At 41.7% G+C, this 72089-nt stretch overlaps 1 protein-coding gene across 2 annotated transcripts; it reads right to left on the bottom strand.

Annotated features, from left to right (window-relative positions):
• Nucleotides 1-17149: 17149 nt before the first annotated feature.
• LOC148017778 (autophagy-related protein 18a-like) lies at nt 17150-71084 on the bottom strand. Of its 2 annotated transcripts, none has more exons than XM_087661318.1 (4): nt 69971-71084; nt 25157-25421; nt 24940-25066; nt 17150-17532 (listed from the first exon to the last, which is right to left on the bottom strand). In XM_087661318.1, exons 1-4 carry the CDS (start codon nt 70721-70723, stop codon nt 17445-17447), a joined length of 1233 nt encoding a protein of 410 aa, XP_087517444.1. In that variant the 5' UTR covers nt 70724-71084; the 3' UTR covers nt 17150-17444. The 2 variants fall into 2 exon arrangements, with proteins under 2 accessions (XP_087517444.1, XP_087517443.1); XM_087661317.1 differs by having other exon boundaries at nt 17152-17541.
• Nucleotides 71085-72089: the final 1005 nt, after the last annotated feature.

Below are 72089 nucleotides of genomic sequence, written 5' to 3'. Positions count from 1 at the left end.
CAAGGTTCTACATTGGCTGTGATTATGTATTTTGGATGCTATGGTAATGCAGATTATCAATTGCAACTCTCCAAAGGATGCATGGAATACATTGATCAAGTACTATGGAACTACCACAAGTGCAAGGAAGATATAATTAAAGCAAAAATTCAATAATATGGAGAGAAAAGGTAGGTCTATTCAAGACTATGTCACTAAAATCAGGACCATTGCATGCCAGTTAGCATCCATTGGCACAAGTGGAGGATGAAGACATGGTTGCAGTTGCATTAAAATTCTTGGGGCCTAAATATAAATATTTTGATACTTTCATATCTGTGCGGGCTGAAATGCTAGACTTTAATGAGCTTGTGGTATTGCTCATTCATGAGGAAGTAAAACTGGGATTGGCTACTGGTTCTAGCAGCTCTAAGAGCAAGGATGTTGTCTCTTGTGGAAAATGAGCACCATAGAATATGTCTCATGGCAATAATACCCAGCATGGTTCAAATGCACAAGGCGGTGGCAATTTTAGAGCCAGGGGGAGATCTAGCCCTAGGGGTAGAGGCTCTTGGTAGCCACAGCATGTCTGTGACAACCCTAACAAGGATAAGGATTGTCATTATTGTGGAAAGTATAGACACATTGCCAGGGACTTCCGAGAGAAACAAGGCAAGTAGCATGGACATTATGCATCGTCCAACCATACAGAGGATGATTCGGCAGATCGGTTGTTTGACATGACTTACGTACAAAACAGGGCTACTAAGAAGTCAAATGTAGATTATATTTGGTATATTGATTCAGGAGCATCAAATCATATGACACCTCATGGTGACTGGTTCACAGATATGGTGCCTAACAAGAATGGTTATGTATGCACAGGCGATGATACGCAACATAGCATTGCGAACAAAGGCATAGTACCTATGGTGATTCATGATGGCAAGAAGAAGAATCTACATAATGTGTTGCACATCCCATCCATTACGAAGAATTTGTTGTCTATGGGTCCATGACTGAGCAGAATTTGCAGATCTATTTTAATAAGCATGGTTTCTTCATATAAGAGTTTAGTAATAGCTGCAAATTGATTGCTCATGGTCATAGACATGGCAGGATGTTCACATTAGATGCCACTTTACCAAAGTTTGAAACTAGCAATGGTTTCTCATGGTTCATGTATAGTCAAAGACCCAAAAATATGGCATAAGAGGGTGGGGCATGTAAATATTCAGTAGGGCTACAATTGATGCAGAAGAGACAGCTTGTTACTAGCTTACCAAAGTTTACCTACACTGATCTTGGTCATGTATGTGATGCGTGTCAATTTGGTAAATAGTCACAATTGCCTTTTGTTAGGCATGTATGAAACAGCACAGGACCTTTGCAATTGGTCCATTTTGATGTGTGTGGGTGAGCCCATAATGCATCTATGGGAGGCCCTAAATACTATGTGACCTTCATACATGACTTTAACTGCTATACTTGGGTTTATATACTGAAAGCAAAGGATGAGGTGTTTGTTGTTTTCAAGCAATTCTCAAGAAGCAGGTTGAGAAAGAAGTTGATTTGCTACATCTCTTGTTTGAGATCCGACAACAGTGGGGAGTATGTATCACATGAGTTTGACAATTTGTTGGCTGAAAATGGTATTCATAGGCAGCTTACATGCAGCTACACTCCAAAGCAGAATGGAGTAGCTAAACATAAGAATAGGGTATTAATGGAAGTTGCCCGTGATATGATGAATGAGAATAATATGCCACTTTACTATTGGGTTGAGGCTGTTATGATAGCCATGTACATTTTGAATAGGACTTCCACTACAAGCATTCATGATGTGACACCCTTTCAGAAGTTGTATGGCTACAAACTTGATGTCAATCACATGAAAGTATTTGGTTGTATTGCTTATGTGCATATTCTTGAAGAAATGAGAATGACATTGGATCCAAAAGCACATAATTGTGTCTTTATTGGTTATGTGCAAGAAAAGAAAGCATATAAATATTTTGATCCCTCTACTCGGGAGACACTTGTGAGTAGCGATGTTATATTTGATGATATGGCTACTTGGTATGCATCACCTACAATACTACTCTCTGACATGCCTTCTGCACATGCTTCTACACTTAGTTCACAGCAGAGTACTACATTGACTGGTGCTAGTGTTACAAATGTATCATCCCCTATATCTCCATGGACATGGAGATTGTGAAGTTCTAGCTCATCATCCACCACTGACACCCCTATGTCAGTGAGGGGGAGATATGGCATGATGGACAGCAAAGGGAAATTAAAAAAATTTGATGATACACCTGGCATGATGACTTCAAGCTATGACTTGATTGATAGTCTTGACAATGAACTTGGTATTCCTACCGTGTATATGCCTGGCACTTGGCAGAGTACGTACATTCTACCTCATGAGAGAGAGGAACCTAGTAGTGCACCATAGCTCAGATGCTCGCAGAGGGCTAGGTATCCTTTGGATAGACTAACTTACAATGGTTACTCTACGGAGCATTATTCTTATATGACAAAGGTTATGGAGGTTAAAGAACCTCTCACTTATGCTATGCAGTGATGGATAAGAATTGGTGCACATCCATGGATGAGGAAATGGTTGCCTTGGTTAAAAATAGCACTTGGGATCTTGTTCCACTGCCAGATGGGAAAAGGACCATTGACTGCGAATTTGTTTATAAGATTAAATGCAAGTCGAATGGCAATGTAGAGAGGTACAAAGCCAGGTTGGTCGCCAAGGGATATGCTTAGCAATATGGTCTAGACTACAAAGAAACTTCCAGCCATGTTGCCAAGATGGCAACCATACAAACAATTATTGCATTGGTTACTGCAAAAGGCTGGAAATTGCAGCAAAGGGATAATAAGAATGCTTTCCTTAATGGTGACTTGGAAGAGGATGTTTACATGGATCAGCCTCAAGGTATGCACACCCTAAGTTTCTGCACACTGTCTATAAGCTAGAGAAAGCTTTGTATGGGCTGAAATAGGCTCCTAAAGCATGGCATGCAAGGATTAGCAATTACCTGCAAAGTTTGGGTTTCATGGTTGGCAGGGTTGATCATAGTCTGTTCACGAAAAATGCAGACAGAGGATTGGTAGTGCTAGTTATTTATGTGGATGATCTAATAATCACAAGTGATGATGACTTTCGAATACAGAATGCATGTGAGTATGATGAAATCTAAATTTGATATGAAGGATCTAGGTGAGGTGAAATTCTTCTTGGCTATTGAAGTGATAAAGGCAGATAATGATTTATGGCGGATGCAAAAACACAATGCCATGGAAATGCTGAAAAAATATGGCATGGCTAAATGTAAACCACTTGATATACCTTTGGATCAAAATGTTAGGTTAGACATAAATATTGGAGCTAAAATTGATGATGTCACTACGTGCAGACAGATGATTGGAAGCTTGATCTAGTTGACCATCATAAGACCTGATTTGAGTTATGCTATTAGGCTCATAAGTTAGTTCATGCAGAAGCCCAAAAAGCCACACTTGGGTGTTGTTAGATAGATTATGCAGTATGAAAAGTCCACTACTATAGATCATGGGATGTTCTATGAGAAGGGTAAGGCCTTGAAACTCATTGATTATGTAAAAACTGGGTCTAGAACATGGCTTGAGGCGGAAGCTATGGAGGTTGGAAGAGAAAAAGTGAGTTCATGAAGACACTAGCATGACTGACTATTACACAAGTGAATTAGGTTCCAAGATGGAAGCTTGGACTCATAAACACAATCTTGTGTATAGGCTGACAATGATACAAAGACTTTATTGAAGGACAAAAGTAATATGACATTGCATTAGAAAAGAGAGCAAGTACAATGCTTTATAGGAAACTGGATGGTAGCACTTCTCCTATTGTGCTTATGGGATTCTAGTCATGTGCCCTCATCGCTCCTTCCAAAGAGACTAAAGTAGGTGTGATTGCAAACATCTCAACACTCCTCCTCAATCACAACCAGAAGTACAAAGTGTGTAGAGGCTTTAGTGAGAGCAACACCTGCAAAATGTGGGCACACCATAGACATGGCAAAACACTAGAGGCTGTCGCAAAAAAGGCTAAGTGTGGATACCACAAACATGATGGACATCCAAAGGCTATAACAAAATCCTCACAAAGTGTAAAGAGGCTGTAGTACAAAGCTACATGAGGAGTTTACAAGCTTATGTCCGAAGCATTAGGGCTCGGCAATATAAGGCTAAAATAGTCTATCCGAATAGAAGGATTGATGAGGTTTGTCCTTCTCCTAGTGCTCTTCTTCTTCTTCTTCTTTTGTGCCATATTATTCTTCTTCTTTAACAACAACTAGATAGGCCTTTTGGGACCTCTTTTTGGTGTGGTAGAACTTCCCGGTGTCTGGTCCTTTTGCAAAAGTCACAAAAAAGTTGGTCCTTCTTGCCTTTGTACCTATTGCCAACATATAATGCTTGTTCATCTCTAGAGGTGCTTGGTTCTTCCTTAGTTTTAAGCTTATTTTCCTCCTCTAACAGTGATGCTTAGATATCAACAACCTTAGGATTTGGCATATTGATTAGATTTGTTGACACATTATTACATTCAAGAGGCAAACTTTTGAGCAAAACACCAATGCAAACATCTTCTTCCATTTTAATGTTGATTCCTACAAGCTGGGTTAGAAATCCTTCCATGTAATTTAGATGTGTGGCAAGTGATGTGCTGGACTTCATTTCAAGCCTGAAAAATTCAATCAAGAGACCATACTTTGATGACTTCAACTGTGCACTGAACAAAAAGTCAAGTCTCTTCCACGTAAAATAATCAATTTCTATGAAGAAACATTATATCTACATGTGAGAGATTGAGAGAAAGACTATGAAATATGAATAGTATCAAGAGATATTGATGCTTGTGGCTCAAAGTTTGAGACATTCAGAATCTCCCCTCCTTGATTTGATGCTAAAAAAAGTGTTGGATAACTTCAGATTCAGTGAATCAAAGTGGAAAAGGCTTGGTTTGAGTGTTAGGAGAGAGAAAATAATGGAAAGATGAAGCTTTGAGTTCTTGGCTATGGCAGTCACAGTTAGGGTTTCCAGGGTAGCCTGGTTTTTCATAGATTGTAGAAGCTGTAGTGCATCATTTCCAAAAAAAACAAAATAGAAATGAAGATTACTTCATGGGCTATAAATGCCCTATGATGGCGGTCAACATTGCACTTCGTGGAGAGAGATGAGGGCGTACGATCAACACGGGCACAATTTTGGACAGTGTGACAAAATTTCAGCAATGTTGAAGCATATGATGGCCAATTTGACTCTAAGGTGCCAAGAACTAGCACCTTGAGCAGAGAAACAAGTCCCCATAAGGAATTGTGAACTGATATGTGTTGGATGTGGAGATATAGGAGCTCCAAGCAAGGTTGGTACTGCTTGGCTATGGCTGCCATGGAAGGTTGGTGAAGATAGAGTAGGAAAATGAACTCATTGGTTGGACTTGAGCTGAGCAAAATTGGAGAGAGGCTATGGAAGGTTTGTGAAGATAAAGTAAGAAAATGAACTCGTTGGTTGAACTTGAGCTTAGCTAAGTTGGAGAGAGGCGGGAAGGGAGGTTTACTAATCTGAACTTATGTATGCCATGCTCGCCATGGCTCTAATACCATGTAAAAACATGGATCTAGAACATGGCTTGAGATGGAAGCTATGGAGGTTGGAAGAGAAAGAGTGAATTCATGAAGACACTGACATGACTAATTGTTACACAAGTGAATTAGGTTCCAAGATGGAAGCTTGGACTCATAAATACAATCTTGTGTATAGACTAACAATGACACAAAGACTTTACTGAAGGACAAAAGTACTATGACATTGCATTAGAAAAGAGAGCAAGTACAATGCTTTATAGAAAACTGGATCGTAGCACTTCTCCTATTGTGCTTATGGGATTCTAGTCCTAAGCCCTCATTGCTCCTTCCAAAGAGACTAAAGTAGGTGTGATTTCAAACATCTCAACATGTTACACTGATGCGGATTGGGCAGGATGCTCATATGATCGTAGGTCTACAAGTGGTTATGCCTTTAGCTTTAGAAGTGGGACGATCAGCTGGAGTAGCAAAGCACCCAACTGTTGCATTGTCTAATACTGAGGCAGCATACAAAGTTGCTGCTTTGGCAGCCTGTGAAATTGCATGGTTGCTTAAGCTTATGGGTAGTTGATTTGGATATGCATGTGGATGCTCCGGTGACTTTATTTTGTGATAATCTTAGTAGTGTACTTCTAGCAACAAACCCAGTTTACCATGCTAGAATGAAGCATACTAAGGCACACTACCATTTCATCCGTGAGATGGTTCTTGAAGGTAGAATGGATCTTATGCATGTGAAGAAAGATGAGCACGTAGCAGATATATTTACCAAGTCTTTAGGTAAATATAAGTTCAGTTGATTTCGACAACTACTTGGTGTACACTTGTTATCTTGAGCTTGAGAGGGATTGTTAAGACTTCAAGCACTGTCTATTTGTCTATGTGTGTGGCCAACAGTCTAATTATATGTCCTTCTGTACACAGCAAAAGTGTGGGCCATTTAATAAGTCATTGGTCTCTAATCTAACCACAATTAGTACATTGGCTAGATGACCTAGTTGTAACTATTTTGCTCTATTAGTTACCAGATGAATAACAAAAGAAATGGAATGAGCTGACTGCTCACTCTCTGTTGCTCCAATCCTACTCTCTCATTTAACATTCTTCAGTTCCAACATCATTGATTTCTCAAGATAGAATCATGGTGGGGTAATGCATTGCTCATGAAATGGTGTCACAAGGCACACACATCCTCAAGACATTCTTTGGGTTAACCTCCCTAGGGATCCTCTACCAAGTTTTAATAGCCTTTTGTTGAGCTTAGAGCAATAAATGAGACTCCCTTGGTTTTTTGACTACATAGCTATGATGTCAAATCATGGGGCTCCAAAGCACCAAGCTCAAGAAATCATCATGACTACCAATGTGACCAAATGTGCCAATGTTGGTTCTAGTTACCTTCTCCTTTCAAGCTTACCAAGTTACAAAGTTCCCATACCTACTAGATTGATAGCTTGTAGTCTCAAGCTCCAAGCACAATTTCTCAAATATGCATCAATCTTTATGAGAGCAATTTTTCCTATAAGGTGGGAGCAATACATCCCAAGTCAAGCCATATTGTTTGTCTTGGAATGTTCACCCATTAGGCATAGTATGGTTTGACTAATACATTCATTTGTGAGAGGATGGTGTTCATTATCTATTGGTATCGCAAGTTGAGGAGAGGCATGTTACTATAAGGTGAAGTGTGTAAATGAGAACTCCATGCATATGTTAGTGTTGAGAAATATCACAAGGGTGATACAAGTGGTTCCGACTCAAGTGCCACATCAAGGTTAGTTCAAGATACGACAAATTAGTCATAGGTCTTGCAAGGGTCTAGGCTAGTTCAAATTGTAACCCGCAAGAGTTGTAAAGGTGACAATTATGACTATCCTGGTCTAGGTGGAAGCCTATTCAGTTAAGCTAAATGTTTTTTAAATAAAGAATGGCCAAAGACTTTACCAAGGCTATACCACCCTTGGCCATATGCAATTAAACAAGGCCAAATAGGCCTTGCTTTGGTTGTTTTAGCTCTCAGCCAACTTTGATCATTTTAAGGAAAATAGGCCTTGGACGCTTTGACCATCATTTTACTTACACAGCTTATGGCCAAGCATCATCATGGGTACCATCTTTAAATGGAGTTGGGGGTGAAGAGTCGGATGTGAGTTACTTATTATTGATTTGTGGAGGGGGATCCTATAACTTTTTTATGGAGAAGCTAAGGTGAATGGTCTTGTGAAAGGGCCAACCATTAGTACCTCCATATGAATATCTTTCTTATGGCAATAATTTCATCATTTTTTACTTTCAAACCCCATCACCACTTCGCATATTTGGAGTGGTGTACAAGCATGATCAGTGGGGTATTGTAAAGGCAAATTTTCATCCATCAAGTGATTTTGATCCTTTAAGGCCAATAAGCCTTAGCATCTCAATGTCCTTCAATTACATTTGGTAAGGTTTTCAACCCAATCAAAGGCCTAGTAAGGCCATTCATTTCAAATAAAGGCCCATCGACTAGTTTGAAATCATTTCAGTTGACTCTATTGATTTGAAAGCCTTGAGGCTTTAGGCCATACCCCATTCAAGCATTCAAGAACATGGCTTAGGGAGCCTTTTTATTGTCTCAATGATCCTTGTTGAGCAAAAAGAGAGTAATGAGCTATGGGAAAACAAGAAGAATGAGAATTGTGTAAAATATTACACGGCGCAGCGAACAGAATCTGAGAAAGAGATAGAGAGTACACAACAGATAAGAGGAGAATCAGTAAATTCTTTAACTCCAAACAACTGATACAAAGATGGCTCTGTCCACCCGTGCGCTTCCACTGTGTGAAGCTTAGATGGCGATCTAGACAGAAGATAGGTGAAGAGCTTAAGGCTAGCTGGAACAACAACTCTGACTGGGTGAAAGATGAGTGTAAGATGGCTGCAAAGGGGTTTAGCTTTTATAGCCCGCGAAGGTCGTTAGGTCGGCCTCCTAACCGCCGCCGACCTACCATATGAGCCTCCACTAGTCGGCCAGGGAATATTCCAGGGAATATTCCCTTTACCATCGGGCCGAGGGCGCTGCCCTCGGACCCCACAATAGGGGCCCCTTTTAACTCCCTTACCACGCAACTCAATGCAATGTGCCTCGAGTTGCTACCAACTTAACCACTCCATCTAACCCAAAGATTAGACCCACAACAGTCACCTTTTTGCCATTCAGTCACATAGACCTCATCTGATATACAAGTCACGACTCAACCAATGTCCGGGCTCACATTTGGCTTCTCCTCATAATGGGGGCCTTACAACTTTGAGCACCATGGATCATTGGTAGCACCTAATGAGGGTGGGGCATTGATCATATCTAACAAATTGAACCATAATGACATGAAGAAGACTTGATTGACCTAACAGTGAAGCAAGTACATTGTTTTAGATCTTTCTAGCTTGGACGTACACCTGACTCTTTGCATAAGGGGATTCAATTACATGTATCCCTAACACTTGCACCTCTAACACCACACATACACTTTAACACCTCCCCTTGGTGCTAGCTTACCCCCTAGATAGTTGCACCTAAAGATATAGGTTTCCCCCCCTAAATGCCTACAAGGCCTCTAATTCATGCAGTGTCAGACAAGGTTTTATAGTAGAAAATTTCCTACTTAGAATAGAGTTTCAAGAAATTCTTTAGATTTTGTTTCCTTTACAAAATTTAATTTATGGCTCCAACATTCTTTCTCAGTGTGTCCAAACTTGTTGCAGTTTTTATGCCTTGGTTTTCCTTTGTTCCAATAGTCTTGCTCTTTGTGTCCATTTCTCTTACAAATCCTACAAATAATCTTTGAAGAAGAACCTTTGCTCTAAAGTGCAATTACTATGGGGCTCAGTGTATAGTCTTGAACATCCTCCTTAAGTTTACCTTCTTACTCATATAAAGCGACTTCAACTATATTCAGCTTTCTATTAGGTAAACTCCTCAGTGTTGCTACCACCTACCCATAACCTTTTTTAGGTTTATCCACACTATTGAGTAGCATGACAATGGCTTCATTTTCTTCAATATCTTTGCGAATGGAAGAGAGTTGTACTTTTAAACTCTTGAATGTATTGATGAATGATGTTGGGGAATCAAATTTATTTAGGTCCAATCTGAAAAGGTCCATCAAAAGATTACTTTTTGAATTTTTTGCTTGTGAACCAAAGATTTTATCGATCTCTTTCCATGCTTCTTTTGCCCCCTTTTTTGCCCGAGATGTGGAGTACATTGTCTAAAATGCCCCATTCAATAATTCCTAATTCTTTATTATTTTTTCTCATCCATTGAGGGTCATTAGGTTTTCTGCTTCTTCAAATAGCTCCCATAAGTCCTTGCACATGAGATAATACATGGTTCTCATCTTTCATGTATGAAAATCATCACCATTAAATTTTTCCACTCCTTCTATTTTTGACATTTTGGAAATAGAGAGGTCTTACTGGTGACTTACATAGTAGTGTTTAGCTCCAATTTTTAAAAAGAAAGCATGATATTTTTGGAGATAACAACAAAGTTTATCAATGAGGAAACCCGCATACAAACAACCTTATATCTTTTAACAATGTCACTCTTTGGTCATGCATGGATATGAATTTTCCTTTAAAGAAAAAGACCAAGTTGAACAATGAGTTTACAAATGTTTTTGATTCTCTAGTGTGAGCACAGCTTATGGCAAACCAGTTTTGATAAGAAGCAATGTGAACAAGGGTTATGAGATAACTTGTTTGAGAAAGGGTAATGTGAAAAGGGGGTTTATTTAGACCTTAGTAATAAGGCTTTTGAGAGAGAGATTTAAAAGAAAAGAAAAGAATTTACCAAAGCAAGATGTGGCATGGCGCAAGTAGGCCATTGGACTATCATGAGCATAAGTTCGATGGCAATTTTGATCGATAAGATCTTGGGCAACAATGACTAGTTATGGAGCTCTAGCCTTAGCTACTCTCTCTGTTCTTCTTCTCTGTCTCTCTCTCTCATGAAAAAGTAAGGACCCATGCTTGTTTAAACAATCTGCCCCCAACTTATAAGCAAGCTACCCCCTTAAGCAAGGCCTTCAAGCACAGCTCTTGCAAGCTACCCCCCTAAGTAGACTCTCAACTTGATAGTAATCAAGAACCAAACCCCCTTTAGTGAATGTAAAACACCTTGTCTTCAACAATGGAAAACCTTTAATGGATGTTAAAAACTTGTCTTTTAACAATGGCAACCACTAAGAAGACCTCAAAAATCTGATGGCTAAGAAAAGATATTTTCTTATACCTCTCTTAAATCTACACTTTTGCATGTTTCAATCATGAGCCTTGGACTACTTGAACAATACTTCCTTTTCTTGAGCTTCTTCACCCCGTGCATAGCAATGGATGCTTCTCTACCTCACAACCTGGAAGAAGCTGGCTTTGATAGCATATTACAAAACATGGTTGAGCAAGAAGAGAGTGGTGAGCTATGGGGGGGGAAAGAAAAACAAGAATTGAACCATAGTGGCATGAAGAAGACTAGATTAATTTGATAGTGAAACAAGTACATTCTTTTATAGTTTTTTTCCTTGGACATACACCTCACTCTTTGCTTATGGAATTCAATTACATGTGCCTCTAGCACTATACATATACTTTAACAATCCTAAGGCCTTAGGCCGTAATGAGAAGCTTTCCTTTGGGGGTGATCAATTTGAGGGGCCTTATTGCATTCCTACCACTTGCAAATGCAAATTTTTCTCGAACCTAAGGCCTAAAGGCCTTTCTCTCTTCTCTCTCCTAAGAAGCCTAATATATACTTCTAGCTTCCCTCTCACCTGCTTAGTGAAAACAAGCTTGTTAGTCCAATAGTTCCAACTAGAGTTGCGAAAAGCACCAACGCAGCACCACAAGAAAATGCTAAACCAAATGCCAAAAACTCTGCAACACTAAAAGCTACACTCTTATAAAGCCCTTGCTTCTTGAGCCCCTTGCTTCGAACTCATAAGATAGCCCCTTACCAATCCCACAAGATGCACAACAACAACCAAAAGATTTTATGTTTTATGGTTTTTATTTTCTAAGGTTTGTTCCTAAGGCTATGCTAGCTCATTAAGCTACTTGAAATCCAAATTTTCAATCCTAAACTTATCTATTCTCTCCTACTCCATCCATCCTACTCTATCTTGCACTCATTTTGAGCTCCACTCCTAGACCATTTTGGAGTCCATGCTCCTATTCAGTTTTAGAGTATGGCTTCTATTTGGATGCATGATAAAGAGAATGTTTGTCTTCATAGATGATTCTTCATGTCCTCTCGCGATAGAACCAAAATATTTGAGCTTTTACAAGCTTGACCACTAGACTTGATAGAACTTCAAGTGCTTCATCCAATTTGGAAACGACTATCTTTCGCATATCCAATATATCCTCCACACTCATCAATTTATTCATTCCTCTCCCGAACCACATGAAAGCAAGAACAAATGAATTGACGAGGGTGTAATGAACTCATCATCTTACCTTCTTCTCAATGCCATGAAGCACAGGCTTGATGGCGGCCCCATGATCCATGTGATGGTACTTAATCCACCTTCTCTACTCCATCATTCCTTATTTGATTCGCAAGCACCCCATCCACACAAGGAAATGCAAAGCAGAAAAAGGAAATCCGATCTCTCCTCCAATACACCTCTCATCTAAGAAGGAGAAGAAGATAAGTGAACATACAAGGAAGAAGCTTCACCTCTTTGACCTCTCAAGTCCCTCGCTCTCACTCTCGATCACTCTTAAGATGGAGCACAAGTAGGTAGAATAGAAGCAAGGAGAAGATGCATGCTCTCAAGTTGGCAAACCTCAAGAATAAGCTTATCCATTCACTTTTTGATTTTTCTACATGGGGTTTAGAGTTTGGGCTTCCACTTAAGTTGGGCAACCATCTCTCTTATTTGGCTCTTGGCTTGTCTTTCTTGGTTTATGCACACATTTTTTTATTACATCAACAGTCACAAAAGTGAAAGAAAACTAGTGCTCACACCCTTACTAAATTGAGGGTCTTTCTTCTCAGTAGAAAATATTATAACTTACAAAATACTATCACATTTAATTTTATGTCTATAAACATTGACCCAAAATTATTGTATTCCTTGCCCCTTGCTTAATTCACACTTCTCTTTGCTTTTGCCACATTTGTCTTACTTTTGTTGTTTTACTCTACAATTCTCTCATTGTTTTATTTTCCAATTAACAGGAGTAGGTGTTAGTGTTCTTAGAAATATAGTTCTACAAGCTTGGGGAAACCTCTTGTTTGAGACAATGTAACATTTGCCAATTATACTAAAGTAAAGACCATTTGGGGTCTTGAAAACTAGCCAATCAAGATCACATGTATCAAACTCTCAATGAGCTTCATTGTCATGAAGGGAGTGGAGTATGATATCTTGCTAGGTAGACTGTGGATGAGAAATGCATGAGTGATTGAAGATTGGGATAATTGACTAATATTCCCTAGAAACTAGACTGAAGAAATTTCCATAGAGCTAGATACATGGAAAACTTCATCATAAACCTAGATGCCATTTCCACACTATTCAAAGGAGATTCACAAAGCATGACTAATTATGGACCGCTCACTAAATATACACCTTACCCAAATGACAAGCATGATTGGATGCATGTTCTAGGAACTATCAACTTGCCATTCTCGGATGATGAGAACAAGAAGATGGTTGAGGAAGCAAGCAAACCAAGCAAGGCCATGACCATAGCCATGACCATGAACCAAGCCTCAAAAGAATCCCTGTCCATAGTATCAATCAAGGCCATGAACCAAGCCTTGAAAGAAGCCCTATCCACAGTACCTTTGTGAGCAATAGCGAGTAGTATAGATAATGGAGTGACTCCTAACATGTGTTTTGGAGTACCAACCCGCAAGTTGCAGATAATTAAGATTCTAGAATTCTAAGAGGAACCCTTTAAAAATATCATGTAGCACTAGAAGAACTCATAAAAACCCGCAAATGGAAATGGAGAAAGATGCATGACATAAGCCTCAAATATAACTATGTTCTCTTGAACATAAAATAAGCTTTAACTTACGAGCAACACATTAATCATGAGTCATCCACCAAAGAATACTCTAATAATGAGCTTGATAATGGTATACCTAAGAAAGAAACCTTGATCATTGAAGAAAACTTGTTGAATCCTAATATCGATGCTAAGCATTGGATGAGCCTGACACAACACTCATTGGGAGAGCAAGTATAAACTTCAACCCTAAGGAAGAGAATCATATACCACTAACCTATCTTAGGGTCAAGGTAACAACAAGAAAGGGCACCCTTAATGCACTCATTGACAAGAGATTCAACTGCAGCATTAATGCATGATTATTGGATGTGAATTGTAAAACATCAAGTGATTCCAACCATATTAAACCTAATCCTATTGGATTTTACTTATGGCTACACTCACATAGGAGTGTCAGTGGTCTACACAGGATACGAGGGCACTTTTTACTCTCCATAAGAGAGGTCTTTTCTCCCATTCACATTATTTTTCATGTATATTTATGTTACACAATCTGATCACTTACCACACATTACACTGTGTGTGTGAACACACTTTAACTCACTCACACAATCCTAAAGCCTAAGGGATATACTTTGTACCTTACTTTTTAATCAATCAAGTGATGAATTGTACTACACACTCTCTCTCTCTACTCTCGAGCACACTTTCCCAAGCCAAGTTGTTCTCCATTACCTTCAACAAGTGGTGTTAGAGCCGAGAGCCACCTCGACTACCCTGCAACCACCTCAACCACCTACCTCGGTCGCCACCTTACAACCAACTCAACCAATCACCTTATAGCCTGCCAGCTCACTTGCAACCTCACTCACCAATGCCATATCTGCACATGTCAACTGCTGCCTTGTGCTTGGTGCCACCAACACCTCTGTCGCATCTGCGCCATCTACTACAGCTCCACTCGTTATCCTGTCTACCACAACTCTGTCAAGTTTTTTTTACCAGCTTTGCCTTGCCACATCAACATCCTTCCAGGTCATCTTTAGCTCCCATATGTATATTTTATTATTATTACTAGAATATTAGATCCAAAGCAAAGGGCTTATGTACAAAAAGGTCAATACCTGCTTCAATAAGTGCTTTGATAAGAATGTTTTCCATTACTTGTAAGGCACTAGGATTCTTGAATTGATTTATACCGAGAGGAAGCCGGGGGGTACTGTGATTCTAATTGGGCTAGAGATTTTGATTCTCGTCACTCTACAAGTGGGCATTGTTTCTTTATAGGCTCTTCTTGCAATTATTAGCTTAGCAAGAAACAATCCACTATTGCCACATCGTTTTGTGAAGTTGAATACAAAGACAACTCTCACTACTTATAGTTGAATGTGCATGGTTGAGACATTTGTAGTTGATCTTGATGTATATGTCCAGAGAGCCTACTCCTTTGTTTACCCATAGTTAAGAGCGCCATTGCAATGGCATCCACACAAAAAACACATTGACATACATTATTACTTTGTTAGAGAGAGGCTACATGCAAGGGATATTAGCCTTGTCTATTGTCCTACCAACAACATTGTGGCAGACATCTTCACTAAAACTCTTCCTTGCAACAAATTTGGGCATTTTGCAATGATTTAAATTTGATCTCCTTTGTTAGATGATCCTTGTTTGCTAATCACTCATCACTCCATAGGGGTTAGTTGGGTTTTACTCACACATATACTTACATAAGAGTTTTTTCCCCCACTCACATTATTTTTCATCTGTGTATTTATGTTACACATTTTGGTCACTTGCCGCACATTACACACATCTGTCTGAATGCACTTTAAGTCGCATACACAACCCTAAAGCTTAAGAGTTCTACTTTGTACTTTGTACCTTACTTTTCAATCAACAAGTTGTGACTACACACACTCTCTTTGGTCCAACACTCTCCCAAGCTGAGTTGATGTCCATTACCTTTAGCAAATCCATCAAAGAGTGAAATATGTAGCTTATTAGAAAAGTGTAAGATAATGATAGGTATCGAGACTGAAAGCCTCCTTGTGATTTTTCATATGCTACCGAAGGCAAAGAAAGTTGAAAAGTAAATCCTATTGGGGGATTGAGAGTGCCTTTGAATGGAAGTCTATTTTCTCCTTTGCAACCCACCCAAGCATCTTGGGTTTATACATAACACGGGTGAACACGTAATAGTCAAAGAATCATCCATCTACAATCCACCTGAATCAAATGAACCACCTGGATCAACTAGAAACTTATTAATTCCCTTTAGATCCTCCTAAGTATACCGATAAAAAGTTGTGCTAAACTATTTGAGCTAATAAGAAACGATGCCATTAAATTTAATAAAAATGATTTGGTATGGTTGCACATAGAGAAATATCGATTAAAATCTATTAACAGGACACCCAAAGATCAAACTAGGTCCTTGCTATTATGAAACATTTTGCATTGTACACAAATAATGTTTTTTGATTGGGTCTACCTCCAAAATATCGATTAAAATCTATTAACATGACACCCATAGATCAAATTGGCTCCTTGCTATTATGACCCATTTTGCATTGTACACAAACAATGTTTTTTTATTGGGTCTACCTCCACATTGAAAATTTCATAACTCATTTATTCTAATCAAAGATAACATTATATCTACGTACTACCTTCTAAATTTAAAATCCCATAAGCAACTATTTCACATAAATCTCCACAGCCAAGAAAAATGCATTTCTTAAACTTTAGCTCAAGCCCACTCTGCTCTCATCCCTACGTATATAGATGAATGTTCCACAACCAACATGCAAGTGATCAAAACTAGATCTCTTACTAAACCACAACTCTTTTTGTATCTTACAATCCAATGGCTTGCTAGGAGACCTATTAATTAAATGCAATGTTATCTTTACAGCTTCAAACCAAAATCCATTAGTAAGACCAACATTAGAGAGCATACTACTCACCCTTACTTGAATAGTAATAACTCAGCCACACAATTTTGAGCACGAATCTCAAAATCTGTGAACTCTCTTCATAACATAACTTATAGAAAAGTTCATAGAGACATCCAAGGTATTCTCTACCCTTATTATTCCTCGAGCACTTTGACATCATTCGAGAGCAACTCATATAGATGCTAAGAGAGCCAAGAGCACTCGTGCATTGATGGCATCATCTTCTTTGTTTTTGCATTAGTTATTGTTTCTCTTTGTTATGGCAAGCCATATCATGGATCAATTGTACTCACCGTTAGTCTCATAGATCCCAATAGACATTAGTATACCTAATATTTGCTTTCTTAGTCCTTATTTTTTAAAATTGATCCCTGACAATATATGCAATGGATCAATTCCACTCACCATTTTCATTTCGTTCCAATATTCAATTATATTATTCTTTTTTTCTTACCCAAACACACACATTTGTGTGCACAAACAAGCTCACTACTATGCATGATATATAACATGATTTTTATCCCATCCATTGAATAACTTCACATCACGTGAAGATAAATAAGCACATATAGTATTTATGAGTATGAGTTGCATGGATTGCAAGAGTTTTTTTTACAAATTATTCAGAGCAAGTCCAAAATAAAGTCAATTTTCTACTTGTGACATTAAATGACTTACTATCCATATGATCCCATTTTCCAAGCAGAAGTGTTAAATTTGTTAGTGCATGAAGCTTTACATTAGCATGTTCTAGATTTAATTAATATAATTCACATTTGATCATATACATCACAAAAGCCACTAGCTTTTGAGATGAAAGTCTATTTACACATAGATACAATAATTTTTCATGACTTTAAACTTCACTTGCATTTTCTATGTTGATGAACTTCGCATATTCACATTGTGTCATCTCTCCTCCGAGTACAGGATCAAAAGCACACCTATAAAAGCTATCCAACCAAAAACATTATCAAGCTAAAGAATGGATACTTAAAACTCAAATCTCAATATAATGTTAAATCAAAGAGTAACAATGATAAGAGTACCAATAATCCAAACTAATTAAAATGTGCACCATATTAACAAGAAAATAGCAAGTAGCAAGAGAGCTCACATTTCTTAATTCATAAGCATTTCTAGAGGAATGGTTGTCTCAATCTAGATTATTGAAAGTTGGCAAGCATCAACTTACAAAGAAAAATTTGGTCAAATAAAGAGTGCGCATGCACAAAAATACACCATACTTAAATAATTTGTTTGGATATTTCTCTAAACTTACATACTTCAAGTTATAAAAGCAAAGCTAACAAGAAATTTCTATGAAAATCCAAAAATGTAAAGTTTTCGAAGCCTAGTGTTTCTACCCACAAATACAAAGATGTACTGGCTGAAGAATGACAAAGTGAAAACAAATTCTTAATTCTCAAATCAAAAGATTTTGAGTATACCAAGATGCAATGACAAATTATGAACACTTGTTTGACATTGGTTCCAAGGTGGCAAATTGCATTGTCTCCTCTCCAAAAATATAGCAAAGATTTAAGTAAATTCTTTGATACATCACAATCAAAGGGAAAGAAAATCAACGGAACAAGGTACCAATGGATCATCTTTGCAAACGCAATGTATTGTGACAAATGTCAAGGTTGTTTTTAAATGAAGAGACTATAAACACAATTTGAACTCCTCCTATTTGATGCATGATGAAAGGGTAAGCGCATGTAAATAGAAGTAATGAAAATCAAGAGTGACATCAAAGAGGCATTTCACAAACCCAAGTTTATCATATTTCACGACATTATATTTTAATGCATTGTCCATGATTCCTAAGATATTGAACAATACGTAGTATGAACCAAAGGGAGGGAATTCATATCATAAGCTTGGCAACATTGGAAGAGTACTACTACGACTACCAGTTTCATGTTACAAAACGGAAAGACTATCAAAGAACTTAGGGAGGTAAAGTTTCTAAACTCTGAAAGGGAAATAATGAGAAAGATAGTCGAGAAAAACTAGAATAACATCTTAAAGAGCAAATACAAGGATTGAAAAAGGCTATAAGAGCAAACCAATGAAACTACACATATAGCTTGAGAAGCATGCGTCTATCTATAGGCATTCAAAGGCATGTTTCACTCAAAGAAGACTCATGAAGAAATGTGAAAAGCATTATCGCCATATGCAGAGATGTAAAACCTAGTAGCTAAAATGATTTAATATAATGAAATGATTGACCATAGTGATATAGTACTTTGGTTCATGGAGTTTCCAGCTGCAAAGGGTGTTAAGCATCCCATACTTGCAGATCCGGGTGACAATTTAGCACCTAAGCCAATGCCGTTGGAGCCTATGCCTCTTGAGGCTCCACCATCAATGGAGGATGAGATTGCTTCACCACCGGCTTCAACCGTTCTGTGTGGCCTCATCTAGAGACTTCATCAAACACAGACCAACAAAGGGAGTATCGAACTCCCCCACATTGGATCCGTGACACACTGTGATGCAGGATTGAGGGAGTTTCTGAGGAGTGGTGATCGCAAGATAACACGCAACAATCTCAAAAGAACCAAGCACACACTACCAAGCTTGTTTGTACTAACTATTGTTTGATGTCTTCTACCATACAAGATAGGAAGCCCACATTCGTGAAGGAAGCTTTGTAGTCATAGCATTGGACCTTGACCATGTGGTCAAATGTAATAAATGCCAGGTTAATAAAGCTGAAACATTGAAAATGGGAGGACTTCTCCATCCATTAGAGATTCCTTCAGGAAAATGGGAGAGTATCTCCATGGACTTGATTGTCGCATTACCCAAAACACAGAGGGGGCACGACTCTATGTGGGTGATTGTAGATAGGTTAACCAAAATGGCTAGGTTTATTCCAACTTCAACTGATGTTAAAACACCAGAATTGGCTAGATTGTTCATAGAGAATATATACCAATTGTATGTGTATGGCCTTCCGACAAATATAGTTTCTGATCAGGATAGAAAATTTGATAGTCAATTTTGACGTGTTGTATTTAGAAAATTGGATACTAAACTTAGCATGAGCACGGCGGAGCACCCGCAAACTAATGGGCAAACTAAAAGGGTTAACCAAATCCTTGAAGATATATTGAGAGCATATGTAAGTAAAAGGCAAACTAATTGGGAAAAGTATTTACCAATAGCAAAGTTTGCATATAATAGAGTCAAACACTCTTCCACCGGATATAGTCCATTTATGCTCATGTATGGGTTTCAACCCAAAGCTCCTTATGCAGTAGGACTGCATAAGGAAAGGGTTCAGGTAGCAAAGGATTTTTTGGAGGATATGAATAGTATGTTAAAATTTACTCAAGAAAATATTAAGAAAGCTCAAGATCGAGCTAGAGCTTATACAGATCCTCACCGAAGAGACATCTCCTTTGAGGAAGGAGAATTGGTCTATCTTAAGGTGCCTGAACAAACTAAAACCATGAAAATGGGACGATGTCCAAAGCTTTCACCTAGGTATTGTGGTCCTTTCACAATACTTAAGAGGGTGAGGAAACATGCTTACAAGCTCCAACTACCTGCTGGTAGTAAAACACATCCATTTTTCCATGTAAGCAAGCTAAGAAAGAATCTGGGTGATATGGATAATCTAATCTTAAATGATAACGTTGAGCTATTAGGTGACCAATCTATTCCACATGAACCAGGAAAGAATTTTAAATGTTCGTAACAGGCAAACAAGGAATACTATTTATCAAGAATATCTGGTAAAATGGAAAGATTATTCAGAAGAAAGCTCAACATGGGAGTGAGTAAGTACTTTAAGGAAAAGGTTTCCCAATTTACAGTTGGACCTTCCATGTATTGTTTTCGAGGACGAAAACGATTTTTAAGGGGAAGGAAATGTTACATTAATGAATGTAACTTATGGGGAAACATCACAAGGGATGACCGTCTAGGAGCCTTGGGTGCCCATACAAGGTTCAGGGGCTGAGGAACAAAAGTAAAAACAAGGCAATTCAAAAGAGAGTTATTAATTAGTATAACTCCTAAGAATTTGACAGCTAGCAACATGCTAGACACACACAGTTCCTAAATTCTCCTAAGCGTGGCTGGGTGGGAAAAACGAGGATATACCTCTCGTGCTTCAAGAAGACAGTTGGGAGTTGGTAGAAGACAGTGGCCCAATAATTTAATACTAGAAATACGCATAAGTCTTGTAGGACACGCATGAGTGAGCCCCTGGCATTGATAAATGGTCGAAAACTCAAAATAGGAATTGAATTTCAGAGGGAAGAATAAATGTGTAAAAATGTGGGGATTGATTGTTGTAAGATTTCTCCTTTTGTGGATTATATCCTTCATCATCGGACACTAATCTTTCTAGTCACTTTACCTTCCATACAAGAGATGTACTTTAAATAGAACTAATCATGGGCTATTATGTGGCCACACGAATCTGAATGGTAAGTCAATCGAATAAAGCCAACAAGCTCCCCTTCGCGGAGAAGGACCACAGAAGATATGGATTAGCCATGGAGATATGAGCTTTCAACTAACCAAAACCCCCTTCCTTGGGCAAACTTGACTCCCTTTCCCTCCGACATTGAACCCTTGATTGAATCCTCTATTGAACACTACCTGTGGGCAGCCATTACTGCTCACTCTAAGCTCTCGATCCAGCCCACAATCTCTGGAGCTCAGTCCCCAAGAAATCTTTCAATCCCTTTTGGCCCTTCCCTACCCAGATTGAAGACATGGAGCTCAACATGCATAGATTTTTTGTGGGTAGCCATGAAAGCTTCACTTGAAGCTTCCCTCCTTTGAAGCTCAAGCTCGGGAACAAGCATGGGAGCCATCATCATCAATGGGAGCATTCGAATACTGAAGTCCTCTTCCATGGGAATGCTCCAACCAACAGGGCTTGATTGTGCAAAGTATTTTGTAATGTTTATTGACGATTTTTCACATAAAGTCTGGGATTATCCTATTAAGCTTAAGTCATATGTCTTGGCTGTGTTTCAGAGATGACTTGCATTGGTTGAGAACCAGACTGGCATAGACTAAAATACCTTAGAATTGACAATGGGAGAGAATATGTCACATAACTTTGAGCAGTTATGTGACGAGAGGGATATTAAGTGTCAGTCGACCGCCCCCTATACTCCATCCCAGAATGGTTTGGCTAAGCGGATGAATAGAACCATCCAGGAGCGTAAACGTAGTATGCTTAGCCATGCAAGCCTACCACAAAGCTTTTGGGCTGAGGCAGTCAATACAACTATACATGTCATAAAAAGATCACCTTCCGGTGGTTTGGATTTCCAGGTTGCAGAGAAGGTATGGAGAGGGAAACCTCTGTCTTATGCACATCTACACGTCTTTGGATGTGAGGCATTCTACCATGTACCTAAGGATAAGCATAGTAAGCTGGATCCTAAGAGTGTCAAGTGTATTTTCCTTGGCTATGGAGATGCAAGCGAGATGGATTACCACCTCTGGGATCTGCAGGCGTGGAAAGTCATCCGCAGCCATGGTGTAGTCTTTCATGGAGACAAGATGCATCGACAGCCTGAGAATGTGGTAGAGATATACAGGGTTGTATTCTAAGAGGAGCCATGTGCTCCTGCACAGCCAGTTGGACAGCCTGCAACAACAGTTGATACACATGGCCAAGGTGTTGGGAAGTATGCTAGACATGCAGCAGAGCCTGCAGTGAGACGGTCTACTAGAGCTAGACATCCACCTGATAGATTTGAACCCTTGATGCATTATGTCTTGGTTACAAATGCAACAGAGTCTCTCACCTATCATGAGGCTATGCGCAAGGATAACAATCACTCCCAAACAATCACTCCCAGAAGAGGGCTAAGTAGTCTGAGATGGACTCCCTGCATAAGAATATGACTTGGGTATCCTTGGGCATCCCAAACCGGCTTATAAGACAAGACTTGTAGCTAAGGGTTTTAAACGGAAACATGAAGTTAACTTTGATGAAGTCTTTTCTCCTGTGGTCAAGATGACCACCCTACGCTTAGTTTTAGCCTTAGTCGCGTGGCTTAACTTGGGCATGTATTAGATGGATGTCAAGACTACATTCTTGCATGGAGATTTCCATGATGAGATATACATGGAGTAGCCTAAGAACTTTGCAAAACCTAGCAAAGAGCACCTAGTGTGCAAGTTGAAGAAAAGTCTTTATGGCTTGAAGCAAGCACCTAGGGAGAAGCATCTAAGTTTGATGCCTTTATGCAGTCATAGGGCTATAGCAAGAGTGCTATTGATCCGTGTCTTTACACAAAGAAAGCCCGTGATAACTCATTGCTTATTTTGGTACTTTATGTGGATGATATGCTAATAGCAGGAAAAGCTCATGATGAGTTGGATACTCTTAAATCTCAGCTGAAGAAGAGCTTTGAGATAAAGAATATGGGGCAGGTCTCTCACATTCTTAGTGTGCCCATTAAGCGCCACAGGCATCAGGAACTACTCTATCTCTCATAGAGGAAGTACATTCATAAAGTCCTTGAGTGTTTCCGCATGAAAAACGTGAAGCCTATTGGCTGTCCATTACCTTCTTATGTGAAGGTCTCACAAACTGATTCTCCGCAGACAGATAGCAGAGGGCCGACATGGCAAAGATTCCTTATGCATTAGTCGTGGGCTGTTTGATGTATGCCATGATAGCCACTTGTCCAGATATTGTCTTTGCAATTGGTATTGTGGCATGCTATATGGCTACACCTGACAAGAAACATTGAGATACCGTGAAAGGTATTATAAGATACCTCCAGAGCACAGCAAATATGTGTATTTGCTATGGCTACACAGACTCCAATTATGCAAGACATACAGATAGTAGAAAGTCCTCTTTTAGCTATGTATTCACCTATGCTGGAGGTGCTATCTCTTGGATGTCCAGGGTTCAAAAGTGTATGGCTCTCTCTACTACTGAAGCCAAGTATGTTGCAGCCACTGAGGCTTGCAAGGAGGCCATATGGTTGGGTCGTTTGGTTCATGACCTTGGGATTAATACTATACCTACGCTGCATTCGGATTCTATAAGTGCTATTCAGCTAGCTAAGAATCCGGTCTTCGATGCGAAGATGAAACGCATTAAGATGAGGTATCACTTCATATGTGGGATCGTGGAGAACAGGTCTGTTGACCTTGTCATGATCTCCACTGACGAAAATCCTAGAGATCTACTCACACAAAAACCCTCACTACTTATTGTACTGTCTTTTTTTTTCTTTTTCCTTCTACTCTTCACTGGGATAGATTTGCCTTAAAGTGGGAAGCTGTTGGGGATAAAGGCACCTCCGCCTAGCCGCCCGTGTATTACTACACTGACAATACCCGCCACTGCACACTGCAAGTGGTGGGCGCCCATCACCATCTTTTATTCTTTATTCTTTCAATGGCAGTTTAAATAAAGGAAGGCCTGGTCACACATTGTAACTGTTGGAGTTCACACTTTGCGCCTCTCTCTTTATTGCCCTTGCTCTTGCTCTCCTGCCATAGATCTTCCAAGCAAGCTTCGATCCTTCTCACCTTTCAAGAAGAGCATAAGGCAAGGGATTATCCTAATATGCAACAATCTGAAAATTCTGACAATGGGACTCATCCTAAGGGTAAAGGCCTAGAACCTACTACTAGTTTCAAGGAAGGTTAGAGGCAAAGTCTCTAGATGCTACTTGGTGAAATTTTAAAATTATTCATCTATGGATGTGAAATGGATGGAAGAGGATAATCATCCTCAAGTATTGCAATTTTACCCCAATGAATCCTAGTTAGAATCAACATTAGATCATGCTCAATCAGGGTCAGCAGAGCAAGAGTCCAAAGTAATACCTAATACTCAAGGGGGACTAAACAACTCTACTCCCCTTGAGTGGACTAGCTGAGATATGTAGTGGTCTTGGATGTACTTTGATACCATTCAGGGTTACTGTATGCTGACAGTATTTCTACTTGAAGGATCACTTTTCAGTGTATTTGTCACTGTGGATTAGATCATTAATACACATTCTAGAGTGCGTTCGCATGGTGCAAAGCATTGTATACCCATGTTTGTGCCAGGAAATCCACTTGTTTTTGTGCAAGAAACAGGATTATTTGATTTCTTTTTCCACTAAAGTCCAAACATTTTTCAAACGTACGAGAGTGGTCAAAGTAGTCAAAGTATCAAGAATCAAGCACCATTGACTCCACACCTGAAAACCATCTGAGCTCCAAGCTATGAAGGTTTATAATCCAAAGTAATGCATTGCTTGAAAGTAGGTCCAAACACTCTGAGACTAAAATAATAACTAGAACGCAATCTAGCAATTAGCTAAACATAATGAGCATTAGGTACCAACCTTCCGTCTGAGGCAGCAACCATGACTGTATGTTTTTCTGGTCCAAATGCTATAATTGACTTCGCCTCATCTGGCAGCCTAAACTGAGAAAATGACCACTCAGAGCTGAAATATCTGGGTAAAACTCCTGCAAAAGAATATACAAAAAACAACCTCAAGGCTCTAGTAATTTCTTATGCATAGAGCGTAGCATGGAACACTGAAGAGATCATCTTACCTCTCATAAATGAAAAAGTAGAGCTTGGATTTGAATTAGCAAGCCCATTTGTAACATTTGCTTTACTGCTTCCAGTTTTGGAAGGCTCATTTGCAGTTGCAGTGTTAGGCTCACTTCCATCTGAATTTCTTCCTTCCCCAGTGCCTGCCGATGATTTCAGGCTGAAAACATGGACTGTGCCTTTGTCACTAGAAACAGCCAACCACTGTGCACTCCTAGAGAATGCAATGCTGTATATTTCAGCCCTTTCAGCCCCTCGTCGAAGCTGGAAACAAAAATCTTTTAGAGGGCCGTCGTTGCTAATGCTTATGTAGAGTAACAATTCAAAGGTCATAATATCTAGTAAGTCATATCCTCAACTATCCTAATAAGAGAAGAGGGGTAAATAACATTGTATACACATTATTTTATAGTTAAGAACACCAAAAAACACAAGTGTTAGACAAGAATTTGAATTGCTGAAGATTGGCCATTGGACTGTGATCCACCTCAAAACTGATACAGTTGCAGGAAAAAGTTGTATTCCAATTGTGTACTGAAACATCAGGCAAAACCACATATATAATGAGTTGCCACATGGAGCCTCTAAAACTAATAGAAGTATCCTCTCTCAAAGTCACAAAAACTGAATTCTAAGTGCGGACATGTGGCACAGGTTGCAAGGAAGACATCAGCATCCAACTAGCCCCAGATGTTCGTAGCACATCATATGGTCAGTCTATGTTACAAGACATTATCATTAATGTTCCAGTGGAGAATTGTCCCGACTGCCTCCTTTCACAGTCAATTGGCAGCACATCTTTGGACATAAGTAGACAACAATTCATTCCTTGTTAAGAACAGTACGTAAGAATTGATCTCAGCTTTGCCATAACAAATATGGAACAGAAACATAGCCTACAAGAAATTATCCGAGTGTTCTAGAGTCAGGTTCACGCACAAGTCTTTCTCAAGAGAACCTCCCTCTCCAAGCATATCCTGGGTACATGAATTGGCACTTACATTTCTCTCAAAATTTGGAGGCACAAAGGAGTGATGATTCTTAAAGCAATCTTGTTGCTTTATGAATGACTGATACCAGTTTATATCTGTCATTCTAGCAATGATTATGGAAAAGAAAAGAAATATTTATTGACATCTACTAGAGCCCAAACTAGCCTATGAGACAACAGCACTGATACATCCAAAACTTAGGGGAAACTAAATGTCTTGAGTAGAAAATATAAAATATGGCCTGGAAAATAAAAATGGCTAACTACATCCTAGGCGCAAAGTAAAATAAATGGCCAAATACAAAGGCTAGGATAGAATGATACAAGTGCACGACTGCAGCATTGTGATGAAGGAAGCATCTAAGCCTCATCCCATGATGTCTTACATGGCTTGGTACAACATAGACAAATTGAAACATCACAGCATTGCCATATGGTGCCGCACCAACATCACCTAGATTCTCTACTAGTATCTCGATTGGATCCTCAGTCCAGCTCTCTATGGTGACCTCACACACGCAAATGAAATGATTTATTAACATTTCCATAAGGCTAAAATGACCTATGAGGCCATCAATTCCAACAATAGTGTGATACAACCACCTACAAAAGAAATCGCAAACATGAAGCTAAAAGTTAAAAGAAGCTCCTAGCTGAATTTCTATCATGGATGATGTGGGTATTGAGATGCCAACAGGCTAGGATACAAAACCTAGCATAGGCATACATAATACATGAATATGTCAGTAATTGTTAAGAGTCATCTCCTGCCACGTGGCTGCGGTCGGACAGTCTGACTGCAGTCGGCTGCATTAAATGCAGCCAACCTGCCTATTTTTGCCATTTTCTCCAACATTCTTTTCAGCCTTTTTAAGGCTGAGTTTCCAGCAGACTTTGACACTTGTATCTAACAGATTTCAACCTGCTGGTGACGGAGACAGCACTAAGGGCTAACAGAGGTCCTCAAGGCAAAAACATACGCAAATATTCTCTCTGTACCCATGTATAATTCTGCATCCTTATACAGCATTCTTCACTGCAGATTTTCTGTGTTTCACTGTCTCTTTCTCTCTCTCCGTTCACTCTTTGTCACGGTCATTCACTTCCGCATTGCATCCATCCGACATGGTATCAGAGCATTGAAGGACCTAGGGTGGACCTATCTTGTTGAGATATCGAGCTCCACTCGTGATATGCCAGGGTGACCGTTGTGCATTTATGTCACCGACTTGTTAGCTGCAGATGCGGTTGGTACACCGCCCATGAATAATAGCTAGATGACAGTGTTAGCAGTCATGTTTGTCATGCCTTGTCATCTCCTGCCTGTGAGCCTCAGTCTGAGTCAGACGAGGACTTTAGGAGCTCTGACTTGTCTATCACTTGTTTTGACGGAGGAGGTAGCTCATTCTAGAGCACTCAGTTTATTGCATTTCAGTGCATTTTCTCCTCCAGTCGGGATTTTACGTGCATTTCCCGGGGCAGTTTCTGCATTCTTCAACCTGCCTCACCTGCCGGACATTGTCCACCCTTTCCGGGATTTTTCTGAGCATTCTTGGCATTTTTACCAGCATTAAATGCTGGTCGGATCAGCATTTAATGCTGGTCGGACATATTTATGGCCTCAAATTTCAGGTCGGCCAGTTTTTGGGTTTTTTTTGGCTATTTATAGCCATTTCCCACTTGGCAGTCAGTTGTATTATCATCTTCCCTCCTCCTTTGGCAGGTGCACACTCCGACTCCGTCATCTTCCTCCGTCTTCGGTGCTGCCGTCATCATCAGCCTGATCTGGTGCCCTCACTGACGCTTCAGGCTGCGTGCAGGGGCTGATCAGTCCACAGTTTTGTATTCAGCATTCATTACAATCAATGCAGATTTTCTTCCTTCATTTTCTGCTCTCTCTCCTCCTCTGTGTTCGTGTTCTTCTTCCATTGCGCACTCTCACATGGTATCAAAGCCTAACTGAGAGCACGGAGGACCTAACCTTGTGGAGAGATACCTCACCCCTCTTCTGCTGCTATCGCCTCATCTCCAACTGCCCAGCCGGCCCCTCCAGGTGGCCATTCTTCTTGCGTTTGCTGCAGACGACTTCTCCAAAGGCTGCCACGTCATCAAACGACCCCTCCTGCTTGCGTTTACCATCAGGTGGCCCCTCCTTCAGCTGGGTGACACATCATCAGGCTGCGTTTTCCTGATCTGGTCGTTGTTTCCACTCCTGGTGGCTCATCTCCTGTTGGCGACCCACTCCCAGGCTGCGTTTTGGTGCTGGCAGCTTCTGTTCTAGTGATCTTCATCAGATATCCTTGCGTTTTGCAGCTCCAGGTGTTTGTAGGCTATCACAGCCTGTGTTTTGGTGGTTGGTGACCAGACTACTGGTCCTACTTCGGCTTCGGCACAGTTTTCTTTGGTGTTTGGTGTTTTGCAGATTGGAAGATGTCTTCTCATCAGTTTACAAGCTTTGATAACTCAGATGACGAGCTTTTGTCTCGACACTCATCTGAACGGAGGCGTGATTTCTATCACGAGGACCGTCGTCCGAAGTCTATTCCTCTTTCCCGTCCCCCTTCTATTCATGTATCTCGGCGATCCCCTTCCAGTGGGCCGACGATGCAGCCTTTGGTACCCCCTGTACAGGTACCCGTACTTCCTCAGCTGCCCAAAGAGGACCGGTTGGATGGCTCCAACTTTTCTCTATGGTCTTGCAAGGTGGAGTGTGTCTTGGACTCCTTTGATCTTTGGGAGCTTGTTTCTGTTCCTATTCCCAGGCCTAAGGTGGATCCTGCAGATGGGACATCTCTGTATCGTGCAACCTTATGGGATCGGCTTAATTCTAGAGCCAAATCTTTCCTCTTTCTGAGTTTGCAGGATTCTGTCCTTGTTCATGTTCACAGGTTGAAGACTGCAGCAGACGTGTGGAGAAAGCTCGCGTCTCTCTATCAACAGAAGACGTTTGCCCACCGGATATCTCTCGAAAAGAAGTTGCGGATGCTCGCTATTGATGATAGTCCTTCCATGAAAGACCACATCAACAGATTACAGGATATGAGGGATGAGCTTGCATCCCTCGGTCGGACGATATCTTCTAAAGACATGGCTATGATTCTTTTGACTCAGCTGCCATTGCCTCGGTTTGATGTCTTCTACACCAACCTTCTTACATCGAGGACCTGTGAGAAGCTTCTATGGGAGGAGCTATCCCCGCTCGTCTTGGAGCATGACGAGCGACTCAGAGAGATCACTGCTAGTGGATCCGACTCCACTAGAGCCTTTGTTGCAAGTTCGGAAGGACAAAAGACGAAGAAGAATAAGTCAAAGGCTAAGAAAAAGGACAGTTCTTCAGGCTCTGACTCAGATTCAAAGAGACTGAAGTGCCCACACTGTGGGAAAGGGACACATCCCGAGGAGAAATGTTGGAAGAAGTACCCTCACCTTTGTCCGGGAGCGAAGGGTGGATCTACATCGGAGCCTTCTTCTACCTCTACACCAGCTGTTACCCATGAGTCAATGTTCCTTCATATCCATGCTTTGGAGGAGGATCCTTCTTCTATGGCTGCAGTGTCTTCTGCGCAGCCTTGGTTAGTGGACAGTGGTGCTTTGAGTCATATGACTCCCCGAGGTGATTTGTTACAGGATCTACGTCCATCAGAGGGTTCAGTCACTGTTGGTGACATTTTATCGGTGCCTATTAGTGGTGTTGGCACATTGCCTTTGTTTACCGACCGACCTTCGAGCTCCTTTTCACAGGCCCTACATGTTCCGGATTTGGGCCTTCCCCTTCTCTCAGTTTATGGCCTTACGAGGCTTGGCACACGAGTGATCTTCACCGAGCATGCCGTTGTTATTGAGGATTCTTTTATAGGAGCTGTCTTATCTACAGGTTGGCAGGAGAGCGGGCTTTACAAGCTCCATTCCCCTTCTTTGATGCAGGGTCCTCCGAGGCAGTCTATTGCTACACCCATTCCCGCTTGTGCACCTTCTATTCCACAGGTTTCTTCCCATCCCCCACCTTCTCCTCCAGTGGTTCCCTCGTACCCCCCATCCCTTTCAGAGGGGGACAATCTCGGTGATGCGGTTGTGGATTCCCTGGCCCCTAGTGTTTTAGAGGGGGATTCCCAGGATCGTGAGGAGCTCCTTCAGCAGCAGCAGTCTACATCCACGGACTTCATCGACCTTGGCATTCCTCTTGCCACCCCAGGATCCGTTTCTCCCTTGGCCTTCTGCCACATCCAGGATCTGAGAGGGGGTGTTAGCAGTCATGTTTGTCATGCCTTGTCATCTCTTGCCTGTGAGCCTCAGTCTGAGCCAGACGAGGACTTTAGGAGCTCTAACTTGTCTATCACTTGTTTTGACGGAGGAGATAGCTCATTCTAGAGCACTCAGTTTATTGCATTTCAGTGCATTTTCTCCTCCAGTCGAGATTTTATGTGCATTTCCCGGGGCAGTTTCTGCATTCTTCAGCCTCCCTCACCTGCTCGACATTATCCACCCATTCCGGGATTTTTCTGAGCATTCCTGGCATTTTTACCACCATTAAATGCTGGTCGAATCAACATTAAATGCTGGTCGGACATATTTATGGCCTCAAATTTAAGGTCGGCCAGTTTTTGGGTTTTTTTGCTATTTATAGCAATTTTCCACTTGGCAGTCAGTTGTATTATCATCTTCCCTCCTCCTTTGGCAGGTGCACACTCCGACTCCGTCATCTTCCTCCGTCTTCGGTGCTGCCATCATCATCAGCCTGATCTGGTGCCCTCACTAACGCTTCGGGCTGCGTGCAGGGGCTGATCAGTCCACAGTTTTGTATTCAGCATTCATTACAGTCAATGCAGATTTTCTTCCTTCATTTTCTGCTCTCTCTCTCTCCTCCTCTGTGTTCGTGTTCTTCTTCCGTTGCGCACTCTCACAGACAGCTATCCTTATCTACTCTAGTTCGTGGCTCAGTTAGTATGGCACCTTAGTTAGTTGAGTTTGGTTTGAGACCCATATATAGGGTTCTATTTCTTTGTACTAGAGTTCTTTTGGCTTACACAACTAAGAAGAGGAAAACTGTTTTCAGCGTCCACCTTTGTGTGTATTCCCCCATTGTGTAAGTGAGAAAGCTACAAGTGAGACTCCTTCCTTCTCTCCTACAATCTTGACATGGTATCAGAGCCTGGTTCGTGGTAAGGAGCTCAAGAAAGCAAACCAAGTTCGCGGTGTTCTGGTAAGAGGACCACTGTTGCTTTCATTTTTCGAGTTTGGGAGCAAGTCTCTGCAGGTAGCACAGCCAATAAGTGCAAGAGTGCATTGTCTCAGATTAAGACGCCCTTGCACTCTTGCACTCTTGCACTTTCCGGTTGTTTTGATTCGAGGCCATTTCGGGGCCTGTTTTGGAGGCAGAAATTTTTCGCACACACTCAGGAAAAGGCTCTGTTTTTTGCTGTGCGACCACAGTTCTACAGGTTGGTGAAAAGATACCATAGAAATTGCATCATATGCATATGCACAGAGACATTGGGAGTTACAGAATCATCCTTGTTGCCTGTTGATGCAAAATCGTCACTAGGAAGTGACTGTGTGGTCAAATACCACTTTCGTCAGTTTTGCAGATTTGCCCTTGTGAGGTTGAACCTGTGTTTTTTGTAGTGACAGAATTTTTTGCAGTGTTCTGTAATGGCGTCTGATTCTCTTTCACAGATTGTCACTCAAAAGCTTGATAAGAACAACTTCCAAGCATGGAAGTTTAGAACGAGGAATTTCCTTATGGGAAAAGGATATTGGGAATTGCAAGAAACGAAGAAGAACCAATTCTTCCTGATGTTCCCAATCAACAACAAATGCAGGCATTTAAAGGATGGCATGAGAGAGCCAGAAAAGTTATATACTGGCTGTCTATCAGTATTTCAGACTCTATGATTGTGCATATTCAGGATGCAAGTACGCCAAAGGAGGCATGGGATACTTTGTCAAAAATGTATAGCACAAATACGCAAGCCAGGAAAATACAGCTCAAGCAAGAGTTGCACAATGTGCAAAGAGAGTATGAGCATCAATGACTACCACATGAAGGTAAAGAAGATTGCAGATGCACTTGCTTCCATTGGGTCGCCAGTGAAAGATGATGATTTAGTTTCTATGACCTTGAATGGTCTAGGAAAGGATTATGCACAGTTCCGAACATCCATTTCCATCCGTGAAAGATTTCCTGATTTTGAGGAGTTGATTACTCTTCTAATTTCTGAGGAGCAGAGAAATGGTGGTGCATCTACTTCAGGAGGAACTTCAAAAGAAGTTGTCTTCTACTCAAATGCTGGAAAAGGTAGAGACTGAGGTAGAGGAGGCCGATCTGGAGGCCGTGGTAGAAATCAGAATATGCAACAAACTCAAGAAAACCAGTCCTATGGAGGAGGACGTGGTAACTCTAGAGGTAGGGGGAGCCAAAGAGGTTCTGGTGGATGGCAAAGAGGCCAAAATGCAAACAGCAATGTTGATTGCTACTACTATGGTAAAATGGGTCATATGGCTAAAGACTGCTAGAAAAAGCAGAATGACATCATGAATGAAAAATTGCAACAAGGGAATTATGCATCTTCTAGTAGACAGAGTGATGACAGAAATGAGCATTTGTTTATGGTGCAGCACATGACCAATTCTATGACAAGTGCAGAAGAAAGCAACGATGTTTGGTATGTTGACTCAAGTGCATCAAACCACATGACAAGTCATGCAGAATGGATCCAGGATGCAAGGAAAATGGAAAAACCAAGATTTGTGGAGACTGGTGATGATACTGCACATCCTATTGTGCAGATTGGAAAATTTCCTTTGTCTATGCAGGATGGGAAAAAGAAATACCTGTCGGATGTATTTCATGTCCCGAATATCACCAAGAACTTGGTTTCTGTTGATCAAATGGTTGAGCAGGGCTTACAGGTCAGATTTAATTCTCATGGATGCTTTGTTGAGGATATGAAAAATAAAGGTCACTTGATAGCAAAAGGAAAAAAGAATGGCAAAATGTTTACCTTAGATGCAGACATGCCTGAATTAAGTGCAGCAATGTTTGCACATGGGACCGATGTAGTTGCAGATATTGATATTTGGCATAAACGCATTGGTCATGTTAATGTACAGTGACTTAAATATATTAGCAGTCATGTTTGTCATGCCTTGTCATCTCCTGCCTGTGAGTCTCAGTCTGAGTCAGACGAGGACATTAGGAGCTCTGACATGTCTGTCATGTGTTATGATGGGGGAGGCTAGTCACTCTTGACTGGCTATCTTAGGTTGTGTATTTCTTTTTTGCCTCTTTTAGTGGGCAGCCACTGACTGCCCGGCCACTTTTTGGTCACTGTTGTGAGGCGCCCATTTTAGGACATTTTTAGGGTTTTCGCCCATTCTAGGGTTAGGGTTAGGGTTTGTCCTTTGCCTATTTATAGGCAGCCCCCCTCCCCACTTGATTACTTGTCTTCTTGCAGAATCCGACACTCCTCCCCCGTGGTGGTGCTACCATCATCATCAGCCTGATCTGGTGCCCTCACTGACTCTTCGGGCTGCGTTTAGGGACTGATCAGTCCATTTCAGTGTATTCAGCATTCATTTCAGTCAGTGCAGATTTCTCTTCCTTATTTTCTGCTTTCTCTCTCTCTCTCCATCCGTGTTCGTATTCCCTTTTCCGCAGCACACTCACAAAATCAATGCAAGCCCAAAATATTGTTGCAGGATTGCCTAAATTCAAGGTTGCAGAGATGCATAAGGTATGTGAAGCCTGTCAATTTGAAAAACATGCAAGGAAACCATTTCCTAGACATGTTCAAGAGAGTAAGAAGCCATTGGAATTAATCCACTCTAATGTGTGGACTACTAAAGCTGCATCTATTAGAGGCTGTCATTATTTTGTCACTTTTATTGATGACTATAGCAGAAAAGTTTGGGTGTATTTTATGAAAAAGAAAAGTGAAGTGTTTGAGTATTTCAAAACTCTTAAAGCTATGGTTGAAAAAGAAACAGGCCTGCAAATAAAATGCCTAAGGTCAAATAAAGGGGGAGAGTACCTCTCAAACGAGTTTGCAAGGTTCCTGCAGGAGCATCGTATAAAGCAACAATATTCATGTAGTCATACCCCACAATAAAATGGAATTGCAAAAAGAAAAAACAGGCATATTGAAAAGGTATCTCGTGCCATGCTCAATGAAAAAGACCTGCCAGATTTTTACTGGGCTAAGGCAATTGCTACAGCAGTCTACATAATGAACAGAACTCCCACTGCAGCAATACATGGCATGACTCCAGAGGAGAGGTATACTGGTACCAGATATTTCTCATTTAAAGATTTTTTGTTGCATTGCCTATGTTCATGTGCCAGATGAGTTGAGATCCAAGTTGGATCCAAAAGCTGAGAAATGCATCTTTATTGGTTACTCTCTGCAGCAGAAAGGGTATAGATGCTATAACCCTTCTACTCGTAAGTTTACAGTGAGCAGAGATGTTTTTTATGAGATGAGTAGCTAGTATAAGCCAGTAAATGTGATTGATGATGTAGATCACAAAATGGTAATGCTGCACAGAATTCACAGCAGCAGTCACAAAATATTAGTGGACCTGGAGTATCCTCTAGTGGTTCACATTCTTCGCCATGGATAGACAAATTGAGATAAGGAGAATCTTCTCAAAACAATGCAAATAGTGGTATGCAGGTTTCACGAAAAGGAAAAGAGAATATAGATCAGCCCATGTTTGATGTGAATGCAGGTCACTCTTATGTGGATGGTGAATCCAGTGGCTCAGAACAGAGCATTGATGATGAGTTGGGTATTGCTTCTATTATTACACCTAAAGTAAGGAAGACCAGGGATGTTTTGAGAGCACCTGGAAGTGAACCTACTTTGCGCAAGTCTACCAAAGCTAGGTATCCTGTGGATAGGCTGAAATATAATGGATTTACAACCATTCACTATGCCTATATGATCAAAGTGATACAGAAACCAGAACCCCCTTCTTTTGTGCAAGCCATGGAAAAAAAAAAATGGGAGAAAGCCATGGATGAAAAAATGGATGCCTTGGAAGCAAATGCTACATGGGAATTGGTACCTTTGCCTAAAGATAAGAATGTAATTGATTGTAAGTGGATTTATAAGGTGAAACACAATGCAAATGATTCTGTGAATAGATACAAGGCAAGATTAGTAGTCAAGGGGTATGCACAAACATATGGCATTCATTATGAAGAAACATTCAGTCCGGTTGCAAGGATGGCAACCGTAAGAGCAATCATTGCTATGGCTGCATTAAAGGAATGGTCTTTACATCAAATGGATGTAAAGAATGCATTCTTGCATGGTGATTTGCAAGAAGATGTCTATATGGAGCAGTCACCAGGTTATGTGCATGTTGTTCATCCTGAGTTTATTTGCAGGTTTAAAGAAAGCCTTGTATGGCTTGAAGCAAGCACCTAGAGCATGGTCTGACAAGATAGGACAGTATCTTGTCACTATTGGCTTTCAAATTTCCAAGGCAAATTTCTCACTTTATGTGAGAAAAACAGAGAAATGTATTATGCTACTTGTCATTTATGTTAATGATTTGATTATGACAGGTGATAGTGATGAAGATATCCTTCATGTGAAAATGCTATTGAAGCAGAAGTTTGAAATGAAGGATTTGGGAGAGCTGCATTATTTCTTGGGCATTGAGGTGATTAGATCACAAAGTGAGATACGGCTCTTGCAGAGGCAGTATGGATTGGACATGCTGTCCAAATATGGGATGACAGACTGTAAGCCTATTTCAGTTCCTTTGAAGCAGAATGTGAAGCTGAGCGTAGATGCAGGTGAGCTTCTGGAAGACCCTACTATGTACAGACGCATAGTAGAAAGTTTGATTTATATGACTATTACCAGGCCAAATTTGAGCTATGTTGTTGGATTGGTAAGTGAGTTTATGCAGACTCCAAGGAAACCGCATTTGGATGCGGCTAGACGCATACTCAGGTATGCGAAGTCCATATTGCAGTATGGACTATTTTATGAGACTAGGGTTCAGATACAGTTGCATGGATACATTGATGCTGATTGGGCTGATAGCATTTCTGATAGATGATCTACCAGTGGATATGTGTTCTCTTTTGGGAGTGCTGCGATCACTTGGAGCAGCAAGAAACAGTCTACAGTTGCCTTGTCGAGCACAGAGGCTGAGTACAGGGATGCAGCAATGGCTGCATATGAGGTAGCTTGGTTGCATAAGCTACTTTATGATATGCATCAGCCTACAAATGGACCAGTTGTCATTTATTGTGACAACATGAGCAGTATACACTTGGCAAATAACCCAATCTATCATGCTAGAACAAAGCACATTGAGGTGCATTATCACTATGTGCGCGAGAGGGTTTTACTAGGTCTTATTGATCTAGTTTATGTCAGCACAGAGAATCAAGTAGCTGACATATTCACGAAGGCATTGGGCGCAGAGAAGCTGCGCAAGTTCAGAGACCTGCTTGGTGTGCAAGAATTGGGATTGAGCTCGAGGGAAAGTGTTGAGATATCGAGCTCCACTCGTGAGATACCAGGGTGACCGTTATGCATTTATGTCACCGACTTGTTAGCTGCAAATGCGGTTGGTACACCGCCCATGAATAATAACTAGAAGACAGCTATCCTTATCTACTCTAGTTCATTGCTCAGTTAGTATACCACCTTAGTTAGTTGAGTATTGTTTGAGACCCATATATAGAATTCTTCTATTTCTTTGTACTAGAGTTTTTTTTAGCTTACACAACTAAGAAGAGGAAAACTGTTTTCAACCTCCACCTTTGTGTGTATTCCCCCATTGTGTAAGTAAGAAAGCTACAAGTGAGACTCCTTCCTTCTCTCCCAGAATCTTGACATATTTGAAGAGGAGTTTTCAGTGTGTTTTCAGTGTTCAAGTGCGAGCAAGAGGGCTGCGCATCAGAACAAGGTTGAGGCGAGGATAGGCATGCGAGAAAAGAGAAGATTTGCTGAAGATGCTGCTGTTTTTTGTTGTTAGAGAAGGAAGAAGACTGTGTTTTTGGCCTTCAAGTGCAAATTTTACCGTTTCATTGCCTCCAGCAGCGCTGAAGAAGGTTCAAGACACGGAGACAAGAGCCCTAATAGGCTACGTTTTCATAGTCAAAGGGGGTTTCTTTTGCGTTTGTGCAAGCATTGCAGGTGAAGATGTCTACAAAGAATGACGTGAAGTTCCAAGCGATCATGGGCCGAAAGGTGCCTGTCTTACCGGCTCTTCCATCAGATCAAAAGCTCGATGGTGACAATTACAGCATATGGCATGTGATGGTGTTGGCCATATTCGAGTCTTGTGATTTGGCGGAGCTTGTGATGGAGAAGATCAACCGGCCCTCAGTGAGAGATGAGTCCAAACTCTCTTCCAATGCTCGTGCAAAGTTCACCAAAGCCCAATCTCATTGGTACAAACTAAATGCCAAGATTCGTTCTTTTCTTTTTCTATCTTGTACAACAGCCGTGATAGCCCATATAGAGCACTTGACGGTGGCTAGGGAGATATGGCTAGAACTTGACCAAATGTACAACCGGATGACCCTTATGAGGAGGGTTTCTTTGGAGGTGCAAATGCGGACCTTGTCCGTAAATAAGTCTTCTTTGCTTCGGGAACACATCAACACGCTTTGACAGCTTCAGATGCACCTTCAAAATGTGGGAAAGCCTATTTCCTCCGAAGACATGGAGATCACTTTATTGTCCCAGTTGCCGCCACGATTTGGTACCTTTTATTCTGCTCTTATTGCTTTAGAGCGGGAGTAGGCTCTTCATTGGGAAGAGTTGATTCCTATGGTTTTGGACCAAGAGGAACAATTGAAGGGACAGAATGCTTCCAAATCGAAGGCATTGGTTGGTCAAGCCTCTCAGAAGAAGGGGAAGGACCAAAAGAAGAAGGAGGAGGACAACAAATCCAAGAAGGACAAAGAGAAGGAATCGACATGCCATATTTGTAGTAAGACCGGCCATTGGAAGAAGGATTGACCCAACAAGAACAAGAAGGACACCAAGAAGGAGGACACGAAGAATTTTGCAGCGGTGGCTACACCCTCATCAGCTGCTTTTCTACACTTAGCGGTCATTGAGGACTCTACATCGAAGACTTCTGATGCTGCGATGACAACTCCCCAGGCTCAAGAGTAGATCGTAGACAATGGTGCCTCACTGCACATGACTCCTTCGACAGTAGGTATTGCCTATTTGCGACCATCGCGTGGGCAGATTCTCATAGGAGACAGCTCTTCTGTGTCTTACTGCACAAGGTGAGATGTAGCTGATTCCAAATGGACGTGGTGGTATCCACACTTCCGAGGTGTTGCATGTGCCCGGTTTAGGGTATCATTTGCTTTCGGTGTCATGACGCTGCGCGTCTGCCACTGCAAACTTGAGCGTGGAATTTACTGCCAAAAATTTTGAACTCTTAAATTAGTGTCATTATGAGTTTATTTTCCGTTGTGTATTTCTTTTGTGTTTGCATCTGCATGAAGCACGAGCACATATAGGTAGGCTAGACACATTCACTTTAAAACATTCATAATTTTGTGCTTACAACACGTGGATCCGACATTGTAAAATTCTTGAATCATGAAAGATTGGGCATGAATCTCTATACCTGTAGGGTAAATTGTATGAAAATCAGGAGAGAATGTATGTTTTGAAGATGACACAAGTCGAGTGTGATTGAATGATTCTTTCCATTGCATCTTCGCAATTACACAAGCTACTTCCACATAGCGGTATGAATGGGAATGAAGCTGTAAAAGAGGATTAGACTACCAAAGCAAAGTTCTACACAAGGTTAGTAGAATAACAAATTGCAAAGAAGAAAGAAAAAAACAAATGTAAGTTGAAACAAAGGAGAAGAATGAAGAAAAAATCGAACAACTAAGGATATGAAGGAGGGAGCTTGTATGTATACCGGACAAAAGATAAATAGTGTTGCAAGGAGGAAAGTTTGAGGTGGACGGATAGAAATTTGTTATTGGAGAAATTCCATATTTTCTTCATGAGCAATTCACGCAAAGTTGATGAAAGAAAAAAGCGAATTGCTAATATGGCCAACTTATTGTGGCCAATACATTGCTTTGCACTTAAGATTTCAATCTGATATGCTAGCTTTTTCTGGCTCCTATTATGGTGGAGGCATTCTAAATGCAAGCATTGACGTCAAGATGGCATCAGGAAAAGGAAAAGCAAAAGCTTGTCTTAAGCTTTTTAGCTGCGTGCTCTAGATCGGGGGAGAGAACAACGATTATGAGTGGGATCATCAAGCTTAAAAGAAGACGGAGCCATAAAAAAGGGAAAAGACGAGGTGAGCAGAATCAACTGCAGGAACGTGAAGACGACTACAATAGAGGTAGAGAGCCGATGAATGAACATGCCGTAGCGGAAGAAGCTGCAAAAAAGCTGCTGCGAAGTGGACGATGATGCAGCATATGGAGATGATGAAGGGAAGAGGAAGCTGCTAGAAGAAGAACCGGCAACGCTATTGGCCATCGCCACAGAGTTTACAACGCCAAGATGCTATCTCCACGGTCTCCCAACCAATGCCCTGCTCTGTCAAACCCTTGGCCGCTGTCACCATGCTTTTGCCACCTCCATGAAGACGAGGAAAGATGTCAAATAGGAAGCTGCAATTGGTGTTCTGCCTACAAAGACGTGAAGACGAAGGTGATGACAAACTTTAAACATCCCGAACAACATAGTATGCTTAACAATTATGATATTCGCTTGTTTTCGAGATTTAATATAAAAGAGGATGAACACTTAAAGCTGAAAATGAAAATTACTCACAAAATTACAGCCATGAAAATGTAAAAATAATGGAGACAAGATTGAGGGTTGAAGATGGGCAAACCCCCCCCCCTCCCTCCCGCCGAAGGAATGTGTTTCTGCTCAACCCAAGTCCCTTAGGGAAGAGCTCAGTTACAATCAACCTGAGAGTGAGGAGAAGTAATTCTCACTCTCACAAGATCATGCAAAGATGTACAAACACACATGCATTATCTATTATGCAATGATAAGAACTGATTTCTTTACAGTATGAGAGAAGAAAGAGGGAAAATCAACCTTTCTCCATCGTTGATCATCAGTACATGGATAGGGCTTGCTTCTTGTTGCTAAAATGGAAGAAAGAGCTCGAGAAGGAGGTGCTGTAATGAATTTATAGGCTTGCTGTCTTGTAAAATAGCAGTGATAGAAGAGGGAATATGGAGAAATTTGATAATGGAGAAGTGGGGGATGATGATGGGGATGGATAGGGCTAGTTTCTGGCTATCTGTGGGTGTTGTACATGAGTTTACAGCAAAGAAAAATGATGCTGAATGAAGAAAAACGAGCTCTTATTTATAGGAGAGGGAAGAGCTAGTACAAAAGGGGAAAGTGGAGTAGCACAAGACAAGTGTCCAGCCACATGTCATGAGATGTGACAAGTGGTGGGACTCTTGGAAACTTCTGTGACAAGTGTCTTGACACTTGTCTCTTCTCTATGGCCTTCCTTTTTGGGCTGAATACTGTCAAGAATAGAAACAACCAAATTTAGTAAGCACAGTCAAGAGTACAGAATTTACTATTTTTAGAACGACATCCCTATTTTTTAGGACTAGCATTTTTAGGCTAATTCGAGGCTCCTAAAATTTAGGGACCTCCTAAAATTTAGAGACCCCCCAATATGGGTGTCATATGAAAGCTTTTTCCATGTACATCTCAAAAACGGTATCAGAATCTTCATGTGACTTTCCTATGCAAAGAAATGTGCATTTCAAGCTTTCAGCCCACATATGAACATTGTACAAGCATTTCATGATCATGCCATCTTGTTGATTGTAACTGTCTATTCTAGCGGATCTAGCCCACACTTCAAGGTATCAATCCTTTCTATGTGCGAGTCTAACCCTGATATGCGTGAGTTCTGGTCACAGGCGCCCAATCGGGCCATATAGGTGGAAGTGTGAACTATCTTTTCTCTAATCCACCACGTGGGTCCACCATAACCTGTGACCACTCATCAGTGGCCAACTCCAATGCACTTTTCTTTATATCTAATTAGTGCAAAGGAAACAAATTTAATAAATCATTATATAGACAAATTAATGAAAAATGATACAAATTCTGTTTCTATAGAGTTATGACAGCCCTCTGGCTTTTATTCAGTTGTCCTCAGCTGAAAAGCTTCTTGATATGACAGAAGAATGTCTGGATAATCCTTCATGAATTTTTCATCTACCCACTGTGCATCTGTTGTGGGTAGATTCTTGAATTTTAGTAAGAATTTTCGTGTCACAAGGCCACTTCTCGTGGTTCGATCCTTGTGAAACAAAATCTGTTTAGGTTCCAAGAGTTGCTCTGTTTCTTCAACTTCTGGGGGATCTTCAGTAATGGGTTCCTTTGGTTCTGATCCTATGTAAGGTTTTAGCAAACTTACATGAAAAGCATTGTGTATTTTCCAATGAGCAGGAAGCTCAAGTCAATAAGAAACTTCATTTATTCTCTCAATCACTTTGAAGGGTCCAAAGTATCTACTAGAGAGCTTTGGAAAAGATGAATTTTGACCGGAACCTTGTTTGAGCCTGCTTTTATCAAACTTTAGCAAGACATATTGACATTTTTCAAAAGCCAAAGGTCTTCTTCGTTTATCTGCTTGCTTCTTGTCAGAGTGCAGCGGTGCTGAAGCGTAGGACTAAGAGAGAGAGAACGCAGAGAGAGAAGAGAGAGAAAGAGACAGTGGACGATGAAGATCTGCTGTATAAAGAATGCTGAATACAAAGATATACAGATATATACACGGGCACAGTGCGCTGGACTGCGTGTCTCCACCTCGACGATGCAACCTGCAGTTCACCTCGAAGTCCGCTGCAGTCTGCACTATCTGCTGTCTGAAATCTGCAAACAGAGACGGAATCTGTGCGTGTCACCGGTCTGTAATCTGCGAGCAGAGAAGTGTGGCAGACTGCTGAGAGTGTCGGGTATAAATAGCCAAAAAACCGGGCAAAAGAGGGCGCCAGAAATGCCCAGTCGGCTGCATTAAAATGCAGCCGACTGCCTGCTGCAGGTCGGACTGCTACGTGGCAGTCCGACTGTGCAGTTCGACTGCATGCAGTCCGATTGCACCAGGCCTGCCCTGCTGCCCTAATCTGATCTCTAACACCCCCTCTCAGAGCCTGGGCAGGGCAGAAGCCTAAGGGATCTAGAATGTCTCCGAAGTAGAGCCTGAGGAAGCGCCTTCGTAAACAAATCCGCAAGATTGTCCTCCGTCTTGCAGTACTCCACAGAGATGGTCTCATCCAGAAGCTTTTCTCGGATGAAGTGGTACTAGATCTCTATGTGCTTCGTCCGGGCATGAAAAACAGGGTTCCTTGCCAAGGCAATGCAACTCTCATTGTCACATCGCAGCAATGTAGGACGAGTCTGGGGGCACCCAAGCTCCTCCAATAATCTCCGAAGCCACACAACCTCGCATGTGGTGGAAGACGCGGCCCGATACTCCATCTCAGTAGACGAAAGGGCTACCGTGGGCTGCTTCTTGCTACTCCATGAAATAACACCTGCACCCAAAGTAAAACAGTAACATGTAGTAGACCGCCTGTGGTCCACATCACCGGCCCAATCCGAGTCGCTCCAACCTGCAAGTACAAGATCTGACCCATCTGTCCCTGCGGGGTAATGAATTCCTAAATCAGACCTCCCCCTCAAATACCAAAGTATCCTCTGAGCAGCCTGCCAATGCACCGTCTTAGATTCACTCATGAACCCGGCCAAGAGCCCAACAGCAAAACATAGATCAACCCTAGTGTTGAGAAGCCAAATCAAGAACCCAATCAATTGACGATAGCGGGATGCATCCGCCAAAGGAAAAGCTGAATGGGAAGTGGCCTTCCAGTTCGGATCCATAGGAGTAGATAGAGCCCAACAATCCTCCATCTCAAAAGACACCAAGAGCTCCTGTACATATCTCTGTTGAGAGATAAAGATCCCCCTCTGAGACTGATAAATCTCATGGCCCAAAAAGAAATGGAGTAGACCCAAGTCCGTCATCTCGAACGTCCGATGTAAAGCTGACTTCGTCTCCTGGACCTGCTGTGCATCATCACCTGTGACAATCAAATCATCAACATATAAGACAAACAGCACACAACCATCCTTGGAAGTGTGTACATACAGCTGCGGATCGGCCTTGGACCGCCGATATCCCAACTGAGATTGGAGAAACGAATCAATCTTCTCGTTCCACGCACGCGGAGCCTGCTTGAGGCCATACAAGGCCTTCTTCAACCTGTAGACTTTCCCATCTGAAGATCCAAAGCCAAGAGGCTGCTCAACATAGATCTCCTCCTTCAAATCACCATTGAGGAAGGCCGACTTCACATCCAACTGATAAACAGGCCATCTCCTATGGCCAGCCAAAGCAAGAACAGCTCTAATGGTCGCCATACGAGCTGTGGGGGCAAAAGTATCATGACAGTCAATACCTGGGCGCTGTGCAAAACCTTTAGCAACAAGGCAAACCTTGTGCTTATCTAAAGAAGCATCGCTAAGGTATTTGGTCTTGAAGACCCACTTGACTCCAATCACCTTCTTCTTCGGGGGGCGGGGTACAAGTGACCAAGTACCATTCCTCTCAATAGCCTCCAACTCACCTTCCATAGCTTTCTTCCATGGGGCGGACTGTAAAGCCTCCTTCATGGAGGTGGGCTCTCGATCCTGCATAACACGGGTCATCAAACAATAGTTGGAGCAAACAAGCTCCGTAGAATGTGCCTGGTGCCGCCATGACCGCCGCGAACCATCCTGCGGTCCCCACTCCTCAAGAACCCCCTCGATCCCTGAAGCACGGAGTGTGTCACAGGCCCATCGAGGAGGAGACCGAACCTCCCCTCGTCGTTCTCCATCAGTAGAAGACTCTGGAATATCCACCGGGGGTAACTCCGCTGAGGTGTCCAGTGGAACAGTAGACTCTGTGTTAGAAACAGAATCATAATTAAAAGGCACGAGCTCCAGTGGAATTGTAGAAGGAGCCCAACTCTCCCCTGGATCTCCAAGAACGGGATGCTCCTCACCCGTTGAAGTAGCCGGAACCTCCACAAACCGCACATCACGGCTAGTGTACACATCCCACTTGACGGGATCATACAGTCAGTAGCCTTGGGACTGGGAGCTGTAGCCAACAAATACCTGTTTTCGGGAAGCTGCTTCAAATTTATCACGGTGAGCCTTGAGAATGTGAACATAGGCATTACACCCAAAGACCCGAAAGTAAGAAACATCTGGCTTCGTCCCAAAATAAGCCTCAAATGGGGTCATCCCTTCCACGGCCGAAGTAGGGGATCGATTAAGGATGTGGACTGCAGTAGCCACAGCCTATAGAATCTGAGGGGTCTGTCGGTGCTCCATCATGGTGCGCGCCATCTCGATCACACTGCGGTTCTTCCGTTCAAGAATACCATTTTCTTGAGGAGTGTTGGTATTGGCAAACTCCTGGTGAATTCCTCTATCTGCACAAAACTGAGCAAACTCATTAGAAACAAATTCACCTCCCTTGTCGGATCGCAAGGTCTTCAACTTCCGGCCCGATCGGTTCTTCTCAAAGAGAAGCCAATCCTTGAAGTGCGAGAAAGCTTCTGACTTTAGTGCCAAAAAATAGGCCCATGTCATCCTGCTGTAGTCATCCACGATCAGCATGAAGTACGAGCTCCCACGCAAGGACTCATTCCTCATAGGGCCACATAGATCCGTAGATACTAGCTCCATCGGTGAAGTAGACCGCCGCGAAGCTGTGTGGGGAATGGCATCCCTATGCTGCTTCCCCCGAATGCAGGAGACACATGGCTGCTGGCTCACCACTATATCCGGCAACCCTCAAACAAGCTGTCCACGTGACGCCCTCCGAAGATAGTCATAGTTCAGGTGACCAAACCGAGCATGCCATAACTCTGATTGTGACTGAGAGGTAAGAAGAAGAGTAGAGAGGGCAGTGGAAGACTTCAGTTTGTAAATGCCGTTCTCCTCATATCCGGATGAGAGAACCTTCCTCGATCCATGATCAAGGACTCGCACCGTAGAACTGTCAAACTCCACCAAAAGACCAAGGGAGCAAATCTTATGAACTGAAAGGAGATGGTACCCTAATCCTGGTACATGCAAAATCTCTGAAGTATGGATACCACCTCGTCCATCGGGAATAAGCTGCATCTTACCCCGACTTGCAATAGATACTGAAGAGCTGTCTCCAATGAGAATCTGCCCACGCGAGGGTCGCAACTGGGCAACACCATCTGATGAAGGAGTCATGTGCCGTGAGACACCACTATCAAAAATCCACTCTCGAGCCTGGGGAGCCGTCATCGCAGCATCAGAAGCATTCGGTGAAGCGTCCTCGATGACAGCTAGATGAAGAAAAGCAGCTGATGAGGGTGCAGCCACCGCTCCTGAATCCTTGGTGTCCTTCGTGTCTTTGTCAGGGCAATCCTTCTTCCAATAGCCAGTCTTTCCATAAATATGGCATGTGGAGTCTTTGTCCTTGTCCTTCTTGGACTTGTTGTCCCCCTTCTTCTTCTTTTGGTCCTTCCCCTTCTTCTGAGAGACTTGACCTGTGAGCGCCTCCGACTTGGAAGCATTTTGTCCCTTTAACTGTTCCTCTTGGTCCAAGACCATAGGAACCAACTCTTTCCACCGGAGAGTAGACTCTCGCCCCGAAGCAATAAGGGCAAAATAAAATGTACCGAATCGTGGCGGCAACTGGGACAATAGTGTGATCGCCATGTCTTCGGAGGAAATCGGCTTCCCCACATTCTAAACCTGCATCTGTAGTTGCCTTAGCTTGTTAATGTGCTCCCATAGCGAAGAAGACTTATTTACGAACAAGGTCCGCATCTGTACCTCCAAAGAAACCCGCTTCATTAGGGTCATCCGATTGTACATCTGATCAAGCTCCAGCCATATCTCCCGAGCCACCGTCAAGTGCTCGATATGAGCGATCACAGCTGTAGTGCATGATAGAAAGAGAAAGGATCAAATCCTGGCATTCAGTTTGTCCCAATGAGACTGGGCCTTGGCCAGCTCAGCACGAGTATCGGAAGAGAGTTTGGACTCATCTCTTACCGAAGGCCGGTCAATCTCCTCCTGTACCAGCTCCACCAAATCATAGGACTCAAGAATGCCCAACATCATGACACGCCAAATGCGGTAGTTATCGCCGTCGAGCTTCTGATCTATAGGAAGAGCCGGTAAGACAGGCACCTTCCGGTCCATAATCGCCTGGAACTCCAAGTCAATCTTTGTAGACATCTTCACCTGCAATGCCTTCACAAACGCAAAAGCAGCCCCCTCTGACTGGGAAAACTCAGCTTGCTAAGGCTCTTCCGCGTCCTGAACCTTCTTTACCCGCCGAAGGCCATGAAAAAGCAAAACCTGCACTTGTAGGCTGAAAACTCAAACTTCCTCCGCGTCAAACAGCAGCAAATCCACCACCTGTACTCCTTTCCTGTGCGCCCACACTCGTTTCAGACTTGTTCCAAGGCGTAGCCCTGCTGTCTGCCCTTAAACGCAAAAAACGCAAATTTGTGTCGCAATGGAAACTCCTCTTCAGGTTGATTCTGTGCTCAGTCAGCCCTCAAACACTGCTCTGATACCATGTCAAAGTGTAGCGGTGCGGAAGCGTAGGACAGAGAGAGAGAGAGAACGCAAAGAGAGAAGAGAGAGAAAGAGACAGTGGACGATGAAGATCTGCTGTATAAAGAATGCTGAATACAAAGATATACAGATATATACACGGGCGCAGTGCGCTAGACTGCGTGTCTCCACCTCGACGATGCAACCTGCTGTTCACCTCGAAATCCGCTGCAGTCTGCACTGTCTGCTGTTTGAAATCTGCGAGCAGAGACAGAATCTGCACGTGTCACCGGTCTGTAATCTGCGAGCAGAGAAGTGTGTGCCAGACTGCTGAGAGTGTCAGGTATAAATAGCCGAAAAACCGGGCAAAAGAGGGCGCCAGAAATGCCCAGTCGCCAGAAATGCAGCCGACTACCTGCTGCAGGTCGGACTGCCACGTGGCAGTCCGACTGCACTAGGCCTGCCCTACTGCCCTGATCTGATCTCTAACACTTCTTTTGTCGCTCTTGGGCAACTTTGATAGTGGCTCGAACTTGATCCATTATTGTTTTTAAATCTGAAGCAAACTCATCAGCAGCAAAAATCTTATCTTTAGTAGGAATAATTGGAGGAGGAATCACTTTACCCTGTACTATTTCATTTGGAGCTTTCCCTGTGGATGAGTGCACTGTATTGTTGTAAGCAAACTCCAATAATGGAAGATATTTCTCCCATTGTGACTTATGTTCACTAACATAAGCTTTCAACATATCCAAAAGAGTGAGATTCATCATCTATGTTTGGCCGTCAGTTTGAGGATGAAAAGCTGAGGAGAACTTTAAAGTGGTTCCCAAATTCTCAAATAAAGCACGTCAAAAGTTACTTGTGAATTTGGAGTCTCTATCTGAAATGATCTCAGAAGGCATACCATGTAATCTGAAGATATATTGAATGAAAAGTTTTGCAGCTTGTGCGGATTTCAATGTTTTATGACATGGAATAAAATGTGATTGCTTGCTAAATCGATCAATTATGACCCAAATCATATCATGACCTTGAGGTGTTCTTGGAATACCTAAGATGAAATCCATTGTGATAGATTCCCATGGATCTTTGGGCACTGGAAGAGGTTGCAACAATCCTGGAGTCTTCTATCTATCATACTTGGATTTTAAGCATACTAGACAAGCCTCAATAAAGTTATGTGTATCTCTTCATAATGTTGGCCAATAAAAGTAGCGCTCAATTGCACTTAGAGTGGCTGCCCTTCCTCTATGCCCTGCATAAGGGGATTCATGACTTTCTTTAAGCACCTTTTGTCGAACAGGAAGAGTGACACAAAGGCGATTGTTCATGAGAAGGTAACCGTCTTTGAAGGAATAATCTAAATAAGAACCTCCTTGCTGTAAATTTGACCAAATTGCTATAAAATTAGTATCTTCATCATAAGTATTCTTCATCGTTTGAAAATCTTCATGATGAGCCACTGTAATAGTTGCAATGCGAGGCACTCTAGAAAGTACATCAGCAACTACATTTTGTTTCCCTAGAGTGTACATAATTTGAAAATGAAACATAGACAAGAAATTTTCCCATCTTGCATGTTTCTCCTGCAAATGTTTTTGAGTCTTGAAATACTTCAAGCTCTGATGATCAATTTTAATAAGGAATTCATTGCCTAAAAGATAATGTTTTCATATCTTCAAAGCATGAACCACTGCTAAGAGCTACTTTTCATAAATCTCATACCTTTTCTCCACATCATTTAGACGGCGGCTTTCAAAGGCTATGGCATGGCCTTCTTGATTTAGCACTGCACCAATACAATCACCGCAAGCATCTGCTTCCACTACAAATGGTTCTACCAAATCTAGAATGATAAGAACATGTCCAGAAGTAAGAGCTATTTTCAGCCTTGTGAAGGCTGCCTTCTCTTTTTCCTTCCATTGGAAAGAGATCTTTTTCTTTGTAAGGTCATGAAGTAAAAAAGCCATATGTGCAAAATGCTTGATGAAGCGGCAGTAATAAGAGCATAAGCCAAGAAACGATCGCACCTCATGTACATTATGAAGATGAGGCCATTCTTGGATTATCATGATCTTTTCAAGATCCATCTGAATCCCTTCAGAAGAGATGACATGCCCAAGGTAATTTATTTTATGCATGAAAAATTCACTCTTTTTACCATTTACCAAGAGTTGATTTTATTGAAGTAATTGTAGAACAATCTCCAAGTGCTGATGATGCTCCTCTTCATTCTTGCTAAAGACAAGAATATCATCAAAGAAAGTACCGACATATTGTCGATTCTCTCTAAAGATGCGCTCCATCATTCGACTAAAGGTGGCTTGTGCATTGGTTAATCCGAAAGGAACCACCAATAATTCATAAAGACCGTATGAAGTGCAAAAAGCAGTTTTATGTACATCTTGTGGTATTACCCTAATTTTATGATAACCACTCTTTAGATCAATGCGGCTGAAAACCTTTGAGCCTCCTAGACGATCCAAAATGTCGTCAATTCTGGGAATAGGAAACCGATTCTTCACAGTGATTTTATTGAGGGCTCGATAATCAATGCACATCTTGAGTAGATCTTCGACTTGCTTTCTGATTTCTTCTTGTTGAGGACGGCTCACACGGTATGGTGCTATATTAGGAGGAGTCTTTATACTTTTCCAAGAGCTGAAGTCTCTCTTGGTTTTCAGCATTGAACACAATCCTTAATTGCTCTAGAGACTTGCATATACCTTACCATAGGTATGGTGTCTCCAGAAACTCCAGCTTGGATCTCGTACTTCTTGCCTTTGTTGGTGAGTTCTATCTTCTTTTTCTGAGAGAAGATGGTTGAATCTACTCTATGATTCCAGGGCATGCCAAGAATCACATCGCAACCATCAAGGTCTCCGATACAGAAGGTATCTTCATCACTGTAGCCTTGAATTTGAAACTTGAGCTTGCCAATGTAAGGTGCCACAGTCTTCACTATGTCACCTTCATCGGCATTTAAAGCTTGGCGAACTTCTGCCGGAGTGTCCATCTCTTCATTCTTTGATCTAAGCTCTTCAACTAATTGCAAGGAAATGACATTTTCATTCGTCCCAAAATCTATCAAGAATAGTCCTTGCTTACCTTGCAACTGTCCCCAAGCTTTTAATAATTTGCGCATCTCTGGAGTGTGAGTTGTGTTTGCAACTACATCACTGATAGCATTGATTTTCACTGGCGACTTAGGCTTGTTGTCAAAAACCTTGCTTTGTCCTTTGTTTGGACATTGCTTCGCTATGTGGCCTGTTAGTCCACATTTAAAGCACTTCCCTTCTTTCATGAAGCGCTGCTTTTCTTCTTCGGAAAGTTGCTTTGCTTGTGGGTATAGATTGGAGCGAAATTGAGAAGCATTAGAAGGTGCATAGGGTTTCATCTTCTTTTGATTTGATGGCTACTTTTGCCGATGTTTTTGTCCTTCATTTGGGGCTCAATACTCATCATCAGCTACTCCCTTCTTATAATTCTTTTGGAATGATTTGTTGCCATTGTGCTGCATTTCCCATGTCTCAGCATGGTCAATGAGTTCCCTGAGACTAAAACAATGATAATGATTAAGAGCAGTATGAAGTTTAAAATGCAAACCTCCTTGAAACTTCCTAAGCTTTTTCGAACTACTAATCTTCTTGAAATGTTGAACCTTCAAAAGTAGCTCCCAAAATCTCTTGGTATAGTCACCAAGTGACTCATTTTTCCTTTGCCAAAGCCGATCCCATTCCATTTTTACATCTCTTTTGAAATGAACAGGAAGAAATTGGCTTTGTATCATGCGAACAAAGGACCGCCATGATTTTGGGGCAGCATGATCATATTCCAATCCCGTCCACCAAGTATAGGCTAAGTCGGTCAAATGTAAAGCTGCAAACTTAATCTTTTCTTTTTCTTTATACTTATCACGACCATACAAAATTTGAAATTGACAAATAAACTTCAGAAGAAGATCAGGATTTCGGGAACCATCATACATACTGAACTTGATCTTCTTTTCAAGTTGAGATAGTGACTTAGTCTTCTTCTTCTTCTTATGCCTTCGTCCATGCCCGGATCTTGAGATTGAAGATAATGAAGTGCTTGATGGGGATGAAGATGGAGACGAGGGTGAAGAATGTCGACGCCTTTGACGATGATGAGGTCTTCCACGAGAAAGGTATGACTCTTCGTCACTAGAAGAGGGTCCATCAGAGTAGGCGCCAAATGACTTTGAAGAAGAGGATAAGCTTCGACGCGATCTCTTACTTTGTCTTGAAGTAGAATGGGACTGCCTCTTAGAAGTAGTTGGACTTCTTAATCGGCTCCTTTCATTGGTATGGCTTTGTCTCCTTAAAGCAGATGGGCTTCTTTCCTTGAATTCTTTGGGATTCTCAACTTTTTCTAGTTTGAGAAGTTGCTCACGAATTTGCTAATTCTCCTCTCTAAGACTTTGAATGGCTTGAAGGACAGCACTCGACTGATCCATTGAGACTCTAAGAAAAATATGCTCAAGCACTCAATATAAGGACTGAAAACAAACAAACTTATAATTGTAAGCACTACCAATGTTGGGGTGAGGACCGAGCCAAAGCTCTGATACCACTGTAAACGCCCCGAACAACGTAGTATGCTTAACAATTATGATATTCGCTTGTTTTCGAGATTTAATATAAAAGAGGATGAACACTTAAAGCTGAAATTGAAAATTACTCACAAAATTACAGCCATGAAAATGTAAAAGTAATGGAGACAAGATTGAGGGTTGAAGATGGGCAAACCCCCCCCCCCCCCCAAAGGAATGTATTTCTGCTCAACCCAAGTCCCTTAGGGAAGAGCTCAGTTACAATCAACCTGAGAGTGAGGAGAAGTAATTCTCACTCTCACAAGATCATGCAAAGATATACAAACACACATGCATTATCTATTATGCAATGATAAGAACTGATTTCTTTACAGTATGAGAGAAGAAAGAGGGGAAATCAGCCTTTCTCCATCGTTGATCATCAGTACATGGATAGGGCTTGCTTCTTGTTGCTAAAATGGAAGAAAGAGCTCGAGAAGGAGGTGCTGTAATGAATTTACAGGCTTGCTGTCTTGTAAAACAGTAGGCTATCTGTGGGTGCTGTACATGAGTTTACAGCAAAGAAAAATGATGTTGAATGAAGAAAAACGAGCTCTTATTTATAGGAGAGGGAAGAGCTAGTACAAAAGGGGAAAGTGGAGTAGCACAAGACAAGTATCCAGCCACATGTCATGAGATGTAACAAGTGGTGGGACTCTTGGAAACTTGTGTGACAAGTGTCTTGACACTTGTCTCTTCTCTATGGCCTTCCTTTTTGGGCTGAATACTGTCAAGAATAGAAACAACCAAATTTAGTAAGCACAGTCAGAGTACAGAATTTACTATTTTTAGAACGACATCCCTATTTTTTAGGACTAGCATTTTTAGGCTAATTCAAGGCTCCTAAAATTTAGGGACGTCCTAAAATTTAGGGACCCCCCAATATGGGTTTCATATGAAAGCTTTTTCCGTGTACATCTCAAAAACGGTATCAGAATCTTCATGTGACTTTCCTATGCAAAGAAATGTGCATTTCAAGCTTTCAGCCCACACATGCACATTGTACAAGCATTTCATGATCATGCCATCTTGTTGATTGTAACTGTCTGTTCTGGCCCACACTTCAAGGCGTCAATCCTTTCTGTGTGTGAGTCTAACCCTGATATGCGTGAAATCTGGTCACAAGCGCCCAATCAGGCCATATAGGTGGAAGTGTGAACTATCTTTTCTCTAACCCACAGCGTGGGTCCACCATAACCTGTGACCACTCATCAGTGGCCAGCTCCAATGCACTTTTCTTTATATCTAATTAGTGCAAAGGAAACAAATTTAATAAATTATTATATAGACAAATTAATAAAAAATTATACAAATTCTGTTTCTATAGAGTTGTGACACAGACTGGGAACACATGCTCTAAATATGAAGGACGACGACAAAGTAGCTGCAGTTATGAGGTTGGAAGGAAACAGAAGAACCTGAAGTCGAAGGTAACGAAGGAGACAGTAAAAGACGACGTCAACAGCTTCAAAACACGGGTTTGAAAAATATGAAGGAGATAGTGAACTCCGGACAACAATACAAAAGAAAAGAAGTTGCTCAAGGGGTGCCACCATGAGCTCTCTTTCATCACCATATTCTCTGTAACGTGTCCGCATGTTCACTCGTAGAACACGTCTTAGCAGCCCATCGGGAAGAGAGTCTAGAAAGCGCCGCCCTGCAGTCCCACGGAATAACACGGGATTTGCGATCTAGGTCTTCCCGAGTTTGCCACGAAGCAGAAGCATTCCGACCGTTCCCACTTAGGACTAACCTGAATCAGGGTTTTTCCTAGTGGTAAAATTCTTAGAACGGTAACTAGCGTCGAACCCCAAGCGAACTACTTTACGCAGAAACGTCAGGGTCGAAGTAGATTCATACTGCACTTGGTTCAAGAAGAATGGGAAATGAGAGGGATGCACTTGGTTCAAGGAGATTCATACTGCACTTGATTCATACTTTACCCTTCTGTAGGACGGACCCATGGTCATATCCACCGCACTTTCCTCGGGGTTGCTTTGGTTGTCTAATTACCTACCACATTTAGTTGGACACGCATAAAACAGCTTCCTTAATTAGCCAATTAGTCACCGGTTCCTTCACGTAATCTTAGCACTGACATAGAAAAATAGTGTCAAGCAAGTTCCTTTTCAACAATTGATCTTATTTATCAATCTTGGAATACATCATATAATCCAGCCCAAAGGCTATTCCATAATCCAGCCCGAAGGCAATCCATAATCCGCCCGAAGGCAATCCAGCAATCCTCAAGGATTACTAATCCAAGTTTCTGCCCGTAGACTAGTATGCGGGCCTCAAGATCCAATCCCGAGTCATGTCAATCTCTTGTGTAGGACCCAGAGGCAAGGGATTTACGGCCAGAGCCCCCTCTGGCACCCAAGCGTCCTCTAAGCAGCACCCATGGAGAGACCTCTTGCAGCGGGTTCGGTCCACGTACCCGGCGCGGCTAACAACTCCCTTGGTTAGGGTCAAGCAGACAGTCGGGGGTAACTGATGTTGCCTCTCCCTCCAGGCCTTCAACCTGAAGTATTAGTTATTTTTCCATCTTTAGTTCACTGAGCAAAGAAGTACAAACAGTGCTCCTAACAATACAAACACAATCAATCCAGTGGTTGTTTGTTTGGCCCACTGCTAAGGTGTGAATCCTTCTCTCTGAATGCATCCAGCATTCGATCCGGAGTCAATTGCGACTTGGCAAGATCCCCAAGGGTTTTGTTTGTTTACCATTTTATCCTTGGGTTAGGATTTATACCCTATTAACCCAAATTAACCAATACCTTAGGTTCCTTAAATTAAGACAGTAAATCTTAGGCAATCTTGTCGCCTCAACTTGATTAGTCAATTGCTTGCTAGGCAATACATAACTTCCCTAACTTAGCAAATCGGTCCAAAGAAGGATGAAGTAGCAGGACGTCTACTCATCCTCTTGCAAATTAAACTTGCACTAGAACCTGCCAACCTCGTTCCAAGGAGTGGCAAATCTATCTTGTGATTTAAACACAAAGCCATGCGACGTTGCAACTTGTGCATAAGTGTCGCACCTAACTTGTGGGATCATTTCTCCCATCAAACGGCGTTTCTTGGTCAAGAAATATGTTTGGTCAAGATGTAGGGTTTGGGAGTCCTCTTGACCCAACCCAACCCTAACCTTACTAGGCCAATAGCGTTTGGCCCTAGGGTTTCTAAACTCAACGGAAGTCTAGTATTTGACCAAATGATCCTTAGGGTAAAAAACCTAGATCATTCTTGCATTTTAGCTAACCCTAACATTCCGTGAATGTGGGTAGGATCTTTAGGATTGAAAATATTAAGTCGGTTTGCCAAGTGCGATACTAGGCAGAATTTTAACACAGCTTAACTCTACCTAGCGCATTGAGGTGATCATCGCTTGAATTACACCTTTGCAAGCAAATTACCTAATCAATCTAATGGTTTTTGCAACAAGAGGTAATCTTCCTTAGAAGAGATGCAAATATTTTTCCTAAGAGATGTAAATGAATAAATTCAAGATACAACATTCCATGCAAATATACTATTCATAGACTTTTCCTTCTATGCAGCTAAAAGATTTCAATGATCATTTCTTTTCCCTTGCGCTAAAACTATAATGATGCAACGGAACCAAGCTTTAACGAATGACAATTTACGACTAACTTATATAGAAACCTACGTTGAGTTTCAACAAAAACTATACCTATAAACCCTTTGTCCAATGCATTGAATTCATGGTTTAATATGAAATGCATCTTTTTCTAAAACAACTTCGATAAAGAAGTTCATGCATGACAAATGTCATAAGACTATTGTTGACTTAATCCGTTCTACGGCAATTAATCCGACTTAAAATACACGCATTCTCACATGCAACAGGCAAGTTCATGGCTTCCTTTTCATGCCATGCAATTTTTGGACAACATTCAATGGCATCTAAGATTAACCTTTATACGAATCACGTCCATGGATTTAAGTCATAATTGCAACATGTGACAAGCTCTATCCTTCTTAGCATGATCCCTCTTCTAATTTATGCATTATTCATTCAAGGAGATTGCAATTTGAAAGTGCAAGCATTCTTCAAGGGCATGACATGCACTAAGCTTGTAAAACGAATGAATAAATGCATTTAAATTTTTCTAAAAACCATCGTGCTTAACGCGTCCCTTTCATGCAAGAAATACAATTGGAACCTGGACATGAGGACTCGCAGCGATGTCCACGTGTAAACTTGGGTTCGAGGCTCCTGCGTATGCACCTTGTGTCTTTTGTTTGGGGGACATCGATGACGTAGACTCTCGACTCCGCAAACTCGTCCTTGCCTTTATCCGATCTATGAACTTCCTCCAGCCTTTGGCAAATCAGTCTCAAAATCTGCCTACTCCCTCCCTTGCGCAGAAATTATCTTTACAAGGCGCGGTTATAAAAACACGGGGAAGGCCGCGTGTACAAGTCTTATGAAAGCCTTGTTAGAAGCTTCTGTTTGGAACAGAATGACGTGGAGGGGTGGAAGAAATGATTGGAGGAGAGAATGACGGGCAGGGAGATGACAACGAGAAGTATGATGATGATGGTAGCCGTGGGTGGCGCAGAGCGGCAGCAGGCGGCGTCTTTGGCGATGGCGACGAGCACGGCACGGGCGGCAGCTACAAGGGCTCCATGACCTTGCCTCTCTCCTCCCAAGGGGGGAGTCCTATAGGTTAAGAGGGGGGGAGATAGCCACACACGTGGCTTGTGTGAATGCCTCCTTCCTCATGCCTCCCCGTACCACTTAGCTCCACTCCCTCTCACACTCCTCTCCCCTGCCCATGCATCGGCTGAGGGGAGGGGTTATTAATTAAAAAATTTGTCATAACTTTAACCATTATCCATTTTTCCCTCTAGAAGAGGTGTTCTCGCGCGAGCTTGCGGTCTTCAAGCCACAGTCTCTGCACGTCATGGAGTTGGAATTTAACATTGCGCGCAGAGGGAACACTTAGCCACCGACATTAATCGATGCAGGAGATTATTTTAAGCTGCTCTTGCGCGGGGCATGTAGTGGTCAAAATTTATTAATATTTCGTGCGGAAATATTACATTCTCTTTCTCTCGGACCTCACATGACACCAGATCGTTGGCTTCTTTAGGAGGGGCTTTCCCTCCAAGCTGATGCCCTGCACCCTGTCCTAATCGACGGCAGACATGCTCCCCAATCAGTTAGTCAAGACATCCTTATTACTACGTCAGAAAACACTATTCTATCTCCTCCCAATATAAAGTGGTCTGCTGTGAAAGCCGATGTCTTTTCATGTATTACAAACAAAGCGTATGAGACAAGAGAACCTTGTAGCTTCTTTCAACTGAATTCAATGTATGAACACATATGTTATGATTGAATGCCTTGATTTCCCACTTCTCTTTTATGCCTGTATATGTTATCAATCGAATATGAAATTCAAGCATTCTTTTGCTCCATGAATTTTCCATGAGTTGAGTACTCTCAAATTCTGTACTCTTCATAATCCTTTGTTTCCATCTCGCAAAGCATCCCTGCGGAAGCAACATTCACGAACTCCCACGAGTATTTCCGTGTGACATCGGTCCATAAGGTTTGTTCTCTTGGTCTCTTGGTGGAGTTTGAAAGTGATGCTGTTCGAGTTCTTAATCGTGGATCAAGGAAGGTTCTCTCTTCAGGGTATGAGGAGAATGGCATCTACAAATTGAAATCTTCTTTCGCTCTTACCTCTCAGACACAGTCCGAGCTATGGCATGCTCGGTTTGGCCACCTGAACTATGAGTATCTTCGCAAACTTGGGATCTGTCTCTGGTGGGCGTCACTCTTCGACACTTTGCTCTGTCCTTGAGTATCTATACACTCTTGTTAAACAATCATTTCCTGGACAGTTGGTGGACAACGGGTTACGGCAGTTCCACGTCAACAGCCACGTCAACAGACTGCGCAGGTGCCACGTGGTAGCTTGCAGTCGGACAATTTTACTATATAGTCGGCCACTTTACTGCAGTCGTCTGGAGTAATTTCCTATTTTTTGGCTATTTATAGCCGGTTTGTGGCACACTCCAACATTCACATTTTCAGATTCTGATCTTGAGATCTATTGGCTGAGACCGGGCTGACGGAGATCGAGGTCATCAAGTCAGAGACATACGCAAATATTTCCTTTGCCCCCTTGTATATTTCTGCACTCTTATACAGCATACTACACTGCAGATTTTCTGTGTTTACACGGTCTTCTTTTCTCTCTCTCTCTCCTCTCTGTGTTCACTCTCTCTCAGTCTTTGTCCTATGCTTCTGCATCGCTGTACTCTAACATGGTATCGGAGCGGTGAAGATGGATTGACTAAGGGCTGAACCTATCTGAAGAGGAGATTTCAGCGCGACACAAGGCTGCATTTCCAGGATTCAAGGGCGAGCGGGAGGGCTACGCATCGTAGCAAGGCTGAAGCGAGCGTGGGCATGCCGGAAAGGAGTCTAATCGGTGAATTTGCTACAAGTTATTGTTGTTCGAAGGGGAGGAAGGCTGCTGTGACATTAATGTGACATTAAAGTGATATTTAATGTGACATTAAGGTCACAAACATTGAATGTGACATTAAAGTGACATTTAATGTGACATTAAGGTAAATCAAGGGGAACATGCACGAGGATGACCGTCCGGGCTCTTGGGCGCCCAAACGGGGTTTAGGGGAGCCTAGAACCAAAGAGAGTCCAAGAATAGTAGGACTCACCAAGGTTTGACGGCTGGCAATTGGATCACGACAGGTCTAGCCAGCAATAAACTAGGCAAGGTTGGGAGGTGAAAGGATCACTCGTGCTCATTCATCCCGACTGCTTTTTCTCTGGCTTTTATGGTCTTCTTCAGAGTCATCTGTCATTGGTATCAGAGCCTATGGTTCAACGGACATGACCCGTCATCCGCCAGGTCGTCAGTCATCCGCCAGGTCATCAGTCATCCGCCAGGTCGTCAGTCATTCGCAAGGTCGCGCTTCACCCGTCATAGGTTAATACTGGCCGAAAAGGGACGCCATGAAAGCATGACGGGCCGTGAACCGTGAAAGCGTGACGGGCCCTGAAGGAAAGTGAAAGGTGAGTCGTGCCACGTCACATAAATGTGACACGTAACGGGCAGAAGAAAGGCTGAGGCGAACAGTTTTAAAAAAAAGGCGCCAGAAGTGTGAGGCGACTGTTGTGCACCAGAAACGTGAGATGATTTCTGTACGCGAGATGACTGCTGTGGGACAGACGGAAAAACGTCAGATGATACACGACTGAAGTCAGGAAACTAAATTTCCAGCATGATTGCTTCACTGCTCTAGTCCGAGAAGGCAAAATTTGTTCCTTACTCTTCGGGTTTATTTACGAAACCAGCAACAGTTACCTGCCATTATAATCAGGAAAGTACTTTACTTTGTATGCAAATTTCTTATCTTTGCTTTCCAATTCCAGTGTACTAATGGCAAAAAAAGGAAAAGAGAGAGTAATGGAAGGTTCTAGTTCTGGGGACCACCCTATGGTAGATCCCCATGAATCGGAAATGCAAGAGGAACAATGGGAAGAATTTTTTGCTACACGAGAACAATTTGATGATCTTACTACTCGTGTACAGGCTCAAGGGGTTCAAATGGAATTTTTAACCCAAACACTCACTAAAATAAAATCTCAATTAACTTTATTGTTAGAAAGAGATAAAAATAAGATAGAAACCTCGAATGTCCCATCTTCATCGAAAGATTTAGATGTGACTATGCGAGATCTTAAGGAACCCCACCACAAATTAAGGGATAATCCAGTTCTAAAGGATATGAAACCCCCTCAATTTCACGGGGAGGAAAAAGATAGAAATAAAGATATAATCTTTAATTTCCTCCAAAAATGGGAAGATTTACATAAACTTAAAAATACCCCACCACATCTCCAAGCATTGGAGGCTAGTTTAACTTTGGGGCCCAAAGCATATAAGTAGTGGCGAACTTTAAAGAAGGCAAATAAAATACCTGAAACTTAGGCTCAATTTGAATCTGTCTTTTTGAAAGAATTCCTTCCTGAAAATGAAATGGAAAGAAATTGGGAAGATTGGGATTATGTCAGACAAAAGGGAAGACCCCTGCTGACATATCTGGAGGAATATCGTGAGATAATCCTCAAATTGGAAGGAATAGATGAATTTCAAAAAACAAGAGGATTCATTAGGGAACTAGATAAAGCCTGTAAAAAGGAAGTAAAAAGGAGTTCACCTAAGACGCTGGAAGAGGCAATTAAATTTGCATTAATCAATGAAGATAGTGTGCGTCCAGGTACACTCACTAGTCTCACTGATACAGAGCCCAAGTCTAAGAAATTGGAAACCTCAAAATTTGTGGGCAAATTTAAAAGGAAAATGCCATTTTTAAAGGGTAAAAAACAACATTTTGAAAAGAAACAATATGTGAGGCCAAAGTTAAGTCCTGATGACTTTGATAAGGCCAAAAAAGAAAAGTTGTGTTTCAATTGCCTATATCCCCTAACCATGCTGCTTGGAATTGCCCTCAAAAGAAAAAGGGGGAAGACAAAGAAAGGGATAAGGACAAGGGCAAGGGAAAAGAAAAACAATTCCATGTAGTGCAAACCTTAGAATTAAAGGGGCATGAAAAGTACAAATCTTTAGAGGTCTTGCACATGGATGTACAACACAAGTATTATATGTCAACTTCTATGTGGCAGCCTCCTTTTGGGCCACATGATTTAGTTAGAGTACATGGATTGATAGCTAGAAAGAGAGTTAGAGTCATGATTGATGACTCTGCTACACATAATTTTATAAATTATGCACTTGTCAAAAAATTGAAACTTCCCTAACAAAAGAGTGGGCATCAATATGTTGTTCGTATGATGCAAGGCCAAGACAATAAAATATGGGATACAATGGTATCCAATTTGGAAATTGAGATTCAAGGATATAAAGATAAACTTGATTTCCAAATTATGAACATGGAAAAAGCTGATATTGCTCTAGGGAGGGAGTGGCTATGGGGATTGGAACCATCCTTAAAACGTAGTTACCATCATAATACACTGGAATTTGAAAGGGATGGTAAGACTTTTGTCATTCAAGGTGAACATGAAGTATCTGATAATCCTTTGCTGTGTTCTACTGAAGTTCAGAAGCTGATAAAGAAGGAAGTTTGTGAGGTATACATGTTATGGTCTCTTCCTATACAAAACACTTTTACTTTCTGTAATATAAAGCAACAACTTTCTTATGTTTGTGAGTTGAATGTAAATAATGAATTAAGTAGTTTGTTAGATGATTTTAAAGATGTGTTTCCTTCTGATTTACCAAGTGGCCTTCCACCAGATAGGGGTGATATAGATCAACCAATTGACACAAATAAGGATACACACCCTATTTCTAAACCACCGTATAGGTTAAGTGAAACACAACATCAAGAAGTTGAAAGACAAATTAAGGATTACCTTGATAAAGGGTTTATACAACCCACTAATTCACCTTGGGCTTCACCAATTTTATTAGTAAAGAAAAAAGATGGTTCTATGCGACTTTGTGTTGATTATAGAGCACTTAATAAATAACGGTGAAGAATAAATTTCCTATGCCCAGAATGGAAGATCTTTTTGATCAATTACAAGGGGCAAAATTCTTCACAAAGATAGATTTAAGATCAGGTTATCACCAAGTAAGAATTAAGGCACAAGATGTTCCCAAGACAGCATTTCGTACTAGATACGGGCATTATGATTTTTTGGTGATGCCTTTTGGCCTCACTAATGCACCAGCTACCTTTATGAAGCTGATGAATAGTGTTTTACGGCCCTATCTAGGACATTTTGTAGTAGTCTTCTTGGATGATATCTTGATCTTTAGTAAATCAAGAGAAGAACATTTGAGATACTTACGATTAGTATTCCAACTGTTAAGAACACATTCCCTTTATGCGAAGAAAACTAAATGTGAATTCTTTGCACAAGAGGTCAAATATTTGGGGCATATTATCTCGAAAGAGAGAATCAACATGGATCCAGAAAAAGTAAGGGCAATTATTGAATGGCCATCTCCAAGGAACCTAGAAGAGCTGCAGATCTTCCTAGGTTTATCTCGAATTTATCATAGATTCATTCGAGATTATGCCAAAATAGCTGTTCCAATGACTGACCAACTTAAAGGGAAAGGAAAGAGCTTTAATTCGGGAACAGACCAAAATGAAAGTTTTCAAAAACTTAAGGTAGCTATTGCTACAGCTCCAGTATTATTAATTGTGGATCCCAATAAACCATTTGTGGTTGAAGTTGATGCCAGTGATAAGGCGATAGGTGCGGTCTTATTACAAGAAGATCGACCAGTTGCTTTTGAAAGCAAGAAATTAGATCGTGCAAAACAGAATTATTCTGTTTATGAGAGGGAGCTGTATGCAATAGTACATGCAATGAAGAAATGGAGACACTATCTGTACGGTGCCAAACTTTTGATTTTATCGGATCATGAAAGCATTAAGTGGCTTAATGATCAACCGGATTTACACGAGCGTAAAGCCAAATGGGCCAAACTCCTCCAAGAGTTCGACTATGAGATAAGATATAGAAAAGGAAAGTATAATATAGTAGCCGATGCACTCAGCAGAATGCCCATCATTAACGAATTGAGTTTTACTCAGTTCACTTCCAACTTGCTTGAATCTTTAAAAGGGAAATGTCAGGTTGATCCAGCATATTCCAACATATGGGAAGCAATAAAAAATGGGGATCCAAATGAAAGTGCTTCTACTGAGAAAGGAATATCTGAGGATGTTCAACAAGGAAATGGAGCATCAGGGGTTGCTCAAACTGGATTCAAGTGGAAGAATTTTACCATTGATAATGGTTATTTACTCTACAAGGGTAGGGTATGTGTCCCGAAAGATATAAAAATAAGGCGCCAAATACTCTTTGAGTGTCATGATACCCCTAGCGCGGGACATCCAGGAGTTAATAAGACTTATAGTCTTATTAAAAGGCAGTTCTATTGGCCTGGAATGAATAAGGACGTCCTTGACTATGTGGTCAAATGTAATAAATGCCAGGTTAATAAAACTGAAAGATTAAAAATGGGAGGACTTCTCCATCCACTAGAGATTCCTTCGGGAAAATGGGAGAGTATCTCCATGGACTTTATTGTTGCTTTACCTAGAACTCAGAGGGGGCACGACTCTGTGTGGGTGATTGTGGATAGGTTAACCAAAATGGCTAGGTTCATTCCAACTTCAACTGATGTTAAAACACCAGAATCGGCTAGATTGTTCGTAGAGAACATATACCAATTGTATGGCCTTCCGGCAAATATAGTTTTTGATCGGGATAGAAAATTTGATAGCCAATTTTGACGTGCGGTATTTAGGAAATTGGATACTAAACTTAGCATGAGTACGACGGATCACCCGCAAATAGATGGGCAAATTGAAAGGGTTAACCAAATCCTTGAAGATATGCTTAGGGCATATGTAAGTAAAAGGCAAACTAATTGGGAAGAGTATCTACCGATAGCAGAGTTTGCATATAATAGTGCCAAGCACTCTTCCATTGGATATAATCCATTTATGTTAATGTATGGGTTTCAACCTAGAGCTCCTTTTGCAGTAGGACTGCATAAGGAAAAGGTTCAGGCAGCCAAAGACTTTTTGGAGGATATGAATAATATGTTAAAATTTGCTCAAGAAAATATTAAAAAGGCTCAAAATCGAGCTAGAGCATATGCAGATCCTCACCGAAGAGACATCTCCTTTGAAGAAGGAGAATTGGTCTATCTTAAGGTGCCTGAACAAACTAAAACTATGAAAAATGGACAATGTCCAAAGCTTTCACCAAGGTATTGTGGTCCTTTCATAATACTTAAAAAGGTGGGAGAATTGGCTTACAAGCTCCAACTACCTGTTGGTAATAAAATACATCCAGTTTTACATGTAAGTAAATTAAGGAAGAAGCTGGGTGATTTGGATAATCTAATCTTAAATGATGATATTGAGGAGCTATTAAATGACCAATCTAATCCACATGAACCAGAAAGAATATTAAATGTTCGTAATAGACGAACAAGGAATACTATTTATCAAGAATGTTCGGTTAAGTGGAAAGATTGTTCAAAAAAAAGCTCAACATGGGAGCGAGTAAGTACTTTAAAGAAAAGGTTTCCCAATTTACAGTTAGACCTTCCAAGTATCGTTTTCGAGGACGAAACCGATTCTTAAGGGGAAGGAAATGTGACATTAATGTGATATTTAATGTGACATTAAGGTCACAAACATTGAATGTGACATTAAAGTGACATTTAATGTGACATTAAGGTAAATCAAGGGGAACATGCACGAGGATGACCGTTCGGGCTCTTGGGCGCCCGAACGGGGTTTAGGGGAGCCTAGAACCAAAGAGAGTCCAAGAATAGTAGGACTCACCAAGGTTTGACGGCTGGCAAACGGATCACGACGGGTCTAGCCAGCAATAAACTAGGCAAGGCTGGGAGGTGAAAGGATCACTCATGCTCATTCATCCCGACTGCTTTTTCTATGGCTTTTATGGTCTTCTTCAGAGTCATCTGTCAGTTGCATTTGAGGCCTTCCATTGCAAATTTTCTTTTTTTCATCACCTCCAGCGGGTGAAGAAGGTTTGGGCAGCGGAGGACCCAACCCTAGAAGGCTGCATTTACACAGTCAGAGGGGGCTGATTTTGTGTTTGTGTAGGTATTGCAGGTTAACATGTCTACAAAGAGAGACTGATTTGGAGTCCCAAGCGATCATGGACAGGAAGGTGCTTGTCCTACCAGCTCTTCCATTGAATCAAAAGCTTGATGGTGATAATTACCGCATCTAGTGGGTGATGATGTTGGCCATTTTGGAGTCTTATGATTTGGCGGAACTGGTGATGGAGGAGATTAAAAGGCCCTCGGTGAGGGATGAGTCCAAACTCTCTTCCAATGCTCATGCGGAGTTGACCAAGGCTCAATCTTATTGGGACAAACTGAATGAGATTGAGCCTTGGCCAATGAGATTGACCAAGGCTCAATCTCATTGGGACAAACTGAATGCCAAGATTCGATCTTTTCAGTTTCTGTCTTGCACTACAGCCATGATAGCTCACATTGAGCCCTTGACGGTGGCTTGAGAGATATGGCTGGAGCTCAATCAGATGTACAGCCAGATGACCCTGATTAAGAGGGTTTCTTTGGAGGTGCAGATGCGGACCTTATCCATGAATAAGTCTTCTTCGCTTCAGGAACACATCAACAAGCTTCAGATGCAGGTTCAAAATGCAGGGAAGCCTATTTCCTCCAAAGACATGGCGATCACATTACTGTCCCAGTTGTCGCCACAATTAGATACTTTTTATTCTGCCCTTATTGCATCAAGGCGGGAGTCGACTCTTCGGTGGGAAGAGTTGGTTCCTATGGTCTTGGACCAAGAGGAACAGTTGAAGGGACAGAATGCTTCCAAATCAGAGGCATTGGTTGATCAAGCCACTCAAAAGAAGGGGAAGGACCAAAAGAAGAAGAAGAAGGACAACAAATCCAAGAAGGACAAGGAGAAGGAATCGACTTGCCATATTTGTGGTAAGACTGGTCACTGGAAGAAGGATTGCCCCGACAAAGGCAAGAAGGACACCAAGAAGAAGGACACCCTTCTTAAGAAGAAGGACACAAAGGATTTTGGAGCGGTGGCTGCACCCTCATCAGCTACTTTTCTACACTTAGCAGTCATTGAGGACTCTACATCAAAGACTTCTAAATGCTGCGATGTCAACTCCCCAGGCTCGAGAGTGGATTGTGGACAATGGTGCCTCACAGCACATGACTCCTTCCGATAGTATTGCCCATTTGCGACCTTCGCATGGGCAGATTCTCATTGGAGACAGCTCTTCTGGGTCTATTGTTGTGCGGGGTGAGATACAGCTTATTCCAGATGGTTGTGGTGGTACCTACACTTCCAAAGTGTTGCATGTGCCAAGCTTGGGTATCATTTGCTTTCGGTCCATAAGATTTGTGCTCTTAGTCTCTTGGTGGAGTTTGACAATGATACTGTTCGCATCCTTGATCGTGGATGGAGCAAGGTTCTCTCTGTAGGGTATGAGGAGGATGGTATCTACAAGTTGAAGTCTTCCCTAGCTCTTACCTCTCTTCTTCTTACCTCTCAGACATAGTTCGAGCTATGGCATGCTCAGTTTGGTCACCTAAACTACGAGTACCTTCGCGGAAGGCGTCGCGAGGGTCATTTGTCTGAGGATTGCCGGATAGTGTGGTGAGCCATCAACCATGTGTCTCCTGCATTCGTGGGAAACTGCATTGGGATGCGATTCCCAACAAAGCTTCCAGGCAATCTACTTCACCATGGAGCTTGTATCTACGGATCTTTGTGGCTCGAAGAGGACCAAATCCCTAAAGATTTTGCTCAGCGCCCAAGCATTGATTTCCATGATACTTTTGCCTCCACTGCTCGTATGGCGACTATTCGAGCTGTTCTTGCCTTGGCTGGCCATAGGAGATGGCCTGTCTATCAGCTGGATGTGAAGTCGGCCTTTCTGAATGGTGACTTGCAGGAGAAGATCTATATTGGGCAGCCTCCTTGCTTTGGATCCTCAGATGGGAAAGTTTAAAGGTTGAAGAAGGCCTTGTATGGCCTCAAGCAGGCTTCGCATGCATGGAACGAGAAGATTGACTCGTTTCTTCAGTCCAAGTTGGGATATCGGCGCTCCAAGGTTGATCTGCAGCTTTATGTGCACACTTCCGAGGTTGGTCGTGTGTTGTTTGTGTTATATGTTGATGATTTCATTCTGACAGAGGATCATGCACAGAAGGTCCGAGAGACCAAGACAACTTTACATCAAGCATTCGAGATGACGGATTTAGGGCTTATTCATTTTTTCTTGGGTCACGAGATTTGTCAGTCTTAGCGGGGGATTTTCATCTCTTAGCAAAGGTACATTCAGGAGCTCTTGGTGACTTTTGAGATGGAGACTTGTCAGCCCATTACTACTCCTATGGATCCGAATTGGAAGGCCACTTCACACTCAAATTCTCCCTGATGGATGCTTCACGCTACCGTCCGTTGATTGGATCCTTGATTTGGCTTTTTGGGCGCTTCCCCAAGCTCTTCTTCGGCAACATTCCAAATCCCTCAATCTTTTGGCCCGTCCAAGATCTGAGAGGGGGTGTCACTTCCTGGACAGTTGGTGGACACCGGAGTACAGCAGTGCCACATCAACAGCCATGTCAGCAAACTGCGCAAGTGCCACATGGCACCCTGCAGTTGGCCAGTTTACTGCAGTCGACTGTATTATTAATGCAACCGACCTGTTGCAGTTATTTCCTATTATTTGGCTATTTATAGCCGGTTTGTGGCACACTTCAACATTCATTCATTTTCAGATTCTGATCTTGAGATCTGTTAGCTTAGACAAACTGTGCTCGGGCTGACGAAGATCGAAATCATCAAGTCGGAGACATACGCAAATATTTCCTCTGCCCCCTTGTATATTTTTGCACTCTTATACAGCATACTACACTGCAAATTTTCTGCGTTTACACTCTCCTCTCTCTCTCCTCTCTGTGTTCACTCTCTCTCAGTCTTTGTCCTACGCTTCCGCATCGCTGCACTCTGACAGCTCTTACATTCATTTACAGTATTCATTCGCTTCAAAGTTGTGTTCTTCTCTCTCTTCTTTTATTGTGGTGTTTGAGTTTCTGAGTTTGAGTTTTTGAGTTTTGTTTTCTATGTCTATGTCTCTCTCTTTGTGTTTCTATTGTGCTCATACACTGTGTTTCCTCATTACAAACCCTAGTAGTTTTCTTTACAGGGACTAGGCACTAATTGATTAATTAATACCAATCTAAGGGTCGATAGAGGTTGGGGATCACTTTAGGTTACAAATGGCCTAGCCAATTTAATTACAAATGGGCATATTTAATTTTGGGTAGGATCAAAAAGATTAAAATTAATTTTCAAAAGTATTTAATTATAAAAATTAATGGAATTGTTGGATAATGCTGAAAATTGAGTTTACAAGGTTGCCACTTGGCAAAAATACCCATGCAAACTAAGAAAACATTTTTGGGCCTGGTTTCAATCATTTAGATCAGTTTTCAGCCAAAGGAGGAGACAGAGAAGGCTGTTGGTCCATTTCCTGAGCAAGGAATAGCATATTACTATAGGCAACAACCATCTGGAGCCATCTAGTGGCAAGTAACAGTAAGAAAAGGCCCATCAAGGGTTAGCGACAACATCTCAAGGCTTGCAACAGCCATTCTGGGCAGCTTTGGGAGTGGGTGACTGTATTCTAGGCAGTTTTGACAGGTAACAACAATTTTGAGGGTTTTCACATGCATTCTCTCACCTTCTCCAGCCCATTCTTAGAGGATCTCAGCTTATCTCAGCCATTTGGAGCTGAAGACAGCCAAATTAGGTGGACAACAAGAGGGTTTCTATTGTAAACCCTAATTTACCGCAATAGTTAGGGTTTAGCAACCACCCCAGGACCCGTACCATTAATAGAAGGCATCATATGCTGAAATCAACACCTACAACTTGTGGTATTGTCAGGGATTTCACATACCAACCCATCCATTGTGAATTTTGGGGCAAAATTTGGCCAGTTGGATTCAATTAGAGCAAGTCCTAGGTGAGATCAAGGGCAAATTGCCCAACCTATTTGTTGATTGTTAGAACAACAAAGGGCTTTTGGAATCTCAACTTTAATCATTTCATTAGCAATTGAAATTTAAGAAATACCAAAAAGGGGCACCGGTTTTGGAGCCAACAAGGTATCCACTAAAAGGGGCACCAGTTTTGGAGCCAACGAGGTATCCACTATCCAAGATTATGAAGGTAAATTGTATATTTAGTTTATGTTTATATACTGATTACCGTAATTGAGCGATTGATCAAAATCACCACCCTATCCAAGAAGGAAGTTTGGTTTCATGAAACATTAGTGTACTACACCTTACAAACCTCAACCAAACAATGTGGCAAAAAGAGAGAATCGCACTGTAATGGAGATGGCACGTTGTATGCTTTCACACAATAACTTGTCTCCAAAGTTTTGGCTGGATGGTATTGTGTACGCACTAGATGTGATAAGTCACAACCCAACTAAAGCATCATTTGAATATATGTCTTATGAGGCTTGGAATGGCTAGACGCTAGTGGTATCACACATTTATATCTTTGGTTGTTTGGCAATCAAAGCACTGCCAATGATGACGTGGCCTTTTACCTTTTCGAGCACTTTAAAGTTCATTAGAGACCATCAAAGGTGAATAGGTCATTGTGCACTTGTGGATCAATTGTGTCACATGAAATCACCAAAATACAAACATTTGGAGCATACAAATTGAGATTGTAGCTCTTCTATCATAGAAAATACATGGGAAACTTAGGGAAATGCAAGGCATGACCTAATGGAATGGGTATAGCGGGGATCAAAGCAATTGCACTTTCTTTTTTAGCATGAACTAAACATTGGTTTGTTGTGGCAGCCGTGCAATTCTGAATTTACTCAATTTGATAGTGACTTGGGTGTGCAAAGGTTAGAGCAAAGCACTGGAATGCAAATTGAATCTACTTTAACTAACATTTGCATGTATTATACATCATTTGCAATACGCAACAATGTGGGACCAATTTTGCACCTCCGATGCCACTTATGCAAGTCAATTGGACTAAGGACTAGCATACTTTCATTCCTTTTTATACAATAAAATATACTTGCAAATGTACGATAAAAGTGTAATAAGGCATAAAAAGAAAGTGAAAGAGAGTGCACTGAAAGTGATCACCCTTATAAAGAGCATTACTTCATTACTTTCTACTTACAACTTCCGTATCAAACTATTTGGCCATTTGCACAATACCGTACCTTGAGATTCTATTGATGAATTTGAAGCTAAGTTTGTGGATGTGGATGGTATGAGACTCCTATATGAAAGATGACAATACAAGATCCTTCGTTTCAATGTCCTCTTTTGCATAAAGCAACATGCTCTTACAACTTACCATCCTACATGGAAGGAGACAAGAGAAGATCCATCTTTTCAATGTCCTCCTTTGCCCAAAGCAGCATAATCTTACCAGTTATCTATTTTTAGCAATGGAGAAGTTCCATTGCAAACAACATGTAAGCATTTCTCTAAGAGTCTAAGACGATTATGCCACTTTTATAACACCCCAGCATTTAGCTAGAGTAAAGATTCACTCATACGCCATTCTATCTAAGAATCCTCCTTGTAGGAAGGAGACAAGAGAAGATCCATCTTTTCAATGTCCTCCTTTGCACAAAGCAGCATGATCTTACCAGTTATCTATTTTTAGCAATGGAGAAGTTCCATTGCAGACAACATGTAAGCATTTCTCTAAGAGTCTAAGACGATTATGCCACTTTTATAACACCCCAGCATTGAGCTAGAGTAAAGATTCACTCATAAGCCATTCTATCTAAGAATCCTCCTGAAAGAGACAGCTTCATTTGTTACAAATGTATGTTTTCGATATAAATTCTGCCAAAACAAAAGGAATGAAAGTTTCTTGAAGTAAAAGACATCGAAAGCCAACTAGTATTTGACAAAGTGGAAACAGTTCCTTGCCATACCTCCTGCAAAAGTGTGCCATCAGTTGTATTGAATACCCGGATTAATGTGCCCTTGTTGCTGGCAGTTGCGAGAAGCCTCCCATCGAGAGTAAGGAAAAGGCAGGCAAGATGAGAATCATGTGCTGCTATATACTTCGTCTTTTTGAGGCCATAATCATAAACCCTGACTTGGCCTTTCTGAATACCCGGGCAAGCCAAAACAAATGAATTGGATGTTGAAGAAAGGGCACAGAGGCCCTTCGGATTTGCTATAGTATCAATTTGAGATAGAAGTTTCAAATCTGCAAAGTTGTACATGTAAATCTTCTGTTCTAGCACAGCCACAATGCGGTCCCTCCTCAACTTCACAGCCCGCACCTGTGACCGGAAAGAGAGCTCACCAATGCATCTGCCTTCCCGGTTGTCCCATATCATGACTTTGTTCGGTGGGTACTTAGGGTTCATACCACCGCCAACGAGGGCAACAATGTTCGACCGAAAGAGCAACTCTACGCAGCCGATACCACCATTCCCAGATTCCCTGCGATAAGCTTCTTTGAAGGGCTCGCAATCATACACTCTGAAGCCCGCATCTGTACCCACAGCAAAACGACCATGGTCTTGGTTGAATCCCATGAACAGGGGGGGATCCGCCTGCTGTGCAGCCTTGCTGTGCTGCTCGAAGGCAAGCCCCTCTTGCTGCTCCCGTACAGTGTGACGGGAGGGGCTGTCTAGGGGAGTAGAACTCGACACAGGAGATACCATGGCTGCCATTAGATGCTCTGTTACTCTGTCTGTTTCGCGTCTCTGAGAAAACCTAAATTTTCAGCTTAGCCGATCGAATGCCTTAACAGGGGAACGGACTTCCATACAAGCCAGATACCATTGCTGCCGTTAGAGAGACGCTCTGTTCTTACGTTTCGTGTCGCTGAGAACCCTAATTTTCCGAATGCCGCAACAGGGGAAGGACTTCCATGCAAGCCAGACTGAAATCTGATACAGCGCTTTATCTGCACAAGTCGATCGACAATCCGCCTATGCAGGGATTTTGATAAAGCAGGCATCAAAGCAATCTGCAGAAACCCAAAGAACGCACGTGCTACTTCAATCAATTAGCTATTCCACCATCGGCAAAATCTGTATAATTCATCCGTAAGATTTACTACTTAATGGTAGTTATATTACTAATAACCTTACGAATATTAAACTTCTTTTAATATTTGAATCTAATAGATATATACATTTAGATACAAAAGAGCTAGGCCATATTGCTTAGCATGTTGGCCAAAGCTAAGCATCAAGTTGATTGTATTATGTAGAAAAAGTAATTTATTCTGTCCAAATTTGAATTAAAGCTACACTCCTCTATCTTACTTTATCTCGCTGTGGAAGACCACCATAGCGGCCTCTCTCTCTCTCTCTCTCTCTCTCTGTGTGTGTGTGTGTGTGTGTGTGTGTGTGTGTGTGTGTGTGTGTAGAGTATTGAACATCGACAAAAGAAGTGAGCAAACCCAACAAGTGGACTAGTGACAATAGCATTAAGTACATTAACATAGCAACAGGCACATAGCGTGAATGGGATGGTGAACGAGTTTCCAAGCACAAAGCATGAAGGAATGCGGGGCAATGTGCAATCATGTGACATTTGGCGGCTTCATATGCAATGTTGTTCTTGCCATGGGGCTTTATGGTGGGGTGGCAAAGCTATCCCTTGCCACCCAATAGCAAGCAAGGGCTAGTAGCATGACTCCATGAAGGCCCTATGGGGGAAGTATGGTGAGGTCATGTTGTCGAACATGTTGTCTGGACTACCTTCTTGGGCTATAAAATGAAGACCCCTCTAAAGTCATCAGCAATCTATCTTTCACCCAATCAAAGTTCTTCCAACTACCCTTAAGCTCTTCGCCTATCATCTATCTAAATCACCATCTAAGCTTCATAGTGGAAGCACACTGGTGGACAGAGTCATCTTTGTATCAGTTCATTTGAAATTAAAGCAATCTCTATTCTTCTCATATTTGATGTCTGTTCTCTACTCCTTGCTCAGATTTTATCCGATGTGCCATGTAATTTCTACAACAAGTGGCTGAGAGTAGTGGCTGTGACACTAAGCAGATAATGTAGCAATAGACACATAGCA

Source organism: Lygodium microphyllum, chromosome 21 (genome assembly GCF_053477565.2).
Source record: "Lygodium microphyllum isolate KBCC chromosome 21, Lygodium_microphyllum_v1.1.10, whole genome shotgun sequence".
NCBI lineage: Eukaryota > Viridiplantae > Streptophyta > Polypodiopsida > Schizaeales > Lygodiaceae > Lygodium > Lygodium microphyllum.
This window is presented reverse-complemented; position numbering and strand designations above follow the sequence as displayed.

Coding starts and splice junctions, on each gene's coding strand:
- LOC148017778 (XM_087661317.1), bottom strand. CDS start 70,723: ATGGCAGCCATGGTATCTCCTGTGTCGAGTTCTACTCCCCTAGACAGC. Junction 25,067..25,156: donor TACTTTTTCATTTATGAGAG/GTAAGATGATCT, acceptor ATTCTTTTGCAG/GAGTTTTACCCAGATATTTC. Junction 17,542..24,939: donor GTTGCTGCCTCAGACGGAAG/GTTGGTACCTAA, acceptor TTGGTTGGATAG/CTTTTATAGGTGTGCTTTTG.